General features: G+C 33.3%; 3 protein-coding genes and 2 non-coding genes across 7 annotated transcripts; 1 reads left to right on the top strand and 4 right to left on the bottom strand.

Annotated features, from left to right (window-relative positions):
• Positions 1–8,004: 8,004 nt before the first annotated feature.
• LOC121206849 (small nucleolar RNA R71) lies at positions 8,005–8,112 on the bottom strand. Its single transcript, XR_005902020.1, has one exon. It is a non-coding gene; the product is annotated as a small nucleolar RNA R71 (small nucleolar RNA).
• A 27,304-nt stretch (positions 8,113–35,416) lies between these two features.
• Positions 35,417–43,508, top strand: LOC107888765 (uncharacterized). 2 transcript variants are annotated; one of them, XM_016812965.2, is made up of 11 exons: positions 35,417–35,799; positions 35,885–35,946; positions 36,346–36,563; positions 36,776–37,004; positions 38,452–38,621; positions 40,001–40,143; positions 40,302–40,479; positions 40,656–41,241; positions 41,601–41,713; positions 42,774–43,017; positions 43,108–43,508. In XM_016812965.2, exons 3-11 carry the CDS (start codon positions 36,400–36,402, stop codon positions 43,333–43,335), a joined length of 2,055 nt encoding a protein of 684 aa, XP_016668454.1. In that variant the 5' UTR covers positions 35,417–35,799; positions 35,885–35,946; positions 36,346–36,399; the 3' UTR covers positions 43,336–43,508. The 2 variants fall into 2 exon arrangements, with proteins under 2 accessions (XP_016668454.1, XP_016668453.1); XM_016812964.2 differs by having other exon boundaries at positions 35,422–35,799; positions 36,319–36,563.
• Positions 43,509–47,780: 4,272 nt separating this feature from the next.
• On the bottom strand, positions 47,781–53,550 carry LOC107888764 (cleavage stimulating factor 64). 2 transcript variants are annotated; one of them, XM_016812963.2, is made up of 11 exons: positions 53,348–53,550; positions 53,151–53,228; positions 52,617–52,655; positions 52,274–52,537; positions 51,968–52,171; positions 51,780–51,875; positions 50,363–50,545; positions 49,277–50,270; positions 48,770–48,997; positions 48,561–48,675; positions 47,781–48,013 (listed from the first exon to the last, which is right to left on the bottom strand). In XM_016812963.2, exons 1-8 carry the CDS (start codon positions 53,438–53,440, stop codon positions 50,145–50,147), a joined length of 1,083 nt encoding a protein of 360 aa, XP_016668452.1. In that variant the 5' UTR covers positions 53,441–53,550; the 3' UTR covers positions 47,781–48,013; positions 48,561–48,675; positions 48,770–48,997; positions 49,277–50,144. The 2 variants fall into 2 exon arrangements, with proteins under 2 accessions (XP_016668452.1, XP_016668451.1); XM_016812962.2 differs by having other exon boundaries at positions 51,968–52,537.
• LOC107889950 (eukaryotic translation initiation factor 3 subunit E) lies at positions 48,356–49,429 on the bottom strand. The gene is made up of 4 exons (XM_016814482.1): positions 49,277–49,429; positions 48,770–48,997; positions 48,561–48,675; positions 48,356–48,411 (listed from the first exon to the last, which is right to left on the bottom strand). Exons 1-4 carry the CDS (start codon positions 49,427–49,429, stop codon positions 48,356–48,358), a joined length of 552 nt encoding a protein of 183 aa, XP_016669971.1.
• Positions 53,551–59,901: 6,351 nt separating the features above from the next.
• Positions 59,902–60,007, bottom strand: LOC121206805 (small nucleolar RNA R71). Its single transcript, XR_005901977.1, has one exon. It is a non-coding gene; the product is annotated as a small nucleolar RNA R71 (small nucleolar RNA).
• Between the last annotated feature and the right edge of the window lie 12,082 nt (positions 60,008–72,089).

Below are 72,089 nucleotides of genomic sequence, written 5' to 3'. Positions count from 1 at the left end.
ATGGCAAGTACCATCATGGTGGAGAGATTAGGCCTAACGATCATCAAACATCCGAGCCCTTACAAACTCCAATGGCTCAACGACGGTGGTGAAATCAAGGTAACCAAACAAGTACTCGTTACTTTTTCAATTGGAAAATACGGGGACGAAGTGCTTTGTGACATAGTTCCCATGCACGTGGGACACTTGTTTCTTGGAAGACCATGGCAATATGATCAAAAAGTCATCCATGACGGGTATACCAATCGGTATACGTTTCATTATCAAGGAAAGAATTTTACTTTAGCTCTGATGACACCAAAACAAGTTTTTGAGGATCAAATAAGAATGAAATCTTCTGTAAATTAATTGAAAGAAAAAATAAAGGAATGAAGTTGAAAAAGAAAGAAAAGAAAACGAAAAAGAAATGAGAAATGAGAAAAAGAACGCAAAAGTAGCAAAAAAAGTGATAAGAAAATGAGAAAAGAAAAAGAAGAAAAAGAAAAAGAAAGTGAAAATAAAAGTTTGATTGCAAAAGAAAGAGAAGTCCAAAAAACGTTTTAGTCACGACAAACTATCCTTGTACTCATGTACAAGGAAAATCTTCTTAACACTAACGAATTTCCTAAGGGTTTGTCTTCGTCTGTTTTGACTCTTTTGTAGGATTTTCAAGACGTTTTCCCGAAAAAGACTCCTAGTGGATTGCCACCTCTTCATGGAATCGAACACCAAATTTATTTCTTGCCTAGAGCTGTTATTCCAAATCGTCCTACATATAGAATGAATCTCGAAGAAACTAAAGAATTACAAAGACAAGTCAACGAATTGATAGAAAAGGGCTATATTCGAGAAAGTCTTAGCCCTTGTGTCGTTCCAGTCTTATTGGTGCCAAAGAAAGATGGCACATGGCGGGTATGTGTAGATTGTCGTGCTGTGAATAAAATTACCATCAAATACTGGCATCCGATCCCTCGACTAGAAGATATGTTAGATGAACTAAGTGGAGCCAAACTGTTTTTAAAAATTGATCTAAAAAGCGATTACCACCAGATTCGTATGTGAGAAGGCGAAGAGTGGAAAACGGCCTTCAAAATGAAACATGGTTTGTATGAGTGTTTGGTCATGCTGTTTGGTTTAACCAATGCTTCTAGCACTTTTATGAGATTAATGAACCATGTTTTGAGACCCTTTATTAGTAAGTCATGTGTTGTTTATTTCGATGATATTCTCATCTATAGCAAGACATTGGAAGATCATGTGTTAGATCTCAAGTCTGTCCTTGAAACCTTTATAAGGAAACTCTATATGCTAATCTTAAGAAATGTATTTTCTATTTTAATAAGGTTATTTTCCTTGGTTTTGTAGTTAGCTCGTAAGGTGTGAAAGTGGACCAAGAGAAGATAAAAGATATCCAAGATTGGCCGAGACCTACAACTATTAGCCAAGTTTGGAGTTTCCATGGTTTAGCCAGTTTTTATCGATGATTTGTGTATAATTTCAGCACCATAGCCGTTCTATTAACGAGTATAATAAAAAAAGAATTATGCATTCCATTGGAACGATGAGCAAGAGAAATCTTTTGTTAAAATTAAAAACTGTCTTACTAATGCACCTTTACTTGCTTTGCCTGATTTTACTAAGACTTTTGAGCTCGAGTGTGATTCATCAGGTGTTGGAATAGGTGTCGTTCTAACCCAAGATGGTTGACCCATTGCCTACTTTAGCGAGAAGCTTAACGGAGCCCCCCTTAATTACTCGATTTATGATAAGGAGATGTACGCACTAGTTTGGGTCCTTGAGATGTGGCAACACTATTTGTGGCCAAAAGAGTTTGTGATCCATTCTGATCACGAAGCACTAAAACACATCAAAGGCCAACACAAATTGAACAAGCAGCATACTAAATTAGTCGAGTATCTTGAGTCATTTCCCTATGTAATTAAGTATAAGAAAGGTACAGATAATGTTGTATTCGATACCCTATCGAGGAGGTATACATTACTGTCTTCACTTGAATCAAAATTGCTTGGTTTTTCTTTCTTAAAGGATTTGTACGCCAATGATGCTAATTTTAGTGAGATTTACTCTGCTTGTGAAAATGATGCTTTTGAGAATTTTTATAGGTATGACGGGTTCTTATTCAATGAAGGAAAGCTATGTGTTCCGCAATGCTCTGTCTGAGATTTACTTATCCATGAAGTGCATGGTGGAGGCCTCATGGGACACTTTGGTGTTCGTAAAACCTTAGCCACACTTAACGAACATTTCTACTAGCCTAGCATGAAGCTAGATGTAGAACGAGTATGTGAGAGGTGTTTGGCATGTAAAAAGGCTAAATCCAAGTTTAAGCCCCATGGGTTGTATACTCCCCTGCCCGTACCCGAAGTACCTTGGATGAATATATTCATGGACTTTGTCCTTGGATTACCTAAGACAAAAACAAGGAAGGATTCTATATTTGTTGCAGTTGATTGTTTTTCTAAAATGTCCCATTTTATTCCTTGTACAAAGACTGACGATGTCGTTCATATTTCTATTTTTTTCTTTAGGGACATTGTTCATCTACACAGAATTTCGCGAACCATCGTCTCCGATCGTGACGTAAAATTTCTTAATCACTTTTGGAGATCTTTGTGGAGTAAACTCGGATCTAAGTTACTGTTCTTAACTACCTGCCACCCTCAGATGGATGGACAAACGGAAGCGGTCAATCGAGTCCTATCCACCTTACTACGAGCTATCATTCGAAAGAATTTAACATCATTGGAGGACTGTTCGCCTCATGTCGAATTCACCTACAATCGATCTGTTCACATGTCGACCAAGCATACTCCTTTTGAAGTAGTTTACGGTTTTAATCCATTAACGCCCCTAGATCTAATTCCTTTACCTAACGATCAACTAATTCATATTAATACTAGGAAGAAGGCTGATTTTGTGAAAAGTCTACATCAAAAGGTACGAACCAATATAGAGGCAAAAACTGAGTCATATGCACAGCAAGCCAATAAGGGGTACAAAAGATTTGTTTTCGAACCCGGAGATTGGGTTTGGGTTCATATGCGTAACGAGCGCTTCCCAGCCTAATGAAGGTCCAAATTGTTACCTCGAGGAGATGGCCCTTTCCAAGTCATCGAATGCATAGATGATAATTCATATCGACTTGATTTGCTGGGTGATTATAATATAAGTGCCAGTCTTAATGTGTCTAATTTGTCTCCTTGTGAAGCAGATTTCGACTTGAGGACAAGTCACTTTGAAGACAGGGGGGATGACGTGACCCCGCCCCATGGCGTTACATGCCCTAGTCCTGATCCAATCGAAATTCCCAAAGGGCCCATAACTTAAACGCGAGCTAAGCGCATTCAAGAAGCTGCTTCAGCTTTATTTGTTCAACTTTGGAATGAAAACGAGCTCCATGCCAAAGGAAAAGATCGGACCAACTTGTTAAAAGCTCCATGCACCTTAATGCAAGCTGATTTTAACTCAGCTCTAGCTTACCATGCTCTATCTAGCTCAACTCAGCTCACTTGAGCTTAATTAAGCTAGTTTGAGCTAGACTTAGTTTCTTTTCAGCTTATTATCTTTATCATCCAATAAATTAAGTTTTAGTTTTTATTTTAATTAAATTATTACAGCTCTTGTTTGAATCCTTTAGTTCAAGTCAGCTCATTAAATTGTTTTCACATATATGAGCTAGCCGAATTTAATGTGTTAGCTAGTCTACATTTAAATGTGTTAATAATTGTTAATTAGTTTGTCTAGATGGTGTTTTGAATATATTCAGCCGAATCTACCATTGGATTAATGTGTTCCTTTCCCTTACAGATTCAGCCGAATATGAGGTGAGCATTTAAAGCCAGGTGCATGCACGGCCTAGTTCAATGTTTGGGAGGATTCATGTACGTCCAGGTTCAAGGCCAAGAAGGGTTCATGAATGACTTGTTACATGCATTTTGGGCTGATTGTTGGCTTCCCTAAACACCTATTCGGCCAAGGAGTAGTTACCTAATTAATTATCAAGTCAAATTCATGAATGAAGCTTAATGAAGATGCATGAACAGCAAGTTACAACGAATGGGAGAATGTATTTAATTCTAGTTACATGAATTGTTTGTTGATCATTTGGCTTCTCTAGGTATCTATTCAGCCAAGAAGCACTTATTTAATGCTCCATTCATTCCATAGCCGAATTTGGACAAACCATTGAGCTATCATGCATTCATCTCATCCAAGTCATTTTCATTATTCATGAAGCTACCCATTGAAGCTCCATTTAGCCGAACATGGACTTAGTTTATTTATGAAATTTTATAGATTATTCCAACACATTAATAGCTGAATTTCTTAGCCATTAAGCTAGTGTTTTTTCCATTCGGTTTTCACATGTAAGGTTATAAATAGTTTGTTCATTTCTGATGTAAAGGACTTTTTGCCAAATTATTATATGAAACTTTGTTTCCGTGAGGTTTACTTCCTCTCAAATTTTGTACGAGTCTCGAGCGACTTATCTAGCTTGCTAGTGGCGTCAACCGAACTCCTTTTCTCAACTTATCACTATTTCTTGGTGTGGCGTTCTTCTATCCATCTACCAACCATCCTTCACCTTAAGCCATATGAGATTCGGGGCGATACTCGATATAGTATCGAATCACTCTTGACGCTTAAGTTCTATCGTCCATCTCTATCAATTATCTTAACCATCTTATTTATTGTTAAACAGATCAAACCACCCATCTAAACTCCATCTATCTTTCACTCACTTTGAACCTATTTCGACATATATTTCCATACTTAACTAAAATTCATCCATTTAAGAAATCGAACGAAACTTCTCGTCGATGATCGGGCAACTTACATAGACTCGAATCACTCAACTGAGCCGGATCACGTCATCTTTATAATTCAATAACCACCAAAATATTTTTATTCTTTTTTCAGAGGCCCAGTAGAACACTGCTAAAATGGATACACAGAGAGCACAAATGTACTAATCGGAGAGCACTGACGTGCTAATAATCAGAGAGGACTATCATGCTATTAATCAGAGAGCGTGCTAACGTTTCTTAATGGCATGTCACTAATATCCCAATAGTTCTTATCTCGTCTACTTGGGCAAGTCATAAAACACACATGTCACTTTTACACTTTTACCATTTAATCCTTTTAACAATACTTCATATAATTATATCTTCCTCTTTCATTAACACGTGTAACTTGTCTCAATATTTAATAATCTTACATAATTTCATTAATAATTCTTATTATACATTTCACCTGTCACTTTTACTTACTTTACAATTTAGGCCCCATCATGACATTTCATGTAACAATGTCTTTCACTATATATAACATATTTCATTTCTTAGTTTAATTTCCATATTTCACCCTGAATTCTTATTATCATATTTATATATTATTCTTAGTCCTTAGGTCACCAATTCACTAAATAGGACTTTCATATCTTTTTAATACATGTAGCATGTTTCGTATTTAATATAATTTCTATAATTCATCATTTATTCATATCTTATCAACCTTATACTACTTTTACATTTTTAACAAATTTTAGTCCCTGTAATGATAGTTTATTTAACATTATTTTCCACTAACAATAATACATGTATCATATCTCATATATATTAATCTTCCATAATTTACTATTAATTCTTTTTTATATATATATTTTTCATATATCACTTTTACATACTTTACAATGTAATCCCTTTCTTTCTCATATTTTATCATATAATCTCACAACATTAACACATCAATCTACTCATCAATTATATACATATATCATTTCATACATTCATTTTATTATTTATAAAAAATTTTAGTTCTATTAACTTTTGTACCTCTTATGAATTAGTCCCTTTGTACACTTATAATCTTTTTCGTACTTTTCTTTTATTTTCTCTATTACATTTTACTTAGTCAATTCATCATACCAATATACTCAATTAGTATCACATTTTATTATTTAATTATATAATATGTAAATTTCTAATTAAACACTATATCTAGATTTATCCTCAACAAATTTTTCTTAATAATTCATCACATATTTAAAATAAACAAAACTTTAGTTGTACTTACGACTCAAAGTATGGAATCAAGCTTTCTTCCTCTTCTTCCTGCTTTAGCTCCTCATTTGCTTTAATTCTCTACTTGTTTCTCACTTCCTTTCATTTTTTCTTCAATTTTCCATATCAAAATACACAATATTTACACATTAAAATCATATTCACATATCATATTTCATGTTTTTCAAATAAAATCAACATGTATTTCAGGAGAAGTTTAACTTTCTTTACTTAATCACTTGTATTCAACACTGATTCTTATTTTCTCTCTCCTCTGAGACAAGCATGGATGCATTTCTTTTAATAGTTGGGTAGTTACAATATTTCTCTACTAATTTTACTCACTAATTTCTGAAGAAATTTGGAAGAAACTAGCTTAACTGGTTTGTATTTGATGAAAATGATTAAATTGAAAGAAAAATAAAAGTTGAAATGGTGTAAAAATGGTGGCTGACATAAAAAACTATGGCTGATGGCTTTTTATAGCCATCCCATCCTTTCTTTTCTCCATTTCACTAGTTTCTTCCATTAAAAATATCCCTTTTTATTTTATTACCATTTTGCCCCCACTATTCACGCTTTTTACTTATCCTTAATCATTACCTTCCATAATTATCTTTTCAATTCATTTACCATCTTACCCCTTCACTTTTTTTATAATACCACCCATATGTCCTATTTCCCTTTGGTATATTTTCACCTCTAGTCTCTCCTCCTTTTTCATCAATTTAACTTAATCCTTCAACACCTAATTTTCTCACCTTGTCCCAATACTTTCCATTAATTTCATTTTTTCCCCAAATAAATTTATATTAATTATTATACTTTTCCAAATATCTTATGTACTTATCTTTTATGTCTCATAGCACTTTAAATTTCCAATTTTCTGACTTTTCTCAAATATCTTATGTACCGAACATGTTAGCATGATGAAAGTAAGTTGATTTGATTAATATAATTATCCTAACCCATTTAATGTTGATTGTTTTTGTTGCTAGAGCCTTCATTTCATACATTTAGGTAAATTGCATCTAGATTAGTTTGCATTAGGGATAACTCTTACATTTAATTAATCTAATCATCACTATCCAAATTTATTGAGTTTTTTTACATCAAATTGTTAATTATAATTTTTTAATTAATTGTTTAAGCTTATATAGTCCCTGTGGAGACAATAACACATTTTTACTTACTTATTACTTGAACACTACGTACACTTGCGTAAACACGTTACAATTCGTTACAAGTTTTTGGCGCTGTTAACGGGGACTATTGCCTTAACCATTTTCTTTGTGAAATTATTTTTACAATTTGGTTTTTATTTTTATTTATTTATTTTAACCCTATTAATTTACTATTTATTCTTTATTTTTTTTATTCTTAGGTGTTTTATGAGCATAGATCGAATCAATGATCTATTACCCGTAGACCTTGAAATCGAGCACACTTTTAAAAAAAAGACGAGAGAGATTTGCTCAAAGACAAACCGAGATGGACCTTGGAAATCAAAACGAAGAACAAGGTAATGGAAACAATCATGCTTACAACCCCATCCTTATTGCTAATGATAGGGATCGTGCTATTAGACAATGCACTGTGCCACTCCTTAAAGAGTTAAATCCGGGAATTGAAGGACGGATATTAAGGCACCCCAATTGGAGTTGAAACCAGTGACGTTTCAAATGTTCCAAACGGTGGGTTAGTTCAGTGGTATGCCCACAAAAGATCCACACTTATACCTTCGATTATTCATGGAGTTTAGTGATTCATTTAAGTTAGCTGGTGTGACTGAAGACGCACTGAGGTTGAAACTATTTCCATACTCTTTGCGAGATCGTGTACGAGCATGACTGAATTCATTGCCACCAAGTTCAATATCTACTTGGCAAGAATTAGAAGAAAGATTTTTGGTTAAGTATTTTCCACCAAGTAAGAATGCAAAGTTACGTAATGAGATAACAACTTTCCAACAATTTGATGACGAATCTTTGTATGAGGCTTGGGAAATATTCAAGGAATTACTTCGTAAGTGTCCTCATTATGGGATTCCTCATTGTATCCCATTGGAGATGTTTTATAATGGTTCCAACGTATATACAAGATTAATGGTGGATGCTTTTGCAAATGGTACGATTTTGTCCAAGTCTTATAAGAAGGCTTATGAGATTATTGAAAGGATCACAAGTAACAACTACCAATGGCCGAGGAATTTAGCAGTTTCAGAAAGATGAGTAGCCCGAGTTCGTATTGCACAAGTGGCTCTGATACCACTATTAGAACACCGGTACACCCTATGGCACAGTTGAAAAATTAAATCTGGCAATCACATACAGGGATCCATGTGCGAGGAACAAATTGGGGTGAGAAAGGTATGAAGATTACCTTTAATCATCTAGAAAAACAAAGATAATTGTTGTGAAACTGATTACGCAATTGCATGTCGATTCCAAACCATTACGAACAGTTTTGGCCTTTTTGTAATCCACTCGGTGTGACAATGAATAGCAAGAACTCTCTTAAACTTTTTAGAGAGAATTTCACTATATAACAGTTGCTAGACCTCACTCTTTTTATTTTAGGTATATTAGGTTTTTCTTCAAAACCCCATATTTCCTAATTTGGGAATAGTTGATATTTAATATGAATAAAAAATAATTATAATTATCATAATTATAATAATGTTTTACTGAAAAATTACAATCACAATAATTATAATAATATTCTATCGTAAATTATAATTACAATAATTATAATAAGGATTTTGGTAAATTATGTTTGGTTAAATTTTATACGAATCAAATTCATATATATTAATTTAACCATGTTCTCATTATGTGTACAACATACTTGTACATATAATTTGTTCGATACTTATTTATAATCAATTTAATTCATGTGACAGATAAAAACAATACCAACAATGTTTGGATTCTGTTCGTTTCAACCATAGAGTGTAACCCTATAAGTTATTGTAATGTTAGCATTAATACTAGAATGATTCTAATATTACAAACAATAAGTGACATCTAGCAATACATCATTGCTACCTAAGTTACAAGAAGCCATGATTCGACATAACCTCTTTGTGATTAAACCTTCATGTATTAATCCTTTTGTACTTTATATATAGACTGGACAAAGTCATGGAATAGTCACACTTGCATAGTCCATCTAATATTTATTGATATCCTGAGTAGACTATAATAAACAAATAAGTATGATATCTCATATCAACTTATTTGAGCATGATCATGCATTTCTAGTCTTACTCAATTAAATGGCCTAAGATATTGCTCCCATTTTTTAGAAGGGACAAATCCTATATTGATCAACCATATCCCACTACATAGATTATAGTATATTCAACATCAGCCATTATAGAACAACCAATTATGGTGGACATTTGGCTATATCAAAATATATGACTCACAATGTTGGGATAATGATGATCTCAAGTCTAAGGATCGTATATATAGTAATCACTATGAGTAATGTTATGACTATTATATAATAATCCAAAAACATACTCATAGCGGGTCAGTCCAATATGTTGTTCTTTAACACACATACTCATGTATTGATTTTGACATCCCATGTTAATGATAACACTTTGTCATCAATAAACTACACGTTAGTCTTAATGCATTATTGTTGTCCAAGGCAACAATAATACTCAACTAAGGACCTTTTAAGAATAATCCTATTATTTTTAGGATATTATTATAAAATAATTTATTTATATACACAAAAAAGAAACTGAAATAACAATGGCAATGCCTTATATTAATAAACGAGGTAAAACATGTATGTTATTACAATCATCTTATGATTGGTCTTTGGGCATACTCTTACAGGCCCATTGTTTAAAAATTTCCATCTAGGCCTGTTTTGACCCGTAATACATATTTAGACTCTCAATAGGGTCTACACTACATAAATAAGGTGTGAAAACATGATATTTGTTAATATGCTACCGTAAGTGATATGATTAAGGTATGTGAATTAAGTACGCGTGATCAGTTTACTATTTATTCTGATGGTATGTATTTGTTCTACTATGTTTTGTTTATGAGCAAATGATGATGTCTGAATATGTTTTCTGTATTTCTCTAAATTTTCTATATGATCGTGCAGGTGATGATATGGCAAAACTAATTTGGTTCTATTGGGTTTGTGATATATCTGTCTGCAAAGCATGTAATTGCATACGTATTGGTTTCTGTTAAAGATACGAATGTATGTTTAACATGCTTATCATTTTGTTTCTATATTTGCATGTCATGTCACTTTTCATGGGGTTGGGATATGATAAGTGATGGAGGAAGTGTGATTTTGGCAGTATTATTGCACCTTCTGGCGGTGAATCTACAATATTTGTTTTAGCATCTTGACTACTATTATAGTGACTTCACCACATATATATTTGATTCTGGCAGTTTACCGCAACATTTCTGTTTGGAAGCTCAGTTGCACTTATATGAATGACATACCACCAAGACCCAGTGTGATTGGATGGATAGACTCTCGTAGTCCTAATTGGTGTGATTGGTTGGATGGAGATGGTGTGTAGTGGATGGGTGTAGAATTTGTGTTTGTATTTGTATCTGAACCTATATATGCATCTATATTTGATTATGATAATACATCAGATTCCGTAAATGAGAATATGTTTAAATTTGTAACTGAAAACGTATCTGTTTGTGTATGTGTTTCTGATTTGTTGCTTGGGATGTGTTACACACTGGGCTTCTAGCTCAGTCATTTGTTTAATACATTTCAGGTGGTCTTCTGACTTAGGATCGGATGACGTGTGGGAGCTTGGATTGTTTTCGCAGTTAATTAAAATATGGTGATTTTCGTAATTATTTATTTTGGACTTTTGGGATTGTAATTTGTTTTGGGCTTGTTTTGTTTTTTTTTAAATTTTCAGTAATTAATATTTTCGAATGTGAAACTGCAAAATCACACAAGTTAACAAAATGGACTTCGATTTTCAAAATTAAAACTCTGAAAATTTTTCCGCTGCAAATTAAGTAGTCACATAAGTGTTTTTCTGTAAATGAATAAATAAGCTCTATGCATAATTTTCGAAATAATATACAAGTGTTTTGCTAAAAATATTATTTTCAAAATTCTTGGTTTCTAAATTTAGGATTTAACTTTTGGTTTTCAAACAAACCAATGTAATATCTCCATATTCGGCCATAAAGTCTAGGTCGGGTTTGATGTGTCACACATTATCTTCCCATTTATGGATTGGAGAAGAGTTATGGGTAGTTTTAGGCATTGTGTCAAAAAAACAGATATGACCAGAACAAATTATATTAGGATGATCCTAAGATATATAGTTTTTAGGCACTAATAATAAAATGTCACATATCAACTTTTAGAAATATAAAAGTCTTATTATACATTCATCCGTATTTAATATATTCTCTAACTTAATTTAACTTTAATTAAATAACTTAACAAATTAAAAATTTTAATAAATAAACAAACATGTTTTCTTCTTTTATAAAGTGTAGGGTAAACTACACCCATGGTCACTTTTGTTTACCTCAGGTTACATTTTAGTCACTTAAGTTTGAAATGTTACATTTTAGCCACTTACGTTTTTGTGTTGTAACATTTTAGTCACTGAGCTGTTAATTGTCGTTAACGGTGTAATGGTAAGCTGACGTGGCATGTTAAATCATCATTTCAAACAAAAATTTTAGGTTAAATTATTCAATTGGTCCCCATAATTTTTTGTTTTATGTTCTTTTAATTTTTTTTCCATTCTTTTTTGCTTCTCTATCTGTTTTCCTACCTTCTCCATTTTTTTAACATATCAGGAAGTTAAATTGGCAATGGAGAAAGAAACATGATATGAGTTTATGGGTTTTGGTTATAGGCAATGATGACTTTTGACTTCCTGCTTCTTTTTTCACTGTCAATTCGACTTCCTCATATGTTAAAAGAAATGGAGAATGTAAGAAAACAGAGGGAGAAACATAAGAGAATGGAAAAAAAAAGGAAAGTTTAAAAAACATAAAAGAAAAAATCTAAATTGCTCAAAATGAAAAAAAAATATAGGGATTGGTTGTATAATTTAACCTAAAATTTTTGTTTGAAATGATGATTTAACGTACCATATCAGCTTACTGTTACACTGTTAACAACAATTAACGGCTCAGTGACTAAAATGTTACAACACGATAACGAAAGTGACTTAAATTTAACATTTCAAACATAAATGACTAAAATGTAATCTAAGGTAAACAAAATTGACCATGGGTATAGTTTACCCTAAATTTTAAATAATTTTAGTTTTTTTTAATTTAATCATCTTTTATTTATTTATTTTCAAATTGTGTTTTATTTTTATGTAGTCAATTTTTTTTTTTATTTTTCTAATTTCTAGACAAATAATTTATCTTTTTCAATTTTAGTTTGCTTTTTCTTTTTATTTTAATCAAAATTCAAATTTTGATAAAACCACCAATGATGGTTATAATTTTTCAAATTTTGATTTTTCTACTAGTGGTTATTTTAGATTTTTAATTGTTTATTTTATTTTATTTTATTTTTTATAATTTGTGCTTATTATTTTTATTAACTTTTTTATTTTTAATTATTAATTTAAGTATTTTTAAAATTTTATTTATTTTTTATTATATTTTTCCGCACCTAGTCTCAACATTTTTCCTCCAAAATTTTTAATTATTTTAATTAAATTAGAAATGATATCATGTGTGATTGAATGTAAAATAACATTTTTATGTCTTTAAAAATTGATGATGTGAACTTATAAATTATATACTTTGGAATCTTATTCTTTAAAAGAAAGCATAAACATTGAAACCTTTACTTTTATAATGAAAATTCCATGTACTAAATCAACATTAGAATTCGTGGCGTTAGAAAGTCTACCAAAACGACATGAACACAATTCATCAAGCAAATGAAATGATGATAAACAATAAACAAGCAAATATTGGAAGATAAGCCAAATTACATACCACAACCAAAATCTACAGAAATGCTTCAACAAAACTATAAACACTAGCCATACTGATTCATATTAACTTATTAAAATGTTCAGCCAAGTTTCTGCTAATCTCCTATCAACAATCCCCTCTTTTGCCAAACTGATGAAATAAATCATCTTTTCAAACAAAATTTGTCTGTCAAAGTGGAGACAGCTTGAGGAAAATGAAAGTCTGATTTCTCAACAGTGCAATGAAATCCAAAGCCTCGTCAAATAAGTATCACTAAACAAAAATCCTCAACAATGTGCAGTGTACTGCCACCTCCTCTCTCTCGATCTCAACTAAAATAAATGTCTTAGCATGCAATAATATGATGAGCAGAGGACAGTCGAACTGAAGGTGCTTCCACCTTCGGGTTCTTGAGTTCGGGGCGTTGGCCAGAAAGCTGCAAATCTGCAAAAGATAAAGACGATGATGGTGAAGGACGAATGACGGTGGTTGGCTGGTGGCTTGATGCTGGGGACGTCCGACTAGTGTGGTTGTGTGGCCTCCAGTAGTGGGTGACTCAGTGACTGTTGGGGAGGGGCTGGTGGCGGTGCAAATATGTTGTGAATTCGGTCCGTTCGATTTTTTATGCAAAAAATTGAATAAAGGGGATTATCTATGTAAACTGAATAAACCGAACTTACTTATGGAACAAAATCAAATAAATCAAATTAAAAATTTTGGTTCAGTTCAGTTTGAATTTTCGATATTTTTAGTTGGAAAAAATTTCTAATTGAGATACTTACAATTTTATTTCCTTTAAAAAGAATTTCACATAATTGCTTTATTTCTTCAATTTAGTATATCATTTTACTTTTACTTTTATTTCTAATTCATTACAAAAATATTAAATATTAAATGAAACAATTTTAATGAACTTAAAAAATATTTATTTTCTTATTGGTCAACATACATCAATTTGGGTTTTTTATATATTAAATAATAAAAATTAAATTGAATATTATAAAAAATTAAATTATTTATGTATTATATATATACATTAAAATTATAATTAAATTAATTATAAAATTGAAATTAAAAGTTTTAATTTGAACTTGAGTTTTATTTGTTATATTTGGGTTGAATCTTTAGTTTATATTAATTTTGTTGGGATTTGATTTATATTGGGTTGGGTTACTTAACTATAATTTTAATGTTTAAAAAAATTTGTTTATTCGGTAAGTTTGGTTGAGATAATCAAAATCAAAATTAAACCGAGTTAACAATTTTAATTGATATAGGTAATTGAATAAACTGAAAATCTTGAAAAACAATTATCTATTTGATTCAATTTAATTGGTTTAACATGGTAAAAATTGTTAAAATTTGCAGCTTACCGTAAATAAGGAGAGGTCCAAATGCAAAGAAGAAGATGACTGTAGATGGATGCTTGACTTGCTGTCGATTAAGAAGCTAAATTTTTTGGGTTTTATCTTTGGGAAAAAGTCGATAGAATAGAATGAATGAACTGAAATAGGGCAAAACTTTGTTTTCTTAAGTCTAGAAAGCTATACGATAAGTTTAGCTTTTAGGGTTTTATTTTTTTTTACTTAGCTTATATATTAAATAATAAAATTAATATCATAAAAAAATAAAATTATCATTTCAATTTGGGTTTAAAATTTTAATGGATATTGGGGTTTAAAGTTTTTTTTAATGAATGTTGGCTTTCAAGAGTATTGAGTTTTAATAGGTATTTGGTTTTAAGGTTTAAATCTAAGTTTGGGTATGTAAATGGGTTATGACCTTATGGGTATAATAACTAAAATTTCAATCAATTTATTTGATTTAAAATATCAAAATTGAAAACTGACTAAATAAATTAGTTAAATTAAAAATTGAAGAAACAAAAAGAAAATCAATTTTTTCAATTTAAAATATTTTTATCACCCCTACTTAAGACAAGGGGATACATTGTCCCTTATCTTTTCTTGCCATGTATTAAAGGATTCTCAACTCTATTGAATAATGCACAAAAGGATGGTCTATTGAATGAAAAAAGGGCTAGTTAGAATTGCCCGAGGGTAATTTTTTTTTCTGAGGATAGCATCTTGTTTGTTAAGAATAAAGAGGTGGAGGCTAGAAAAATAAGGGAGCTACTTGTAGTCTTTGAGAATGTTTTTGGTAAGAAAATCAATCTTGAAAGTCTTCTTTTTATTTTAGTCCTAATACCTTACTAGCTAATCATCTGGAGGTAAGAGTGGTTGTCAGGCTAGATATGTATATGGGTTGACTTTGACAATTGGTTGTAATAAGACGAATTCATTTAAGCGACTGATTGATAGATTGCATATGTGAATCAAAGGGTAACCCAAGCTTCTTCTCTTATATGGTAGTAAACAAGTCAAAGAAATGTGCCAAGAGGAGTTCAACCATAATGGAAATCATCCATTCTGATATATTTTGCCCATATATGGACGTGCAAAGTTAGAAGTACTTTATCACTTTCATAGATGATTGCTTACGATACATGATCTCTACATGTTCCATCACAAGAGTGAAGCATTAGAAGCTTTTAAAGTTTTCAAGGATAAAGTAGAGAAACAGCACGGTAAGCAAATTAAGATTGTGAGAACTGATAGAGGTTGTGAGTATTATGGTAGAGGATGGACAAGCACATGGTCCATTTGTGAAGTTTCTTCAAGATAATGGTATAGTTGGCCAATACACCATAACAGGCTCACTTGATCAGAATGGTCTTGCGGAAAGAAGAAATTGAACTGTAATGGACATGGTGCGAAGTATGTTTAGTAGCTTTAAACTACCTAAGTCCTTATAGGTTGAATCTCTCAAAACAACTATGTATATATTAAATTGAGTTCCAACCAAGGTTGTCCTTAGAGTTCTTCAAAGGTTGAAAACCGAGTTTGCGACATATACACGTATGGGAATGCCCATCTAAAGTAAGAGTTTATAACCTACAAGAAAAGAAACCAGACCCAAAGACCATTAGTGGGTATTTCATTGGATATGCCAAAAGGTCCAAAGGATACAAATTCTATTGTCCATATTACAACACTATAATTATGGAATCGAGAAATGTAAAATTTCTTGAGAATGACTCAATCAAAGAGAATGATTTGTCTCGGGATAGGATTCCCGTAGTTCAACTTTCCACTTCAGATGAGAGATTGGTTATCATGCATAACACCTATCAAGCTAAATTAGGTGTTAAACAACCAATCAATGAAAATCCACAAGCTGCTAAAAACACTCCAATAGATCAAGTTGTTCAAGAAAGTTTGAAAATTATTGAACAATCAATTAAACAGCACGATCGATAAGAAAATCTTGATTCAACATTGAGGAGATCTACTAGAGAAAGGAAATCAACAATTTCTAGTAACTATATTCTGTATCTGTAAGAGTCTGAATTTAATATTGGAGTTGAGAATGATCCTAAGTCATTTTCACAAGCCATGAGTTGCAAAAGGTTAAATTTGTGGTACAATGTTATAAAAGAAGATATGAATACCCTGAAAAGTAACAATGTTTTGGATCTTGTGTCGTTGCCTAAAGGTGTAAAAAACATTGGATGTAAAAGGGCCTTCAAAACAAAAAGAGACTCAGTGGGCAACATAGAAAGATATAAAGCTAGACTCACCGCGAAAGGATTCACTCAACGAGAAGGAATTGATTATACTAAGACTTTTAGTCTTGTATCTAAGAAAGATTTCTTGTGCATTGTGTTAGCATTAGTAGCTCATTTTGACCTTGAGTTACAACAAATGAATGTAAAAATCACCTTTCTCAATGGTAACCTAGAGAAAGAAGTATACATGAAATAACCTAAAGAATTCTTCTTTAGTGATGGTGAACACTTGGTATGGAAGCTAAAGAAGTTCATATATGGATTGAAACAAGCCTCCCGACAGTGGTATTTAAAATTCCATGAAGTTATCTCTTTGTTTGGTTATGTTGAGAATATCAAAGATCAATTATTATACTAGAAGGTTAGTGGGAGTAAAATTTGTTTCCTTATTCTATATGTGGATGACATTTTACTTGCAATGAATGACAGGGGTATGCTCATGAGGTGAAACAATTTCTTTCTAAAAAATTTTATATGAAAGATATGGGTAATGTGTCTTATGTCATTGGCATTAAGATTCATCGTGATAGACATCGCATTATCTTAGGTCTATCTCAAAAAACCTATATCAACAAAGTTTTAAAATGATTTTGGATGAAAGATTCTTCACCAAGTGTTGCTCCTATCGTGAAAGGTGACAAGTTCAATTTAAACTAGTGCCCGAAAAACGAATTTGAGAATGATCAAATGAAAAGCATTCCATATGCTTTTGTTGTTGGAAGATTGATGTATGCTTAAGCCTGCATAAAACTTGATATTACATTTGCAGTTGGAATGTTGGGAAGATACCAAAGTAGTCTAGGCATTGACCACTAGAGAGCTGCAAATAAACAATTACAAATACCTCTGAGAATAAATGAACATATAGAATACCCAACCTAACAATACTTCCGTCTAACATTATGGTTAGCTAGCATTCTTTTCTGATAAAAATCACCTTTGAAGATAAACAATTACATTTACCTCTAAGAATAAATGAACATATAGAATACCTAGAAGAGATCATCGTAAGATACTCGACAATAACCGCTGCATTCAGATATCTTTGCAGTTCAAACACTATTCCACTAACTACTAAAGTCATCAATGATCTCACATTATCTTGTTTCATTAAAGAAATCAGAAGAAATTCTGGTTAATTCATTCTTTAGATACCATACATGAATAAGTCGATTACTCTTCTTTAACAACGACATTACATACCCCAAATGATTTTCAGAAAAATCTGATATCCCTTCTAAAACTCTCTTTATTTGCTAACCCATCTTCGGCTCTGACCACATTATTATTCATTCAGCCACTGAACTCTTCGATTTCATATTTGAGGGCTTAATCAACATAAATCTTGTGAATTCCGTTGTATAAGATTTTAAGGTTGAGGAGTAGAGATAATAAAGCCTTTAAATTTGACTCTCGTATATACACATAACATAACATTCATTAGTAACATAACATTATGAACTTTTTCTCTTACTTTTATGAGTTTTGACTCATCATAAGCAACTTTTTACTTATACCTATGAATATCGCTTCCAGCATTACCAGAATTAGCTCGGTTGGAAACATTTCTGTTTATAAGTAAAAAAAATATCATTAGAGTCAAGAGATATCACACTATCACAGGTTATATAATGACATGTATTTCTAGACTTCATACATGCTATGCTCAATCCGAGAACCGACTAAATCCTAGCTTTGATACTACTAAATGTAACACCCCTAACCGTATTTGTCGTCGAAATAGGGTTACAGAGTATTACCAAAAAAATTTAACTTAAAACATTCGTTTACAATCATTTATAAAACACATCATATTCCATTTAAACACATGCATAGCGTCCCTTTTAAGAGCCTTCGAAGCCTTAGAAACACTTTAGAAACGATTCGGGAAAAAATCGAAAACATTTAGAACTTCATGACAAAATATAGAAAAATTCATACTACAGGGGTCACACGATCGTGTAGCTAGGCCATGTGACTCATACGGCTGAGACACACGCCAATGTCTCAGGCCGTATGGGCATTCATAGTAAGGATACATGGTCATGTTCCAACCAGTGCCCATGTAGCTCTCTGACTTGGTTCACACGGCCAAGTCACACACCCTTGTGTTAGGCTGTGTAGTTCTCCAAATGCAACCTTTAAAAACCTACAAGGGACACACGATCGTGTCACATTGCCATGTGTCACACATGGCTGAGACACACGTCCATGTCTTAGGCTGTGTGGACAAGAAATAGGTCATTTTCAAGCCATTACTTTCACCCAAAATATGCTCATACATACAAGCCATTGTACCTATTTCAAGCATTAAAAAATATACCTAAAACATGCATAATAAAGCTAGATCAATATGATATTTATCTATACAACCAATATGTCCAAAAGGCACCTCAAAGCAAGCACTCAACTTAACAACACATATGCATAATTGATCACCTTGCTACCATTTTAAAACATGTCATGCTTAATTTATACCTTGTCATTAGAACTTATCATTTGAACTATAGTTTTCATGCATCCCAAATATACATATATCTAACTTATACATATTTGACCATAACTTATCCATATATATAGTTTAATTTCATACTAAGTTATACCATAATTGACCACATGCCAAAATCACATTCTAACATACTGATTTGGTTGTTCAAAACATAACTTCAAATGACCATTTCCACTCCAACCATCAAGACCATCTAAATAATACAAATCTAACGATATCTTGATGGTTCCAACAATCAACATGTATACAAACCATATTTCAATCATGCACATCTATTCAAAGCCTTACCAAAGCATACCATATCTTGACCATGTTTAGGTCAATTCATCATATATCACTTTGGCTATTCAAACATGCTTTAACACATTATCAAATTAACACATATCAACAAGGCACCAAATGTACCAAGGCTTATCATCACCTAAAATAACCTATACATGTCAAACTCATCAACCAACATTCAACTAATCATCAACCATAAGTCCACCTATACATGCCATTATAAACTTAACCAAGACATCAAAATCTATCAATATAATCGATAGATAGTGTGATAGATCTTCAACTAGCTTCCAACCCGATCGAGCTTTCGATAATCTAAAAAGTAAAAGAAAAATAACTACGTAAGCAATGCACGCTTAGTAAACTCGTATAACTTTTGTCATATCAATCCATTTCAAATATGAAATTTATACATATAAAGAATAATCCTATACCAATACTGCAAGATTCATGAAACCATAATCAACAACTCATAAAGTGAATAAAACCACAGCATCACATATACATATCATCCCTAACATAGTAGGATTTTATAAAACTTTAAACCCTTTCAAATTTTCTTATTTTCATTTGTATTTCATTACTTTCCATTGCATTTACTTTCTTTAGCTTAAACAACAACATCAATTCAACTCACCATTCCCTTTTTCATCATTTTACACTTCAAGTATGAACTTACTATTTCATTACCTTTCCACACCCGTTTCATATGCATAACACAATAGACATAAGCATATCATCAATTATAGCCACAAGCTAGTGCATTTAAACATAGCTCTTTTGGAATTAACCACATGATAAACCATTCCATAAGAAATTACATAATTTAAATCTTACCATTCTTTCATGAACACAAGCATATTTCCATTTGGCCACTTACCATTTTAATGCATAACTTATAAGTAAACATAATACAATCCAACCAATAGCTTGGCACATGTCTAAGCATCAAACAATAACACATGTTAGCATACTTAAACATATTTCACATTAATTCAACATGGATAACCATTATACTTGAATATGATTCAATTTGGATATAACATCCTTCATAACATAACATGCTTTCCATGTATCTCATCATTTCAATGTATTTCATGTATACCTGTATTTGCTCATATTAAATATTTACCGTTTTCTTTCCAATTCATGCCCATTGAACTGAATAGAATATTATTAGATACCTGGGATAACTCACACAAAGTGTGCTAACTCATATAACCATAATCCATCAATTCATGTACATATATGCTCATACAAACTGTGAATAAATATGCTTACACAAGCTATGAAAATGGATCTGCTCACACGAGCTGTGGGTCGAAACGTAGCTACACGATTCTGCTCACACGAGATATGGAGTATCCACAACACATGTCGGACCTTAGCCACTGGTAAGACATTCAAGACTAGCACCCGAATCATGTAAACCCTAATAACGTCATTTGTATCCTACGAATTCCTAAGGTTCAAACGGGGCTTGGTAGTCGTCGTATGTCGTTGAATATCTATTGTTTCATGACATAATAAATTACATAATCACATCTATGTATTAATTCATGCACAATAGAATAGCACATTAAATAGTCAATTTAACTCACAATTAAGTGTTTATAGTTCATACGAACTTACCCAGCTAAATTGCAGAAATGTCAAAGTACATGGACATTTTCGTAATTTTCTATTCTCCTCGATTTTTCACCCAATCTTGATCTAAATTAATAATTTCATTCAATCTATCAAATTAGACAGTAAAACAATGTATTTTATGCAATTTAGTCATTTTTGACATTTTTACAAAATTACCCCTAAAGTTTTACGTTTATTCAATTTAGTTCATGAGCCTAAAACATGCAAATTAACCATTTTTACCCAACTTTGAGCCTAGATGAATACTTATAGCATCCAAAATAGCCCATTCATTCAAAATTTTTACATAAAGCCTTGTACTTTTACTATTTTAACAATTTAGTCCCTGATCGAAAAATTTATCAAAAATCACTTAATAAAATACTTTCAAATAACAACTAATATTTCAAATTCATCATTTAACATCTAAAATCACAAGGCTCATCAATGACAACATTCAAAATCTTTATAGTTTCAAAATCAAAGGTACGGGCTAACTGGACCTAGTTGTAACAATATCAAAAACATAAAAATTAAAAGAAACGGGGCTAAAATGGACTTACATGCACCATCCAAAGCAAGGCCGAAGCTTGCAGCTTCTCCCATTCTTTTCCCATGGCAAATCTCGGTGGTGAAAAACAAATGGAGAAAAAAACATTTTGTTTTCTTTATTTTATTAACCTTATTTTATTTTATTAAATAAATAACATATAAAACATTATAATTAAAAGAAATTAAGCATCCAACTGCCCCACTATCTTTAGGATGGCTAATTTACTCAATAAGGCCTTTCAATTATAATTCTTTAAGCAATTAACACCTTTAAACTAATAGGAATTGATTTTTTTTAACTTTTACAATTTAGTCCTTTTTGCTTAATTAACCATCGAAACGTTAAAAATTTTCAATGAAACCTTAATACCACCTTAATGACACTCTATAAATATTTATAAAAATATCTACGGCTCGGTTCCCGATGCCTCATTTTTTAAGACCACTTGAACTTAATAAATCGCTTAAATAACATAAATTATCAAATCAAAAACCTTTTAAAAACCATGTTTGACTCTTAAATATTAAATAATAATATTTACGAACTTACTTATCAAATTTGGTGGCCTCGAAACCACTATTTCTAACACCACTGAAAACGGGCTGTTACACTAGAAGTTATAACCGAATTTGGAGAAATTACATCCCCTCGTTTGGAAAACTAATTTTAGAAAGTATTTAGCAAATACGACTTTCGCAAACAGTCATTAGAAAATTATTTCTTCACTTTTAGAAAACACTTAAGAAATTACTTAATTTGCAGCGGAAAACCATTTTCGGAGTTTTAGTTTTGAAAACCGAAATTTGTTTTGTCGACTTAAGGGATTTTGCAGCCTCGCGTTAGAAAATATCAATTACTGACTAATTAAGCAAAAACCCAAAAAAAGTTTAGAAACATATTACAAACTTCAAAAGATCAAAACAAATAATTACGAAATTCACCATTTTTACATTAAGTGCAAAAATAATTCAAGCTTCCACACGTCATCCGGTCCTAAGTCAAAGATTTACCTGAATAAACAAAGATAAAACAAAAGGGTGAGCTATGAAGCTTAGTGTATAACTAAACTCAAGTAGAGATCAAACAAACACAATATACAAATTAGAGAAATACAGAGAATTTCATAATGATAATATAACCAGAGCGGGACAAATCAAAGTATCACAGAGATTTTCATAACGATCGTATAACAGAACAGAGGATGTATGGTTATGCCAATGCGGTGTTTTTCAAAAAATCAGAATGCAGATTTATCTCAAAAATCCTACCTAACTCCGATACACACCAAAATAGAGTTCCCCAGAACTCATCTAACCAAATCACACCAATAGATAGTTGTGGACAGTGCCACCAGAATTACAGTAAAAATTGCCAAATCAAATATATGTGGTCAAACCACTATGTTGCAGCCAAGCTGCCAAATAGAATTGTGGATAAACCACCATATAATACAGATCTTTTAACCTCTAGAAACTTCTTCTTTCACATTATCTCGAACCCCATGCAAGGTGTCATTGTATGCATATTCAAAATCAGAATGATAAGCATGTAGGACATGTTGTCGTACAATAACAAAAATAGAAGACAAGGAAAACCACGCTTTGCAAAACATATTAATCAAATCTTAATGAATCATAATAGATTTTTCATGATTTACACATTAAAATCAGTATCACACATAACAACTTATTGGGATGTCACATGTTCACAACCAACTAGGTAACACAGAAATGAATCATCAAAATTAACAGAGCACAGATCATACCTGAATAAATCACATACCTTAAATGCTTCCCAAACAAAAGTACATTATACGCTAACAGATCATGCTTACTTAGCTTATATCATATCAGACATACGTACAAATAACAGATTATACATCAATAGATCAACAAAAATTAAGTTTTATAGCTTATTTTAGATCATACAGACCTGACAGAAGGCTTACGTTCGATTTAAATGATGTCTTCAACCCTAGCAAAAATTTTTAATTTTTTGCCCACACACCCGTGTGGATTCACATGGCCTACATGGATGACCCATGTGGCCCACATGTCCTGGCACATGTTTGTGTAGCTTATCTTAGTATCTCACACGGCCTGGCACACGATCGTGTGGCTCAAGTCAGTCCCTCACACGGCCTGGACACACACCTATGTAACCCAAGTCAATGCCTCACACGGTCTAACACACAGCCTGGCACATGGCCGTGTAACGTCGACAACCTCAATTTTGGCTTTCACAGATCGCTGATTACTCGGGTTTTTGTTATACACTTGATACGGTTTTAACATAGAAGCAATAGAGATGTGCTCAGAATCGAAAAATGAGTCAACCAACATGCAATTCTTAAATCGTTGGAGGGACGTAAATCTCGAGATCTTTCATAGTTTGATTAAAAGATCAACGGCAAAATGAAACTTAGAGTAATAGATTCGAAAAGATTGAAACAATAAACTAAGGGTGGAAGAAGATCTCAACCAAAAAGAAAAGAAGAAGAAGAAGAAACGTACAGAAGAAATGGAAAAGGAATGTGAAAAAAAGAGGAAGTTTTTGGGAAAAACTTAATAAATTTAAGAAAATAAAAACTAACTTACAAGGCAGCATAACAAAAAAAAACATTTTCTTATTGCTTTCGTAGGGACTCAAACACAAGACCAAAAGGTATACAGAAGCTTAACCACTGAACCACTAGGCTCATCGTTGTCCTTAATTAAGCGAAAATAATATATAAACCAGATACTCAAGAATAGGAGTTTAGAAAAAAGTAAAAAAATTTCAAAAGAAAAGGTTCGAACCCAGAACCTCGTACACACAAACACAACACTTATCCATTAAACCAAATTAATTCACTTGTCATAATTTCACAATCTTAACTCAAACTCAGGACGTAACCACTTTGAGTTTCACTAACCCAATTTCTTCTATCAGGGTTTTAGAATGTTACAATAAGACTTGTTCCTACCTTGTAAACCTTCATTATAAAAACGATTAAAAAGAAAATCTGTTAAGTTTGATGTTTCTCATATTTTGTGCACATATTAATTTGATTATTTCGAGAAATGTCACTAAAGTTTGGATTTAGAATAAACATTAGGTTTATTCATTAAGAAATTTGGGCTAAAGCATTGAGACATGATAGATTGTGATATATGGAAAATACTACTCAAATTCTAAGACAAAATATCGCCATGATTCGTGCATTATGTTTCGACTTAAGTCTTCATGGGCAATTTGAGCCAAGTGGGAGAATGTTGGAACTGTTGTGGTTCATGAGGTCATTCCCACATTTCCCCTACCCCTTACTTTCATGTTGCATAGTGGTTTATGTGAACTACCTTTTTATGTGTGATAGTGGGACATGTAGTTGGTGGTTTTTTATAGGGAACTGTAGCACCCCTAACTCGTCTTGTCGCCAGATTAAGGTTATGAAGTATTACCGAACAATCGGAAACATTTAACATTATAATAGTTAAATAAATTAAAAATATCATAATCCAATCAATCACATGCATTCTGTCCCTAAATCGAGCCCTCAAAGCCCTAAAAATAGCTTTGAGGCAATTCGGGACTAATTTGAAACAAAGCAGAAAGCTTAGGAAAAATTTGCAAAAATTGGAAACAGGAGTCACACGGCCATGCGGCCAGGCCGTGTAACAATCGAACAAGGGACATACGGTCGTGTCCTAGCCTGTGTCCTCACCGATGTAACTCACTGAGATGCCTTACATGCTTGTGTGCTAGGCCATGTGCTAGACCGTGTGTTAGGCCATGTAACCCTCTGAGTTGCCTCACACGCCCGTGTGCCAGGCCGTGTAACTCATTGACTTGAAACACTAAGAAACTCTCAAAAGACACATGGCCATGTCGTCAACCCGTATCCCAGGCCATGTGAACCCAAAATTTACCTAAAATCAAGCCATTTCAAAACCAATTCCTACCTAACTATTCATACTATTTGGGCACATATTTAAGGGGTTCAAATATCATCCAAACATACATATCAACCATTCTAAATAACATAACCAATATGCCATTCAAAGGCACCACAATTGTATCAAAACATTCATTACCAAGACATACCAACAATGGCGTATTCCAAACATACCAACCTAGTTCATTAAACATTACATGAAACCATAAAAGACCATTTCCAAACCATCACATATATACTAAAAGAGCCATATAAACAAGTACTTAAGGATGGTCAAAATAACCTAACTTAAACAAGCATTAAAAGTTCATCAATTTCAAACTTAAACTTCACAAGTATGATTAGACCAAGTCACCTTTTACACATTCACAAAATATCTTAATCCTAAAGACTCTTCCTATTATATGCCACTACTTCTAACAAGTATAAAATGACTACCAAGGTATAGATGATAGTGTGTGAGCTTCCAAGCAGATCCAATCGATGCAACGATTCCAAGAGTCCTACAAAATCAAATTAAATGAATAAGCACAAAGAAGCTTAGTAAGTTCGATAAGTCAACTCATTTACTATAAATTTCCAAATTTCCAAGGGACATTTGTAACACCCCTATCCTGCAACCGTCGCCGGAATAGGTAAGGGGCATTATCAGACAGACAGAATATCACAGATCAATACAGAATCATGGATATCACATAATATTAATGTATAAGCAATTCAACAATTCATCCGTTATGGAGGTCTCCAAGACCTAAGACATACTTTTAGAAAAGGTCAGGACTAAACTGAACACATTCAAAATTTTCAGATCATAGAAAAATTTTTCAATTCTATTGAGGTCACACGCCCGTGTGATTAGGCCGTGTGCCTTACACGAGCACCAGACATGCCCATGAGGTCTGGCCGTGCCAAAACAGAGTATACATACTGACTTTTACACACTTCCAACAGGCACGGCTGTGTGCCATGGTCGTGTGATACTTAGCTGGCTACTGACTTAAGCCCAGGGCAATATGACACGCCCATGTGTCTTAACTGTGTGATCTTAAGAGGTTACTGCTTTGCATACATGGCCACAAGGCACGCCCGTGTTCCCTGACCGTATGGCACAATGCAGGCTTGGTTTAAGCCAACTTGCCACCCCTTTTTGGGTCATTCCTACAAACAATATTAAACAACATTTATACCAAAATTTTCAGCCAATTCCATGCTCAAAACATGCTTCATTATAACTAAATCATCATCATTCAATAACCTATTCAAACTCATACCAAAACACATTAAAAAATCTTATTACAACAACGTGCCAAAATGCTCATTTCATAGCTCACTTATGGCATCTTCTAACTCATGCTTAAACTTACCATTTCCTCAACTTGCCATATTTCAAAATGATCACCATATATAAGGCCATATAACCATTACAAGCATACACAATTTGGCATCACAAACCATTTACCAAAACTAAGCACAAACATACCATTTGCTAGCCAACTCTCATGGCATAACATATATACATATCAAAGTTTAAATACATAGACATTCTAGCCTATACATGCCATACTTAAAAATATTTACACTTTCAGAAGTACCAAAATGAGTTTGATAGTATGATGACAATCCTCGACTATCCCCGAGCTTTCAGTAGCTATGATAACTGTAAAATAGACAGAAATCACACAGAGTAAGCTACAAAGAGCTTAGTAAGCCAAATACAATTGGTTTAACTGTTAAAGCATATAAAGTACAAATCAACAGCAAGAATTCATAGCCATTTCACAAATCAACAGCAAGAATTCATAGTCATTTCACAGAATAGTTCATGAGCCTAACTATGCTCATTTGCTTGTATACATTTCATGTTACATTTCCATGATTTCATACATACTTTGCATTCATTATTTCACAGAAACAGAGTCTTTCATATTCAGAAATTTAGTACGATACAAACGTACCTGTATAGATTATACATTTCATATATTCATTCCCATATGTCATACTCTATCATCAGTCAGTCCAGAAATGATACAAATACTCATAAACGGGTACAATACCTACGTCCCAGACGTGGTCTTACATGTAATTCAGTATCGATGCCTCTGTTCCAGACAGGGTCTTACATGAATTCAGATACGATGTCGATGTCCCAGACATGGTCTTACACGTAAATCTCAAATCAAGGCCTGTGTCCCAGACACGGTCTTACATGATATCTCAGATCGATGACAACGTTTATTTAGAAACATACAGAGCTTTTTATATACTAGCATATTATTGGAATTTACTCAGAATTCATTCATCAGGCTCTCACAGCCGTCTAATACAGATTATAACTAGTATATACAATATTCAATAAATTTAACACGTAATTGTATTTTGACTTACCTCGTACGGATTTCGGACGGAAACGAGTCGACTATTCAACTATTTTGGACTTACCTCGATTTAAGTCCGATTTTCTTTGTTCTTGATCTAATACAATTCAAATTCAACCATTCAATCATTCATTTCATTCAAAATAATCCATGAACACATATTTAGGGCACTTTGCATTTTAACCCTTACATTTTCACACTTTGACAATTTAGTCCATTTTTCACAAAATCACAAATATGCAAAATTCACCAAGACTATAGCTTGGCCGAATATACATAGCTTCCATACAAGCCCAAATAACATATTTAATTCACAATTTAGTCCTTCAAAACCTCATTTTCACAAATTAGCCCAAATAGCTCTATTCCATCAAAAATTCAAGAACAAAGCATGATAATCTCACACATATATTTCATAATCCATATAAAAACATTACAAAGCTCATATCATCATCAATGGCACATTTCATAATCTTCAACAGAAACAGAAATTCAGACATAGGTTTTGAACAACACGAAGCAACGATCACAGAAACACAGAAATTATCAAAAACGAACCAAAGTATATACCTTAATCAACCAAATCAATGACCGAACCCTAGGATGGTCTTCTTCTTTCTATTTTCTTAATAGAATCGGCTATATGCATGATAATAATGGCCAATTTCATGTTTTCATTTTATTATAACAACTTTAATAAATATTTTCCCATTTTGCCTTTGACTAATAAACATTAAAACTTACCAACTACATGTCCATATTTGTCCACCATTAAAATAAATGGTAAATTTGACATGTAAGGACCTTCACTTAAATAAGCCAAATCAAATAGGTACTTTTAACATCTAGCACACAGCTTTTACACTTTACGTGATTAGATATTTTTTCTTTTTATTTTCAATATTCAGTACGGAAACAGACAAATTAAATCACAAAAATTTCACAAATGAAAATTCATTCATCATGGACACAGAAAATAATATTAAAATATTTTTCAAACTCAGATTTGTGGCCCCGAAACCACTATCCCGACTAGGGTCTAAACCAGACTGTTACAACGTTAACATGTATTACACCGGTAATAAGTCTGAAAAACACCGGTACTAAGCCTGCTAGGCACTAAGCCTAAATAACACTGGCACTAAGCCTACTAGGCACTAATCCTGAATAACATTGGCACTAAGCTTGCTAGGCACTAAGCCTGAATAACACCGAAAATAAGTTTGAATAACACCGGCACTAAGCCTGCTACGCACTAAGCCTAAATAATAGTATGGTTCAACATTTAAATATCAGTGCATTACAGAATTTAAAGATTAAATCACTAACAAGGAATTGAATTCAACTATACATAAACATAAAACGAACTTATTAAACTAATTTGCAGTAATCGCAAAAGCACATGAATTACTCTAAAATCTTTTCTTTTCCACAATCTTCAACATGCTCATGATCTAAAATAATAGTTTCATTCAATTAAGTAATTCTAAACTTCAATTTAATTCATAATTCATGTTTATGTAAAATTACAAAATTGCCCCTAACATTTTAATTTTTCACAATTTAATCCTTAAGCTCATAACTTGAAATTTAACTATTTCAACAGAAATCGAATTTAACCAATGTTACAAACAACCTTGAAACAATCCATATTTACCATCATTTCACAATAAAACCTATAGATTTACACCTTTAACAATTTAATCCCTAATTCCAAAATTCATCAAAAATCACTTAACAAAACTTGTTTATTTTTCAACAATGATTGATAATCTATCAACTAACACCAAAACTCATTTAAAAACATTCATGGAAAGTCCCTCAACCTTTAATAATTTTGCAAATTAATCTCGGGCTAACTATATTAAGCTAAAACAGACTAAAAAACATAAAAATAATTAAAAACAAGACACAAAATCATACCATGCAAGGTAGAAGAAGAAATCGAATGCTCCCCCCTTAAAAAATGGTGATTTCAGCCCAAAAAAGAGAAATGGGGAAGACGATAGCATTTTTCATAGTTTAATTTAATTTTATTTATCAATTTACCATTTTAACCTAAATAATAATCAAAATTTTCACTAAAACCTTGTCCATAACTATCCACTAACTCATTAAATGGTCTATTTACCATTCAAGTCCTTTAGTTTAAGATTTCATAGCCATTAAACCCCTTTAGCTAATAGAATTCAACTTTTACACTTTTTACGATTTAGTCATTTTTACTTAATTGATCATGCAAACATCAAAATTTCTTAATAAAATTTTAATATGACCTTAGTATAATCTCTTAAATATTAAATAAATATTAAAATAATAATTTACTTGTCGAAATTGTAGTCCTGAAACCACTGTTTCCAGCATCATTGAAAACGAACTGTTATAGGAACCACCACTATAAATACCAACTAGCTTAAGGTCCCTAAGCACAAAAAAAAAGGGGCAATTCCATTTCAAAGATAAGGAATTATATATACCATCTAGTGAGGTTTTCGAGTGCTTAGAAGACTTTAGCAGTTTTTAGTTTTTAGTACGGTTAAATTTAACGTCCTCGTCGGTTGTTTGATTTGCTCGTCAGTGGTGTTATAGCATTTGGATTTTTGAATCTGGTTCAGGCAATGGCTGGAGGAATTTATGTTCAATATTTTTTGCTGCTCTATATTGTAAACAGTTATTTATGCTAACATTTAATGCTAGACATGTTGTTAAACCATCATGTCTGGACTAGTCTTTATAAAACACGTGATATATTGGCATCGAGTTTCTATTGGCAGATAGGTAATGGTAGGAAAGCTAGAATATGAGAGAGACGATAGGGTAGGGAGTTGATTTGGGTGAATTTTACCTATAATGGCACCTTATCTCTCACTATCACGGTTGATTCATTAATGCATGATAATGAATGCAAATGGAATGAACAACTTATGCGTAATGTTTTTAAGCATGATGAGGTATATATTAATTTGTCAATCTCCTTATTAAGAACAGGCCGAGGGATTCCTTACTGTAGGGTCACTCTCTCACAGGTGTTTATTTAAACAAGATGGGCTATTTGTAACTCTTGTTGAGCCTGTTAAGACACGGTCCACATAAGGTATTTTGGAAGGAATTATGGAACTTTTCCATGCTTCCTGAGGATAAAATATTTGTTTGGTGTGTGGAGCATGAGATCTTGCCCATTTATGCTAAAAATTTCAGTTCTTAAGGTTCCACCTAAAGTTTCTTGTAGCTATTTTGGTGTTGAGAGGCAAATGGTTCTCCATGCTTTACGTGATTTTCCAATCTCAAATGCTACATCGAGGTTTTATAGGTATTGATGATTCTATACTTTCTATGCCTTTTATTGTGCTTACTATGTGAATTTGCTATGCGCAAGTTGGATAGGGTCTCAATGGTTATATTGTGTATGCTATCATGAGAGCTTTGGAATGTAAGAAATAACAAAGTATTGCATAAGCGCTTCACTCTACCTCATGTTACTTTCAATTATACACAAGCTTTGCACAATGAATCTTGCATTGACAACCTGTTCATGATTGATCTTGTCACAACAGCTTTGCATTGTGCGTTGGGCTCCTCCTTACACGGGTCGAGTGGAAGTGAACATATGCACAGGTTGAGTATGTGGGCATATAGGGCTTGAGGCCATTTCATGGGATGCAAACGAACTGGTTTTGGGTGAGACGACAACTAAGGCAATCGGTTACTTTGATTTGTCTTGGACAAAGGCCTAGACAGTGATTTTGGGCCTCACTGTAGCTAGTGACATGGGATTTAGGGACATTGTAATATAGTGTAATTCTTATGTTGTAATCTTTAAATTTAACCATGCAAGGCCTGATTTAGTTTTGTTGAACCAATTTGCTTTGGAGAATCATTCTATCTTTTTAGATCTTAAACATTTAAACTTTATTTTTACTTATAAATCAACAAATAGAGTTGTCGGCTTGCTATGTTGCATGAGCCTAGATGATGCTAATGAGATTTGGTTTGGTGTGGCTTACCCCCCAAAAAACTTTGTGACTTTATAATGGTGAATATTATTTGATTGAGTTGAATGTAATCACCCTTTTGGGCCTTTGTTTTTAGAAGATAAAATGTTAACTCTCTTATCTCTCTCTCAACGCAAGAACGTTGACTGCTTGATTCAATTCATGTTCAAACAACGGATAAAATAATAATGATAGTGTAATCAAAGTTTTTTGATTGGCATATTTGAATATTACATGGTTATTGATTGCATCTCGTTACACCAACAAATAAGATGAAGGTTATATAACAAAGTAGCACCACAATCCTATGAAAAGAAACATAGAAAGATGGAGTGGGGAACGGGATCTTGGGGGTGAAATGCTCGTCCGGGGGTTTTCAAAGGTTTTTAGGATAAATGAACTAGAAAAGATGAAAGATGAGGTCTAAAAGACATTTTGGTAAAACTAAAAAAATTTATGGGTTGAACGGCGGCTGCGGAGGGCTGTTGGTAACTGGAAATAAAAAATGGAATGAAAATGAAATTTGTTGGATGAGTGATAGAGAAATAGAAAGAATGACGTCTTAAATAGATTAGTTATAATTATTTTTACGTCTTAAATAGATTAGTTATAATTATTTTTAACATTATTAAAATTTAATACATCATTAAACTATTAATTACTAAATCTTAAATTGATAATTTTTTATATTCTTTTTTAATCAATTTTTTATATTCTTTAATTATTTCGTAAGATATTAAAAATATAAATAAAATATTATTTTTTAATTTTAGTGTATTACTTATCTATTTTGTCATATTATTTTACCAATCAAATAATGTAATAACATTACATGTCCATTCCATTCAACCCTTGTTATACTTATTTTATTCTATTACTTTTTTTATCGCATGTATTAACATTAAATTATAATTTTATTTCATTCCAACGAACTAAACATACTGTAAATATTCTTAATGTTTTTCGATGCTTTTACTTGAGGTAGGGAAAACAAAAAGAAGCATAAAATAATCTTAAATTGAAATACACTCATTTTCATGGGTTTAAAAAAAATGTTTTTGTTTAGTGTATGTAACATTAAATTTTAATATTTATATATTTGTTGTTTTGTAATTTTTAATATAAAAAATATCTTTGAAATATATAAAACAGAAATTAAGAAAAAAATGTTCACAGAAACATACTCGTTTTTTAATAGGCGAATGTACTTAAGAGTTTTTCTGTTATAGAGATCTAACTAAATTATTTTATTATTATTAAATAGATTAATTTATTTTTTTAATATTAAAATAAATTAAATAATATTAAATTTAAATAAAAATTTACTGTTAGTTAATATTTTTAAAGTTCTTAATATCTTGTTTAACATAATATTTTTAATAATTTATACATCAACAGATGAGTAGAGAAAAGGTTGTATAAAATAATGAAGAACGGTCCTTTCCTTTTTCATTTCTTTTCTTGTTTTTAAAATCAGAATGCAAAACTTGGTTAAGTACTTATTTTTAAGCTTTATTAATTATTTTGAAGAAGCTTTTTGTATTCAACTTCATTCTGCCAAAAAACCTATAACATAGATATTGTAGATATGTTGCCTTCAAATTATGACAGTTGTCTGTTTTACTTCCCCTTTCTTTTTCTTTTAATGGTCACCTTAAATTATGGTTAAATTTGATCTGGGTCAGGTTACGTTTGTCTAAAAAATAAGAGAATTTAAGTAAAAAAATAGTTTCAAAAAATAAACTTGAATAAAAAAATGAGACCCATTTTCTAAACGAGTCAAGCCTTGATTAAAGTTTTTTTTTGTTTTTGTCTAAGACTGGCTTGAACCGAATTTGAAAAAAAACCTGTTGCTTTTTGCTATTATTTTTGCTACTGTTTTGATGTCGTTTAACTATTATATTGTCACTATTTTGTTGTTATTATTTGTATATTGTATAACTCTTATTTTATTGTTAATTTTGCTACTATTTTAAAGGTATTTGATTGCTAAGTTGCACCTATCTTAGTATTATTTAAATATAAATAATTTTTTAATTTATTTTTAATTAATTGGGAAATATTTATTTTAATGTTTTTAGTGTATTTGATGTATTCTATTTTTTAAATTTGTTTGTATATAAAAATAATATAAAAAAATTAATATGGGCGGATTGGGTCGGGCTCGAGTTTTAACTTTTTTATTTGAGTTGAGCTTAAGTAAAATTTTAAATCTATTTTTCAGGTTAAGCTCAAACCTAGAAAACGAGCCTAAAATTTTACTGAAACTCAGCCCAAGTCATGATAATTTCTAATTATGACCTATGGGAGAGAAGATAGGAGACAGGGAATTGAAAGGAGAAGAGAAGAATAAAGTTTTGAAAGAAAGATTTTTTTTATTTATATATTATTTTTAAAGGTTAATATACTAAACCCTTAAATTATTACAGTTAATTTAAACAAGTCATTATATTATTTTTATAATTAAATAAATTCCTAACTTATAAATTTTACTCTGTATTTCTTTTTAGTTTTAGGATCTTAATTTTTTATTGATATAAAAGAAATTCTATAAATTTTTAACATTGACATAAAATTTAAAAAAGTAATTAAATTTTTCAAAAGAGTGATTGTGTTATGTATATAAGCACTTTCAAAAAATTTTAAAATATTATTTTATTTTTATTTAATAAACTATTCTCGTCAAATTCATATTGACATAAAATGTAAATTGGTATAAAAATTCAATACTTTTTTACTTTAATATTAAAATCATGCGCTTTCATGGGTAAAAATTATAGATTTGAGGCTTATTTAACTACAAAAATAGCATAAAGGCCTGTTTAAACAAGATTAATAATTTAAAGGCTTTTTTAGTATATTAGCCTTTTTTATATGTTTAAAGCATTACTCTAAATTTATATTTTATTGTGTATATTTTGACATATAAATATTTTATTTTTTAGAAGTAACTTATTCGTATTTTATTTATTTTACTTTTTTATGTAATTATTTTTCCTATGTTTAATGTATCAATTCATCTAATACTTCATATGGTTTTCTTAATAATATTTTCTAAGAATATATTTCTAAAATTTACATAATATTGATTGATATATTAATAAATTTATTCCTTGATGTTTATACATTCTGTTAATTTTATCTTAATTTTAAAGATATCAACCTAAATTTTTAAATCATGATCAAATTGACTGAATGCCTAAATTTTATGTGCTAAATTTGTTATTACGCCAATCAAAATTATGTATAATTGATATAAAATATTAATCTCGTAATTAATTGTCAATCATTGTGATTTTTAAAATTAATAGGAATTAAATTATTTCAAATTTTTTTGAAAAGGACAATTTACTAAATTTTCAGAAATAGTGTGCCAAAGAAAAGAAAATGATTAATAGAGTAAGAAGCTGTTTTTGGGCTTTGAATGTTTGAAATAAAGTTGGACTCATGTTTTGAAAGCTCTCATTGATTTTAACTTAATGGACTGGAATTGGAGGTTGGATGAATGTATATCCGGACAGGAACAGAGTAGGGATCGACTGGAACATGTCCGCATCACCAGGATTGTGATCCTTGCTCCAAACTTCCACATCTCTGATCCTTTCCTCTCCTCTGACTTCACCATATCCTCCTGCCAATAATATACCCTGCCACGTTGTCCCACCAGCTCAATTTCATCTCTTCAGATCACCGCCCAACACCACAAAACCACCGTTTGAAGATCTTTAAACTTCCTTTACACTACTTCCTCAACCCCCTGTATTTTACACTCTCCCTCTCTTATTTTGAGACCCATCAACCAATAATGATTTTTCTTTATAACCAACTTCTTTTAGGACTCTTGTTTTTAAGGTAATGTTGTGAATCTTGCTATTTGTAGAAATGGGTCGAAGGCTAATCAAACTAGGTAATCTAAGATGAGGGTTCTTGAATGCAGGAATCAGCAAAGTGCACATGTTTGGGGTTGTACAAGGGTTTGACAGTTCAATTTTTCTTTAGGTAAATGCTTTCTCTTTCTTTTTCCCTTCTTTAAGTAAGTCAATGGAATTCGGTACGTTGGTTTTGGGGAAATAAAATCCAAAAATTTATAAATTTTTAGTATAGGGCTTAGATAAAGATGTGGAGATTGAGAGTTTTTTAAACTTATCCCTAGTTGGATTTCTAATGAAGATTTGGAGTTCTTAGCTAATATTTATAACTTGGGGAGTTTTCTTTCTGATTCCTTTTAAGATTTTAGTTTCCATTTAAAATTGCTGCTGATTGTTTACCACTTAGGATTTGCTAATGCTAGTTTGATGCATTGAAAGATTGCTAAACTTAAAAAGTTTTATTAATGAAATCATGACATCTGAACTTGCTTCCGCGTTTTAGGAATCTCACAGTGGAATTTATTTTCAGTGGGTATGCATTGAGGGGAACGGTAGAAATTGTGGTGACAAGCAAACTAGAAATATGCTTGAGGCTTTGATAAGAGAAGGATCATTCAAATGGTTACTTAGCAAGCGAAGCTCCTTTGCAGAGGAAGTTGAGGAGCTGCAGAGGTCTCCATCTGCTGGAAGGAATTGGATACCTGAGCTCTCTCCGGTTGCTAATATTGTTGTGCGCCGCTGCTCAAAGTAGGTTTCTTTTGCTGCTACTTTGCTATTGCTGCCTGCCTGTTATAACCACGAAAATTCATTTTGCAAGTTGCACCTTAAATTGAATGTTGTTTTGTTAAATTATGTTCATAAGCTTCTAATTCAGCCTAGATGCAAATAGGAACAATGTGCATTTCTGTTTGACTGAAATACATTGTCTCCTTGTGGATAACAAAAACAAAATGATGCAGAATCCTGGAAACTTCTTCAAATGAGCTTCTAGAAAGCTTTAATGCCGAGGCATCAGATTCTGTGAAGTCACAGCATGCAAGGAATTTTTTGGAATACTGTTGTTTCAGGGCTCTTGCTCTTTCTACACGAGTAATGGGTCATCTGGCTGATAAAAAGTTTCGACGCCTTACATTTGAAATGATGGTGGCCTGGGAAGCCCCAGCATCTGCCAGTGAATGTCTAGTTAATGTAAGCTTCATATTTTAAGTCTTCTTTATTTTTTTATTTGTTTTGAAAAGGGGTGGGGGGATTGGCATTTTGGATCATCTCGCAAACCTTCCGTCATGTCGTTGGGCACATGTTCGACACTTGGGGACTTTCACCCCACAATAGTGTCCTGCTTCATAGAGGGATCCTTATCTTTGTTGACATGACACAGCACAGATACGTGTGTGGAATATGAGTTGAAATCTACTCTTGAACATATGGACTTGGCTACATCAGACAAGTCTATTCACTTAAAAATGAGACGCTAGAAAAAAAAAGGATAGAGATAATGCAGGAGATTGAGATTGTTAGCCTAAGGGAGTGTTTTTTTACTGGAGGACCTGCATTTGTATGAACCTAATTCCATTAGATCCCAAAAAATCCTAACCATGAAGTAAACATAAAATTATGCCAAAAAGTTATTAATGAACAGAAATTGAGAATAGGTTTTACTTTTTCATTGTCTTTTGAGTAGATACGTGACCTTTATCTTTGGCTATGGGTTGCCACAAACCTAATTATTATTTAACAGTTTCATCTTTCAGCATTTAAAGTTCAAAGTTAGTCTGCATGGAAAAAGCTTATGCTAGTCTTTGGTTTTCCTAGAGCTAATGCTCCAAATTATCTCTTTCCAATTAATCTTAGCTTGGTCCAAATTCAATTTTAGTTAAAACAATGTTACAGTATCTTGTATTAATATATTTTTGTGACATTTTAAAATAACAGATCCCCGTATTATATCCTATTTCAGTCACTTTTTAGATGACTCCATATGTCCAAAAATTTCAGCAAATGATGACTCTGACCTTTACACTATGATTGGATTGAACTAAAACAAGGGAAAGGAAAGGAAAGTAACATCCTATCCCTTGTTTGGATAACTTCTTTTATTTAAGCAAGGGAAAGTAATGGTAGTTGAATATCCCTTACTTTCCCTGAATTACTTAGTTTTTATTTACCCCAATTTGAGGGAAAAGCTAAGGAACCAATTTGAGGGAAAAGCTAAGGAAAGGAAAGTGAGTTTTATTTTAAGATGCAAAATATTATTTTTATCCTATTAATTTTTTATATAAGTTATTTAATAAAAAAATATAATTAGAAAAAAACATTATAATCAATCATTTCCTTTACTTTTCACTGTTTAACCAAGCAAAAGGTTGTAAATATTCCTTTACTTTCCCTTACTAATTTTAGCATTCCAAATAAAATAAACATATATCATTTCCTTTCCTTAACCTTCCTTTATAATTATTTACCCATGCATGCCCATATTGGACTCCCAAATCTGAGTCCATATAACGTAGCTTTTCTGTACACATTTAAACAGTTTTCATGCACTCGGCTAATGGGTTTTCCAGTGCTATTACTAGTCCTACAAACCTAAGATTTGATGCTGAAACTTTTTGTGATAATTTTGTCCTGCTTGCAGTTAGATGATGACCTCTCAGTTGGGGTGGAGGCCTTCTCTCGAATAGCACCAGCAGTTCCAATTATTGCCAATGTGATTATTTGTGAAAACCTTTTCAATGTTCTTACAATCTCAACAGATGGTCGACTTCATTTCTCTGTCTATGACAAGTACCTAAATGGACTAGAAAGGTAAGGGCCTTTACTGTGTGAGTTTCTATATGCTTTTTTGCCCCTCTTTTTTCTGTTTTGTTCTAGTTATGCATTTCTATTGCAAAGTTTTATGGTCCAATGAAAGGTCTTTTCTTAGCTTATATTCCTTGAAGGTTTAAATAACTGAACAACCTAGAGGGAGATACTAGAGGACATATAACCAAACCTAGAGGGACCATATTAAAGGGTTTGTAAAGTCTTGAACTGATTCTTTTAAAAGTATAAACTAGTCTTGAAAGGGCTTTGGCTACCATCTTAGGTAGAACTAAAATAGTTTGTCCAGTAAAAGCTACTGGAACAAGTGCTGAAAGTTTTTGCAAGAAAGGGAGGTGCAGATTTCCACAGAGAGTAGAAAATTATATACAATTTTTAAATTGTTCTAAGGTGCATATCTAATATGACAAACCAAAAAGACTGACTTGATGGGTGTGCAACCAAGTCTAGTTCACACTAGCTTTTGGGGCATGACTTCTGCTGGGAGTTGCAAAGTAGTACCTCTATTAACCTCAACCCAATATGTTTGGTGGGAAAACTTTTTCAATAGGTTTTAGTGCCGAATCATGTAAGTCAGAACTACAGATAGGGAGGGACATTGATTTTTCCTTATCAAAGATGTCTCTGTAAGGTTAGAGGCTGGGAAATGTGAATTATTACTGGTAAAGGAGTAAACTTGTAGTTTAAATTGCATTTTAATTTATTTTTTATTAGAATAGTTTGCTTTAGTGCATGATAGTGAAGCTGGTATGCTGTGTCCTTTCTCTATAAATTGCCTTGTAAATCTCTTTCTTTTGGCTTTTTACTGAATGGATCTGATGGATAATCTGCTAGCTTGCCTGGTTAATCTCTTTCTTATGGCTTTTTACTGAATGGATCTGATGGATAATCTACTGGCTTAGTCTTGACTTTTTGGTTATACTTCACCTCAACATAATAGAAACTCGTATATCTACTTTGAAGGGTTCTATGATACATGATAATACTTGTTATGCTGTTATGTGATATTATATTAATTGAAAACTATCTTTAAATTTAAGGTTGTGCAAAATCATTAGCATTCTCCTTTGCATGTAATCCTGATATAAAAAATTTGAAACAAATAGGTCTATGAATAACTTGGGCTCTATACTATTCTAAGATTTAACTAAAACCAATTGGCTATATGATATGCTAGGTTCTTCTCAGAAGCATAGTATAATCTATTGACCATCTTTTTTATTCAGTTGCTCACTACACCTTGTTTCAGTTTTTAGTTTTGTCTGTAGAAGTTGTAGTATGTCAGAGGCTTAGTAATTTGTGGTAACATATCTATTTAGTAGGTTTACGCATCTAAAAATTGTATTCTGAAATATATTCTATAGAGTGATAAAAAGGATGAAGAGCCAATCAGAATCATCTCTTCTGTCTGCTGTTCGACAATCAAGAGGAGAAAAGATACTCGAGGTGGATGGGACAGTCACTACTCAACCAGTTCTTGAACATGTTGGAGTATCAACATGGCCAGGTAAGTTGATTGGATGGCAAACATTGTAATTAATAGAATATGTTCCTTGATGATAGGCATTTCTGCAACAATACCTTTTCCTCTCCCTTTTTCCTTTGATTCTCTTGCTTTATTTTTGGCAAATAGCCTGCTCTGAGGTTGTTCTTTTATTTTTGCAGGTCGGTTAATACTGACAGATCATGCATTGTACTTTGAAGCCCTTAAAGTTGTATCTTATGATAAACCTAAAAGATATGATTTGTCAAATGATCTAAAGCAAATCGTTAAACCTGAGTTGACTGGACCATGGGGTACTCGACTTTTTGACAAGGCAGTCTTGTACAAATCAATTTCCATGTAAGGCATGGTGCAGATTTATTTTGTTTTATTTTATTTTCTTGAAATTTATTTTTTGCTTTGGTTTTAAGGTGTTAAATCAATCTTGAAATTTATTTCTTACTTTGGTTTTAACATGATGCTTCTCTGAGAATATATAATTTATCTATTGACTGTTTACCATCTTTCCCTTTTAGATCAGAACCAGTTGTTATAGAGTTTCCTGAGCTTAAAGGGCACACTCGGCGTGATTACTGGCTAGCAATAATCCGGGAAATTTTATATGTTCATAAATTTATAAATAAGTACCGTGTAACAGGAGTTGAAAAGGATGATGCACTTTCAAAAGCTATTCTTGGAATTTTACGTGTGCAAGCCATTCAAGAAATTAGTTCTTCAAACCCTGTTCAGTTTGAGTCTCTTCTCATGTTTAATCTTTGTGACCAATTACCTGGGGGATATTTTATACTGGAGACTCTTGCAAAAATGTCAAAGTCTAGGGAGCTAGATCGAGGTAACAATCTTGTGGCTGGAGGTGGCATGTACTCAATCTCAGCCTTGGCAATGGTTTCAAACTTGGGTTTTGGGTTTGGTTCATGTTCAAGTTCAAGTAATCCAAGTGAGGCTGGACTTCTTGTTGGTGAAGTAGTTGTGGGTGAGATGAGTTTATTGGAGAAAGCAGTTAAGGAATCCAGAGACGACTATAAAAGGGTGGTGCTAGCACAAGAAACAGTCGCTGGGGTTAAAGTAGATGGTATCGACACAAATTTAGCTGTTATGAAGGTATTTGCTTTATAATGTACAACATGTCAAACCTTGTTCCTTTTCATTATTCAACTGAAATTAAGTTTGTTAAAATTAGTGAGTTTGAATAACTGTCCGCGTTTGAATTTTGAGTACCGAGTAAAATGTAGTTGGTTGACATTGTAAATGCTTCATGCACACTTCTCTATCTTTTCATGCTGCCATTAAATTATAATTCGGTGTTAGTTAGCAGAAGAACTAATTTGGACTGCAGTTTTGGTAGTATCATGAACTCATATTATATGGGTCTGCCTTTCTCATCTTCTTTCTAATTTGGTTCCAACTTTAATGACTTGTACGTTGGTCTCATTATCTTTTTTAAAATTTTGTACTTGCAGGAGTTACTTCTTCCAGTATTGGAAGTTGGGAAGGGCCTTCTTTCTTTGGTGTATTGGGATGATCCTCCAAAGTCATTAATGTTCTGCTTGATTTTCACGTTCATAATTTTCAGGTAATTAAATTGAATAAAAACTTTTTTCTTTATTATTAATTGTTCGGTGAGCACATGGTATCAAAACCACTATATATCTTTGGGGTTTATGTGAGGTATATGTTTAATTTCCAGACATTATATTTGGATGTATTCTGTATTGAGGTCTTAAAATCATCAATGTTTGCCTTTTTTTTTTTTATGCTTAACCATTGACATGAAACCTTGATTCAAGCTGATGTAGTCTAGTGACTAGATTACAAACCTGGATTCAAAATTATGTTAATCCTTTTGTTTCAGATATTGTCAACTCAGATACTTAATGGAAGAAAGGAATACGGAAACTGTCTTGGACGTGAAATATAGTGTTTTGAAGATATTTTTTGGGGTGTTTATGTCCTTGTTGCTTTCCTTACATGTTTTACTACTGTTTCACCTTCTTCTGTAGTGCATGCTTTCTTCTTAATGCTAATGGTTGGTTTTACTTATTTTATTAACGATCCTTTGTTAAGCTGGTGTAGTTCTACTGATGTCTAGAAATCATGTAAATATTTTGATACGATACTTCTTACCTTACATCCTCTGCTTAGTTGAAGAAATATGTTTTAGACATGATTACAATGATCTAAGGGTTTGTGTGAAAGAAGAGTCAACTTTGAAGTAGAAAAAGTTAATCCCTGCTCTACCGCAAAGGAAAGGTTCATGGTCTAGTGCCTTCCTAGGTACCTATTTGAGAATGGAACTGTCAACTGATGGTTTCATTTTCTAATGCACATCTTCTAAATGCCCCCGGTGGCTCGTTTTGAACTTAATATAAACAATCCTGAGTTAAGCTGGAGTAGTTCTACTGATATCTGTGAATGAAGTGTTTGAACGAGTACTATCAACTTAGCTAAGTTGAAAGAAAATGTCTTGCTCATGAATACATGGATTGAATAAAGGGTTTACGTGAAAGTATACTTGACTTAAGAAATGTTAAACTATGCTATATTACAAGGTATAGTATGGTTGATCTAATCGAAAAGATTTCATCATAAAACTTGCATGATCTTAATGGAAGTTCTTTGTTGTCCATTTGCAGGGGATGGGTGGGTTATGCCCTTGCATTGATGGTGTTATTTTTTGCGATCTTTATGGTTCTTACGCAATTTTTCAACCAAGGCAGGCCTGTGGATGAAATCAAGATAATAGCACCTCCACCTATGAATACAATGGAGCAGCTTTTGGCTGTTCAGAATGCAGTATCTCAATTTGAACAACTTATCCAAGACGGAAACATCATTCTTCTCAAGTTCCGTGCCTTGTTGCTGTCCGTTTTCCCGCAGGTTGTTCTCCCTACTTGTCACCGTAGAATACGTAAGACTGATTTTATTATAGTCTGCTTGACTTTGTAGCTACGATGTTTAATCTACCAGGCAAGCGAGAAAGTTGCGGCCAGTCTTCTGTTGACAGCTTTGATGGTGGCATTATTGCCTGGTAAGTACATGTTTCTCCTGATCTTTTTGGAGATATTTACGAGGTATTCCCCGGCGAGGAAAGCAAGCACAGAAAGATGGATGAGGAGATTGAGAGAGTGGTGGTTCAGCATCCCAGCAGCTCCAGTGGTACTTGAAAGAGAAAAGGAAGATAAGAAGAAAAAGTGATTGTATGTTCAAATTTGTTTTTTCTTTGAACTGTACATAATTTTTGTATATGTAAAGTAATGATTTTTATATTACATTACAGAACTCTTGAAAACTAGATGTCAGAAATTGAAAAATAGTAAAATACAATAACAGAACAATAAGATAAATAAATGACACTTGTTTGTGCCGAATATTGATGATGTTGCCTTTGTTGTTTTGATATGATGGTAAAGGTTTTCTTCTGACATACTGTTGTGCATTTAAATGTAAATATCAACATGCCAATATATGATAACAATAAGAAGAAAGTATCCAAGAAAACAATAATTCAAACATTGTACTGACACTATCTTTTAGCTACAATATTTAAACAAGAGACTTTCAAGGATCCATCATGGTTTAAGTTTTATTTCCATATAAATATGGATAGCATAGAGCGTACTCTAAAATTCATGACAGATTCTTATAAACTCTTATTCAAATAGATGACTCAGACAAGGAAGAAGAGAATTTAGAAAGACGTTTTTTTGATAGGTTGAAGGCTTTTTTTTGTAAAAATGATTCAAAATTTTGTATTATTTATGAAAATGTCTCACTTTAAAATTATGTACCTAGATAATCTATTTTGAACAATAAACGTAGTTGACGCCATTGCCATTGGCGTCATCAAATTGAAGTCTGAATATATAAAACATTTAGGGACCTTATTGGATAAAAAAAATGGTGACATGATTTCTCCTAGCACCAATTAAATGCTTTTAAACTATTGGTTTATTTCCATGTTAAGTTTTTCTCTTTTAAAAATTAAATTTGAATAACCCTTAAAAAATATAAAATTACAAAAAAAAACTCTTTTCATTTTTTATTTTCTAAAAATAATAAACTTAAAAAACTATATAAAATTCTTATTTAAATTACTTAAATATAGCCTTCAATTTCAAGCTTACAAATTTTCTTGTATTTATAGAAATGGAGGATGACATGACAAATTTCTAAACATCAAACATACAAAAGGAAACACTAAGGATTCCTAACATATAGGATTCACGACACCCTTTAAATACAATAAAGATTCTTGACACCCTTCAAATAAAGTAAATCATAAAGATTCTTGACACAATTCAAATAAGTAAACAGCAAGGATTCCTGATAGAAGTAGACTAGTTAGTGTCTTCATAATCAGTGTTTTTTTTTTGTTTTTTTTAAGTAGGTGTTTTTTTTCAAAATTGACCTAAATAAATGAATTATTTACAAAAATAGTCCAAATGCAAAATCTTTTAGGAAAATGATCTGTTTTCTACAATATATGTTGGTATCGATCATCTCAGCGCCAGCGCCAGCACCACCCCCATCATCCACTAATGATTGCTCTGTCTATAAAAATTAATTTTTTTGTGCCAGCATTAATATGCATTTTTTTCAAATACACTTTAAAAGTACTGGTATTACGAGATTAAAAAAGATAAAAGAATATTTTAATAGATGTCGGCATTCACATTGTCGGCATCAGTTCAAATTCTAAAAAAAAAATTAAATTTTTACTTTTGTGGTGTCGGCACCAATGTGCTTTTTGTGTGCTGTGGTTGCCATCCGTGGTGGAAAATTAGCCTTGAGAACATTTGTTTTGTTCTTGAAGTGATCGGTATCGACTTATTCAACATTGTTGCTTGATTTGAAAAAGTTAAAAGGAAAAATGAAAAGAAGAGAGAAAGAGAGAAGGGAGCAAGAACAATATAGACAAATATAACCATTAATAATAACTGTAACAAGATTAATTAATTGTAAAATAAATAAGAGGCTAATAAGGTCAAATGAAAGGGCAATTAAAAACAAAAGGAGATTGTAAAATAATTATTCTTGAAAAAAGAAATTGGGTTGATAAATTTGACTTTCAATTTTATGGTTTCAATGTACTTTACTTAATATAAAATATATTTTTATTCTCGAAAAAAAGTTGTATATAGGGACTGAAAGTTTAAGGAATTGAAGAGTTGGGAATGAAATTTTTATTGTAATTAGATTTTACATTAAAAAAAAAACTGGTATATATTTTAATTAATAAAATTTTATTCCAAACTCTTCAATTCCTTAAACTACCTTCCAAATTTTCTTTTTTATCAAAAACTACTCCATTGTCGGTATTCCTTGACATCCTTGCTACCGTTCCTTGACACTGGTGTCAATAATGATAATGCCGGCATGAAAAAAAAATCATTTATTTTAAATGTGAACTAATGTCGACAACGTGAATACCGATACCTATTAAAAATATTATTTATTTATTTTTTAAATCATGAAATACCAATATTTGTGTATTTAAAAAAATATACATACGGTGCCAGCAAACACAATGCTGGCATAAAAAAATTTATTTTTTAGATTGGGCAATCATCTAGCAATCATTAGGGGACGATGGAGGGTGATGCGATGGTGAGATGGCCGGCACCAACATTGTAGAAATCATGTCATTTTTGTATAAGATTTTACACTAAATTTATCTAGGTCAGTTTTGAAAAGAAACCCTCCGAAGTGAGGTTGAGATTTATTTTCCTCCACTCCCTTTTTTGTTTGGCTCTGTATGCTTTGATCACCATTTCTTCATCGAGATTTGGTTCAGTCTCTGTGTCTCTCCATGTGAGTAATCTTTTCAATGGAGTCATCGTCTATCTATTTGGCAGAAATACTGTAATATCATGTATAATCTTGAGACCATTTTAATGGGTCTGGAATGATTGTCCTGTAGTGCTTTATTATTGTCATTATCTCTTGTTGATAAGGTCCTAGGGTGTCTGGCCAAAGATCCCATTGTGCTTCCACATCTAGTGGTGGCCATATCTCAAGAGGGATTGTTCTGTTAAGTTTACTTAAATATTTTTGGAGTTTTCTGTATTCTTTATTTAGATTTTTAACATTGTGTAGGTTATTACGAGTAAATTATGGTTTTTATATTTTAATTTTATTGCTATCTTTTTTACTTTATAAACTTCGAAATTTCAATTTGACTCGAATAGTAACAGTTAAATTTATTAACTAAAACATGATTACTTTTCTACAAGTAATATAGCATTATATAGAAATAATAAGCTAAACATCTCATTACACATTTAAAGATACAAAGATTTTGAAACAAACAGAATTTAACGGTTGAGCTAATGATTGATCAAGACTAGTAAAAAAAAAAAATACTAAAACTGAAAGTGAACTAGATTATAGTAATGACAAAATTTGACCTGAAAATGCGAGCTCAAGCAAGCATGGCCAGATTGATCCGGTTTCTGAACTCACGGCAAGCTAGGGGATGCAATTTAATTATGTCTGGATTGGGGCCAGGGGTATATAGTCTCTCTTTCCCATCAGAAAAGCACTTGGTTCTATTATACTTTCATATTTTGTTGTTAACACAAATATGATACATAATTAGGCAACATATACACTCGAGTGTCACATACCTACGTCCAGAAATGTACCTTAGGGCACGTTTGGTTCGCTGTATTGGATTAGAGGTGTATTGGATTAGAGGTGTAATGGAATAGAGGTGTATTGGATTAGAGGTGTAATAGCAAATCAACTGTTTGGTTGAATGTAATGGAATAGAGGCGTAATAGTAATCTCGTGTTTGGTTGAATGGAATAGAGGTGTAATAGCATAATGGAAAAAACTAAAATGACTAGAATACCCTTAGCATAAATTTGTTTAGGTAACTGATTATTGTTATTGTTATTAAATTTTAATAAGATTATTAATATAAATAATAAATAATTTAATCATATTTTAACATAATTATTATTAAATATATTTTTTTATAATATATAATTTGATAAAATATATGAATTTATTAAAATTATAATATATAATATTATAAAATATAATTTAAAATAATTATTATTAAATATAATTTAACAAAAATATATAATTTAATAAAATTCTTAGTATTAAATATTCTTATATGAATTTACTAAAATCATAATATATAATACTATAAAATTATTATTATTAAATATAATTTAACAAAAATATATAATTTAATAAAATTAAATATTCTTATGATTGTATCAACAAACTTCATCAATTTCTTCTATCAAATATTAAAATATTTAAACTTGACTTTGAATAATGATTTTATGATTGTTACTTTACCATCAACAACCCAAGTTAAATTTACTTAACAATATAATGAATTAGGGTTTTTCTTCATATTCCCAATTATGTATTCTGTTTCCCAGTAATGAATTATGTATTCAATTTCATTTTTGTTTCTAGATTTGACTTGCAGCAATTTTAGTCTTCAATGTTGTTTTCTTCGTTTATTTTAACTTTTTTTTTGTTATATTTTCTGTAGAAAGATGGATTTTTTATGATTAAACTTTTAGACATGTTTATTTTCAATTTTTTCCACGAGCATATAGATAAGAAAAATATTAAAACTATTCAAAAGTTACTTGTTTGCTTCAAAACGAATTATATAAGGACTAAATTGCTCATTTTTATATTAGAGGACCCAATTTGCTCTTGAATTTCTAATAGTTTAACCAACAAAAGTCTTACATGACCTAACAAAAAACCTCTCCAACTAAATTGCACGCATAACTTGTTTAGCAAAGTTCATTATATTGTGATACAAGAAAACTGATCTGAGGCAGTACATGAACTGTCCTCTTTCTCTTCCAATGTTCGGCACAACTCATCTACTTCTTCCCTGCATTAGTAAACTGATCACTTAATTTGCTTATATAAAATTCAACATGCAAATACTATACACATTCTCTTAGACATGCTAAAGAGTAAAGACTTCAAAACATGGGGCATATACCATATACACACTTCTAGACATGTTCATTAGAGGTTTAACACTACTTTCTTTGTTTTTGGTTTGATTGCAGTTCTTTATGGGACACATACTTTCTTTGTCAATGCGAAGATATCACCTACTTTAGCCTCAAATCTTTGAACAAACATTTTGCAAATTACATGGCAGGCAGTGCATTAACTTTTCATATTAAAAAAACCATGCAAATGATAAAAGAAATCCACAAAGTTTCTAAACATGTTCCATTCCAACACAATCAAAACCGAAGCATGTGAACATAGCAGGATCTTGAAACAGAAGTAAGTCATGGCATAAAAAGACAGGAAAATGCACAAAGAACAAATAAGCACAGATGTGACTACCACACAAATGATGCAACTAACAACATCAGTAACAAAACATGGAAACCTTAAGTTTAGTTGTTAAAGTGACATACTTGTCTTGATTAAATAGGTCAATGATCTGTGTTCTTCATGGTTGAAAAAGATGAAGAGGCTCCAATGCATAAGCCATATTCTACTCTGAACTTGGTTCAAAGGTGATGAGAAGCTCTGCAGCAAAAAGACCAATAAATGAGTCAACGAATAATCGGAAAGCAAATTGTCAAAATAAAAACCGAATAATCAATGGGGATATAACCAAAACCTTGGAATCGATTATTTCTTTCAAACGATTAAGTTCTTCAAGAGCAATATCCCAGTTTTGCATCAGTATCTCGGCAGCAAGCTTCCCCCACAATGCACTCAAGCTCCTTTCGTTGTTAGTACATAAAGCCCGATACTGATACAGATAGTCAGCAGCACCAGAGTAGTTGCCACACTCAAATTGGAATTTTGCATACTGATATAATGCCTCTATTTGATCTGGACCAATCTGTTAAAAAAATAATTTTATCCACCATTAAATTAAAAAAAAAACTTCAATTAATTCAAACCCAGGCAAAATCAAAATTGTAACAACAAAGAGCATGCTAGAATTTTAGCACAAGAAAGCATATGCATCTATTTGGTTATTCTTTATATTTTCCTTAAAAATCACATAATGTTATGACTAATACAATTTCACACTTGAATGGGTTATTCACTAAAAATCAAGAAGGGGTTAAAATAACATAAAAATAACCTTAAATTCATGAAAAAGGGGGGAACAGACCTGGTAGCGGTCATTAAGCATCTGGAGATTATACTGTTTATCAGCACGCAGTTCCTGAACAGCGTTAGCGTTTTGCAAGAAAGTAACGAGAGGAGCGGCGGCATCTTCCAAAGCTTTGAGACGAGCGACAACCTCGACTCTCCTATCGACCATGTCCTGAGGGACATCATCGGTGCGGTACAGGCTCTTATGGAATATTTGTCTTGTTCAAAAGCTCGATCTTTGCTTTCAAGATCTGTTCATCTGGGTATAGTTGTCGCTCTTGCAAGAACTCCAGCAATGGTTGTAAAGTAAAAGAAAAGAAAAGGTTGAGAGACAGAGGGAGCAAATCGGTTGAGCAAATCGACAGAAGGAAGAAGGAAGGAAGAGGAGACGCAATAGGAAAGCCAATCAGGAGGGTAAAACAGGGAGGGTAAACGAAGCAGCACCTAAACTGAGCTTTGGGAATGTATTACAAATCGGTGAATTTCACCGATTATGTATTACACCCGTAATAGCATTACCATGAACCAAACAAGGGAATAAATGAGGCTTAAGTGGGGCCCACTGATTGCCAATACACCCAACCAAACATGCTCTTAGTTTTCAATTATGATTAGCTGAAGCCAAATAAACAGCGGCAGAAAAAGATACTACATCATCACAGTACTAACAACACATGAAAGAAATTTAGGGCCGTCAAATCTGCCCCTAGAATTCAACTTTCAGAAGCTATCAACCTACAAATATATAAACAAGGCAGGCTCAAAGGAGATGAATGCTGAATTGGCAGCTGTATTAAAGCAGCAAATCAATCAATTTTAGTCAGCTGAGATTTGTCTTTTTTTATCAGTATATGGCATGCAAACATAGCTGAAGTAGAGTCTTGTCATTGGCGCAGAATTTGCTGGAGCTGAAGCACTTGATTCCTTTGCTCTGTAGGCAAGAGATTAATCTGTTCCGGAGTGAGGCTCATCACCTGCTGAAGTAACGCCTTCTCCATCTCAGGAGTCAACTATAAAGAGCCAATGGAAACTGTTAATGGAACCACTCAAACTACTGACTAATTCTATTTGCTTGTATGAAACTCAAAGTTTGGATAATCACCGATGCTGGGCGAGGGGGCTGATTTCCTGGAACCATCTGACTGGAAACCAATGGTGAGGGTCCTTGCAACTGAGTTAGTGCTGAATTATCTGGTTGACTATGTGTCCACGAAGATCCTCTATCTGCCTGCATCGAACCCCCTACTTGGTTGCCAAACTCGGATCCTAAATGCAAGGCTCCTGCCTGAAAGAATAACCATAACACATACAAAAGATGTTGTCAATTGGCAGAGTCTATTAAGCCATAGACATTTCCCACAGGATACTATTACATTAGAGATGGAACTTTAGTTTCAACTAAAAATTGAAAATCAAGTGCAGGAGATTAAAACTCCAGTTAATATGTAACTTTCCTCATTAAGATCTCATTATTTGCTCTTTGATTACTCAAAAACTACTACATAAATAAAGTTGAATAGTAAAAAATAAACCATATTTCATTAAAAATGACTTATAGTAAAAAACAAACCATATTTGATTAAATATAAGTAACTTTAAATTTAACATTAATCCATATCTTTTAGCCCCATGCAAAACTAAAATCATGCTTCCTTATAATGTTATTATAAACCTTTACTCTTTCAGAAGTACCTTTTTTAATTGGTATCCAAAACACTTTTCTTATTTCTTTTTGCATTTGGTGGGATAATGTAACAAAAACAATAACTAAAAAAAAAAAAAAGAAAATAATTTAACTACTTGCACACAAATGTAAAAGCAACTAAAGAGCAAACTTGAAAACAATGATCCCATCTTGCATGTTAAGGATAATTTAATTCAGTTATTAAAGCTTTACCTTTTATTAAATCAAGACCAGTTACAAACTCATAACCTTTCTTCACCTCATTCAATGGATTATAATTACTCTAGCCTGAGCCAGAACTCTAACTTACATAGCTAGCTGAACGAATTTAATTATTCAAAGACAGCAAACGCTGCTCAATGGTAGCTACAAATATATTTCCCCTTATTGACATGCGTGCAGTGGAAGAGATACCACATGTAATCAGACATTTCTCCACCTTGAAGTACATAAATTCCACCTAACTGCTATTGCAATCACAATTGTGTGCACTTCTAACTTGCAATTGTGTTTTCATCTACATGTACAAGAATTATCAAGGAAAAGGGACTCAAAAACAGATTTTCACAATTTTAATGAAGCCCGAAGCCAATCAGTTCAACAATCTGTTAGCAGTGGTGTGAATAACAAGGCAGACATTTGTCAGACTTTTTCAGAGAGACAAAAAATAATCTAGTACACACCCAAGGTAAACTATGGAATGTTTACAGCCTGCCACTTAGACCAGTAGCGTGATAAAAAACATGAGCTCATTTTTTTTAATAATCAACCCAATTAGAATGGTCCACTAAGTGATAAAACCAATACACATCAAACAACTAAAATTTGCACATACCTGATTTTGATACGTTAATTGAGCTGGCAGCTGATTTGCATGCGGTGGCTGCCCTTGTGGAAACGAAGGTCCAAGGCTAGGAGGTCTATTACCTGACTGAGTAATTCAAAAAATAAGAGAAATTATTGCAGAATATGTTATGAAGGAGACACCCAAGACTGACTTCCAAATTGTAACTTTTTACTTACATGGAACATCGGCTGTGAAAGATGCTGAGCACCAGGGTGTTGGAAACCAACACTAGGACCCATTTGTGGGGCATGCTGATGATGGAAATTCGGTGCTGATGAAAGTCGTGCCTGTGGTTGCATTGGTGGCTGCTGATGCATATGAGGAATTCCAGTTGTTTGAAATGACTTTTGCAACGGGCTGGAGGATGTTGACATATGGGTCTGATGATGAGCAGGAGGATGTAAAGGTGACTGCAGAGGAAGTTTAGGTGCATTTGGGAGTTGGGAGGAATGTGGAAGAGACATTGGAGGATTCAAATGGACCTTTGTTTGCTGTGGTGTCTGTAGGGAATGTGGTGGTATGGATTGAGACTGAAGATTTGCAGCAGGAACAGAAGCAACAGAGATTCTCGTCCCAGCTTGGTTTTGATGCTGTTTCCTTACAGGAGCTTGGGTCTGGGATGGAGCAGCTTGTTCCTGCAAGCGAACTTGACCCGGCAACGAATGTGCTGGCTGGATACTTGGCTGTGGGGGTGGTTGTACTGATTGCTGAGATTGTTGTGATGCAGGTGGCTGAATAGCTGGAATCTAAACACAAACAGTAAGTACACTAGCATAGTCCCTACATATAATTTCAAGGATGATATTACAGAGATCAAAAGCATACCGCTTGAGGGGGCTTAACCATTCCGAGCATAATCTGAGCCTGAAGAAACAAGAATAATCAAAGAAACCTAGTCAGGCATGGAAGCTACTAAATCAACAGTACACCGTCTAAAAAGTAGATGCAATTTAAAGCAAAAGAAGGGTAATTAACCCATCAAGCTGTGCAGCACTCTAGAACAAGTCCATCAAGAAAGATGGATAGCAGCTTCTTATTTTGAGTTGCAACTAGAACTAAACGCATCTCATTACTACAAAGCTAACTCCAGAGACCTAATTGTCCATACAAAGGTTCCGAAATGCTTGATTCCTAGTGATAAGCTAACATCAACCTCTATACCAAGAAAAGGCAACAAAAAATTACCACTTCAGCCTACAAGGGATATCAAGAGAGTGTAAAGCTAAAGGGTTACGCGATGCTAATAGTAATATCAATCAACAGTCAGTCATGCACATAACTAGTATCAATATTAAAACAAAGGAAGAAGGGAGTTTTTTCATATTTGAAAAGTAAGTAAACAAAGAAGAAAAGGGAAACCTGGAAAAGGGCTTTAGTCAAGAGAGGATTTTGGATAAGGATCTCCCTCGCCTGCTGCTGGTTTTGTTCTATAAGTGTCTGTATATACCCAAAATAAAGAAGGAAAAACCACTAAATAGATTTAACGGCGGAGGAAGTGGCGTTTGGAAAAAGAAAAGAAAATTTTGAAATCAAATAGAAAACAGAAAGAGAGAGTCCTTCATGTTTGACATAATATCATAAAGCTGGTTCTTCGACATTCCGGCAATGTTGGCTGGCAAACCTTCGTCAGCAACTTGCTTTCCCGCCATTGTCTCCGCCGAGTGTTACAGCAAGCAACAGAGATCAGGGAGTGGTTTTCGGCTTCAGTCTGAGAACCTACAGCGATGTGGTTTTGAAAGGTATTAGCCCACTAACATGGAATCGAGCTTAAAAAGAGGTCTTAGGCTTAGCCCAGGCTTTTTTCTATATGAGTTGAAAAAAATTAATTTACTATACACACACGAGGGAAGTCATAATTAAAATATAATTATATTTTTATAAGAGTTAAAATATAATTTTATTATTATATTAGTTTATACTATAATAGTTTTAAAAGGATTAAATCGAAATTAGTATTTGGAAGGTAAGTAATAATTTTACTTATATTAACCAATGTTTTTTAAATTGAATGATTGGTCGAACTGATCAAACTATTGATTCGTTGATTCAATCGGTTTAATAGGTTCGATTAGAAAATTATTAAAAATTTAAGTAATAATAATATTAAAAAAAATCTAGTTCAATTGATTTTTCACCTAGGTTAACTAGTTCAAAACCCTTTCCGGTTGATTCCCGATCAAACCGGTCAGTTTGGTTCGGTTCAAACAACATTGATATTAACTTAAAATCTTATAAATTCTGAGATTAAAGAAATAATTTTTTTTTCCATTTAGGGGTTAAGGGCCCTTCCCCCTTCACCCTTGGTTATATAGTTGATTTGCTGAATTATTTAGCAAACTAGGATTAGTTTACAAAAGGGAAAAGTGAAGTCCACATTAGAGGACCGACTTCAAAGTTAACATCTCGAAAAATCGACTTCAATGGTAGTAATATCCTGGAGGTGTCAACTTCAGTGTATAAACCATTTACCTTGCATGCATGCACAATGAAAGCGCACATGAAGGATGAGAAATATAGCTTTCTCATGTATGCATGAGAGGTTGAAAAATGTAATGGCTAGGTCAAAAGAAAATTGTTTGGAAATGATGGAACAAGGCAGAAGGTTGAGATGATAGAACAAGGCAAAATGCTATTTGGAGATGATGGAACAATGTAGTGTATGAGTAACATGTAAGTGAAATAGTAATGGTAAAGGTGGGGGAGGATGGAAATTATGTATAAACATATACCTTGACACCATGGCAAATTAGAATAGTGAGTTTATTCAACAATTTTTTATTGAGTATTGTTATCTTCTTCTATCTATTATCTTTTATATATTATGCAATCTTCATATATCTTCTTCAATCTTTGTGAGTATTTTTTTTCCATGATATTATAATTCATGTACTGATACATTAACATCTACTAACTATTAGTGTTAAATATACAATAGATTGTTGGGATTGTTGTTGAACATATATTACTTTATGACATTTTTTAATATATGTTAGTGTTGAATACATATATTAAAAGTTTATATTTATTAGTGTTGAATATCTATTAGTGTTAAATATACAATATAGTGTTGAATTATTATTTACTGGTTCATTATTTGATCGGCGAAAAAAACGATGATGACATTATTTTTTATTCTGTTCAAATTTGACATTGTTGTGTTGTTGAATATAAAATAGTGTTGTTATGTTGTTTGAATTATAAAATCTACTAAACATAGTTAAATTTTAATATGAAAATGTTTATTTTTTAGTTAATAATTTGCTGTACTGATTATATATTAATTATTTTTAATTTAAGTTGGTACTATACAAATGAATTCTATACAAAATGAACAAGTTTTATGTTGTAGTGAGCTGTAATGACTAGATTCATGATACGAATATTGGTGTAATATTCAAGTTTGAAAGTCCAATTAGCATGGTGTTCATAAAGGACATCACGTTAGTAGAGATGAAATACAAAATTGGTCGAAACTCTTGTTGACGTATAGATTTATATGATAATCCAATGAGATATTCTACAATTAATGTAACGGATGATGATGATTTACAAATAATGACTGTACTTTATGAGTCAAATGGTAGTGGAAGAGTTGAGTTGTATGTCGAGCTTGACAATATTGAAGGACATGGGGGATTGATATGCCAAGCTTGTTAACCGGTTGCGTGCGTGCACATTAAAAATCTAAATTTATAAAATAATTTTTAAAACTCGATTTTACTGCAAGCGTATAGGTCAGTTGTAATATTTATAATATTACAATGAAACACTGAAGTATTTCAAGGATCGAACCCAAAGGAAGAGGCGATTGAGTAATAACTAGCATTCACAATAGAGTCTAAGTGGTTACTAATATAATTTTATAGTACGACAATCCATAAAAGATGATTTTTGCAAGAAAATTAAATATTCTACTCTAAGGACTAAATTGCAAGAAATGTAAACTAAAGGGACTATCTAGCAAATCAATAATGGGGATTGGTTAACTTCGATTTGATTCATCAAATTTTGGACTCAAGACATAAATAGCTTAAATTACTAAGTGACTCCATCTATCTTTCGATCTCAATTTTATCGACTTAAACAAATTAGATTCGGCTCATTTTTAGACCTCACCGATTAATCCAAGACTAACGAACGAGTGTGCAATAAGATTACCTTCCGATCTCATTTTATCTTACTATTCCCTTAGGGGCGTCACTACCTAAGTTCTTAGTTCTATTAAAATTGTCCAATTTGTTACGATTTAATCCTTTGTCCAAAAAGTTTAGTTTATCCACATCTTCATCAACCAACCTCTTTAAAGGTTTAACTACACATGCTCAAAGTGAAGAAAATAAACATAGTAATGGAAAACAAGGCAACCATGAAAGTAAAGATTAAAAAATATATAAAAGTTGAAATTTTTTATGTAAGAAAACTTAAATAGCATAAAACCAAAAGCATTTAATAGATAAATCAAAAGCTAGAAACATAAAAGGAACAAACTTTGACAGATTTAAAGTAAAATAAATTGAAATATATTAAACTAAAGCTTAGAGAGTCTTGAAAAAAAAATACATGGACTGGGAATGTAAATAAACTTAAGCTACAGTGTTAACCAACTTAACTAACATAAATAACAACAAAAACAATAGTTAAATATAGAAAAATAAACTCTAACCTAAAGTGGAAGAAGAGAAAAATAAAAACCTTAGAAAAAGTGCAGAGAAAACTAAAGAAAACCTAGAGAAAACTACACCTAAAACTAAGCTAATGTGTGTGTCGCTCCTCCTCAACAATTTTTGGTTATCTTGAAGTGTATTCAAATGACTTTTTGATGCCACTACATGGGCCTTGTGTGATTGGTGGGCTAGGTAGACAAAGGTTGACATTTTTGTCCAAGTTTATCCCCCTAACGAATGTGATAACGCAATACCCAAAAGAGGATATCGTGATATCTCAAGCAGTATTGAAACTTGAGATATTCCTTGGGAGGTGGATATCGTGATACCACTAAAGGTCGTCCTTAGTTTTCTATACTATCGAAGGTATCACAATCTCAAGGGTGGGATATTGCAATACCCTTTCCCTCGATGTCGTTTTTGCTTGTTTTCGACATTTGACATGTCCTTACAGTATTCAAACACACGTTAGGCCTCCAAATGGCACTAGCGACCAATTTGGGTAAAAAAATAAACAAAACTGAGACATTTTCACTTGTTATCTGAAAATATTAAAATAACAAAAATAATGAAAAACCATGCTAAAAACTCTATTTTGCTTAAGAAAAAGCTCATTAAGTGTGTTGGAAAAGCCTAATTTGCCAAGAAGATTTGTGGCAGATCACTTGTCTAGGACCCCTATATCAATGTTACAGACGTCTCATTCAGTGGATTCACAAATTGGAATACTAGACTCGACATACGGGTTGATTAATAGTTTCGTATCGTAAAGGGAAACTGTTTTTTAACTCTAATGGATACACTCAAATGAAAATGTTATCAGGATATTTTGCATTGCAATTTCTAAAATCCGAATTTAGTGGTGCTTCGAATTCATATGAAGTGCCATCAATTTCTATTAGAATACACCATTCCCGATAAAAGCTAATGGTGAATGAGAATACTATCAGCTTGTTGTTTGGAGAATACGTAGGAGACTTTAGCGATGACGATTCTAAGACCAAGAAAAAGGTACATAGAGGTGTTGTTGCTAAGATATCCTGGAATATTAACCTCTAGCCCATATGCTCAAAGTAGTATTACGTGATCAGATCATAGTGGATACATTCTGCTTCCATTTTGCTTTGCGTGCAAAAAGACAACTTTGTTCAAAGTAATGACGATTTCCTCCCATGTCTTTACTCTAATCGGATCATAGTGAATTTTAACATTATACTAAGTAGTATTACATGATCGGATCATAGTACAAAAAGACAGGCTGTATTAGTAGATGAACTTAAACATGTCTTTACTCTGATCGAAATGAGCAAACCAATTGAAAGACTGATAAACGCCAAATTATACTTAGTTTTACCCCAAATACTTAGCATATTTATGGATGTTTACTACTAGATTTATGGATTTTGGTGCTCTTAATCTGGTTATTTCATGTTTTGTTCTTAGGAGAGCACCAAGAGTCAAAAGGAGCCAAAAACGAGCTAAAAAGGGACAAAATGGACCAAATCGAGAAGATCACACGGGCTGCTCACATGCCCGTGTCCTTCGAAGGTGTCGACCAAGGCTTTTACGATTCACACGGCCTGGCCATTGACCCATACGGCCGTGTACAATTTAACAGATCGAACATGACCTGGCAAATACGTCACACGGCCATGGCACACGGGCGTGCCCCTTTTTCAAAGAGTTGTATTTTACACGGAAAATGGTATTTAGGGAGGAAGAAAGCCAATCAAAAGCCTATATAAACACCCTAAGTATGACCTAGTAAGGGGCTCTTCAAGAACTTTTCTGGAATACAGAACCACACGTTAGGAATTACTTGAAGGAAGCCAGACGATCCATCCCAAAAGCCGAAGCTACTCCAAGACTGAAAATCTCTCTCAGAATTCCTTCAGGGGTTTTAGAGTTTTCTTTATGTTTTGTTATTTTCATACTTTTGAGATGTACTCTTATCTTATTATGAACTAAACCCCTTAGATACCTAAGGGGGTTAAAATCTATGATAGATATTATTATTATCTGAACTGTATGATAAATACTTGATTTGTTCTTAATTATGTGTTCTTAATGCTTGAGTTAATAGTCTGGGTATTAATTCATGTTTTGATGTGCTTATGCAGAGGAGCAAAAGTCCTTGTCTAAGAGTAGATTTGGCATAATTAAGCGGAGTTGATCGAACGCCTAAAAATAGGGTTACGAGATTTTACCAGATTATGGTGAAACCTAATATGGGAGTCCATAGAATGATTTACTGCTTCCCTAGGGGTTGTAATTAAGAAAGAAATTTCGATTAATTCAACTGAGGGTTAGACATTATTAGTCTTGAAAGGGATAATAACATAGGTTAGGGAGTCTCACGGGATCAAGTCAAGTGAATAAATCGTCCGGTTCAGAGTCAGATAACAAGTGAAATCTAGGTGGATTCCTCCTTGGGTGTCGTCTTTATCAAATTAATTTTCTTCAAGTCTTTTTCAAACTTTTCTCTTTACTTTAGTTTAATTAGTTAATTAGTTTAGTGAATTAGTTTAATAAACAACCCCACTCTATTTCTAGGTTAGATAATAAAAGATAGTTATTACTAGTACTTTTGGTTCCCTTGGGTACGATATCCCGGTCTTGCCATTACTATACTATTGTTTGATAGGTGCGCTTGCCTTTTCGTTGTGATAATAGTTAGTCTAGGTTTGATCTTCATTATAAATATTTATTACTTGTTACGAATCACGCGATCAAGTTTTTGGTGCCATTGCCGGGGAGCTAAAATATTAGGAACGCTCAATTTTTATTACTTTAGCCATTTATTTTTCTTGCAATTTTATTTTATTTTATTATTTATTCATATACTTTTTTTCTCTCTTGGCAGGTTTTTATAGTTTATGACTAGAAGAAACCCGTCGGGACCATTATTTTTTGAAGAAATCGATCATACAATTCGCAAAAATCAAAGAGAAATAAGGCGCAACTTAAGATACACGGAGAACGAGCAAGAAGACAATACTCAACCTCCAATCGATGAGATGGCTGAAAACCAAGGCAATCAGCTTCCTCCTGTAATTGCGGCTAATCAAAATCCTGCTTCACGTACTATGTATGATTATGCTAAACCTTCTTTAACAGGAACTGAATCTAGCATAGTTAGACCTGCTATAGCTGCAAATACTTTTGAACTAAAACCTAACACTATTCAGATAATACAACAATTCGTTCAATTTGATGGCTTGCAGGACGAAGATCCCAATGCTCACTTAGCAAATTTCATAGAATTTTATGATACATTCAAAATCAATGGCGTTTCTGATGACGCCAAACGTCTTCGGTTGTTTCCCTTTTCACTGAGAAACAAAGCTAAACAGTGGTTGAACTCGTTACCACGAGGGTCTATCACTACTTGGGAACAAATGAAAGAAAAATTTTTACTAAAATATTTTTCGCGGGCTAAAACAGCTAAATTACGTAATGACATCTCTTTTTTTTGCAGATGGGTTTAGAAACACTTTACGATGCATGGGAGAGATACAAGGACTTACTGAGAAGGTGCCCTCACCATGGGTTACCACTTTGGCTGCAAGTACAAACATTCCACAATGGTCTGAATCCTTTGAATCGGCAAATGGTTGACGCAGCTGCTGGCAGAACCGTCAACAATAAAACACCGGAAGATGCCTATGAATTTATAGAGGAGATGTCACTAAATAACTATCAGTGGCAAGTTATGAGGACAAAGCCAACGAAAATAGCCAGCGTTTATAACATCGATTTAGTCACCATGCTTTCTAATTAGGTAGAACTTCTCAATAAAAAGATTGACGGTTTACTTGGTTCTACGCAGGTACATCCAGTAATGAGGTGTGACTCAAGTGGCGGAGGTGTGCATACAGAATACCAATCCTTCAATCCTACAACCTAAGAAGAACAAGTCAACTATATGGGTAACAATAACTTCCGATCTCAAAATAACCCATACAGTAATACTTATAATATAGGTTGGAGGAACCACCCAAATTTCTCCTAGGGTGGTCAAGGGAATCAAAAGGCACAAAATCCTCAGGGTTTTCAACAACCACCTTATCAACAAGAGAAGAAACCAAACCTTGAATAGATGCTTTCTAAATTCATCTTGGTGTCAGAAACCCGTTTCTAAAATACCGAGACAGCACTAAAGAATCAACAAGCATCGATCCAAGGGCTCGAAACTCAGATAGGCCAACTATCCAAACTAATCTCTGAACGACCACAAGGTAGCTTACCCAGTAATACTGAACCTAATCCGAGGGAATGCCTCAATGCAATTAGTACTCAAGATAAGGAAGGATTCATTACACCTGAGGCAGAATTACAATAGAACAACACGATAAACAAAGGTCGAGAAGAGGTAAACGATGATGATCCTAAACAGGTAAGTACGAATTATGAACCTCGTGTGCCATATCCTAAAGTAATGACGAAAGACAGAATAGAAGAACAATTCAGTAAGTTTATCAAACTTTTAACAAAATTACATATTAACTTACCATTTATTGAAGTTCTTTAGCAGATGCCCAACTCAGCAAAATTCTTAAAAGAACTTCTGACCAATAAAAGAAAATTAAACGCTACATCGCATGTGGAACTCAATGCAGTCTGCTCAGCTATTCTAAAGAATAAGCTACATAACAAATTAAAAGATCCAGGGAGTTTTACAATTCCTTGCTTAATTGGTAGTTTGTCTGTGAACAATGCTTTAGCTGATCTAGGGGTAAGTATAAATGTTATGCCATATAAAATGTTTAAATAACTAGGTCTCGGTAAACCCAAACAGACTAGGATGAGCATACAATTGGCTGAGAAAACAGTTAGATTTCCTAAGGGTATTATTGAAGATGTTCTCGTTAAAATTGATAAATTTATTTACCCAGTAGACTTTGTCGTCCTAGATATGGATGAGGATAACAAGGTACATTTAATTTTAGGATGACCCTTTTTAGCAACTGCCAGAACCATTATTAATGTAAGCACAGGAGACCTAACACTTCGCGCAAGTGACGACGCAGTAACACTCCAAGCACGCGACTCAGTCAAAACCTCTAAAACTCAAGATAATGCTATAAAACTTGTCAATGATAAAACTAATATTCAATGGTCCTTGCAGGAACCTTCTCGAACCAAGACAACGGAGATAGTGCACTATTATCATGTAGAGAACAAAGACACCTATGAGGAACGAAGGCTTCAAATAGAGGAGCTAGATGAATGGCGAACACACAAACCGAGAACACATGATAAACCGAAACTACGCCAAAATAAGCTCGATATCTCTCCTAATCAACTTAAGGTTGGCGATAAAGTCTTACTAGATGCCGCAGATCCCCACATTGTCACTACCACACCAAATGAGGAAATCCCACTTACAGTACTCAGTATTTTTCCATTCGGTACGGTAGAGGTGAGTCATCCCAAGTTCGACACTTTTAAGGTAAATAACACCCGATTAAAACCTTATTTTAAGATTGACAGCAGGAATGAGGAGTATGAACTCCTCAAACCACCATGATCATTCAACGGAGAGGTAAGTCGAGCTTAGACTATAAATAAGCGCTTTTCGGGAGGCAACCCGAGCACTAACATATTTTGATTTCTTATTTCTAACACTTTAAATAATTTAATTTATCTTTGAATTGCAAAGTTTTTCAAAACACGTGGCCAGACATATGGGCATGCCTAAAGCCGTGGCAAACCAGGGGAAGAGACACGACCATGTGATACGGCCGTGTGGAAGCAGGACATGATTTCTCCAAAATACGGGGTGCGATAAAGCCCTACGGCTGTGCGACATGGCCGTGGGTGAACTTCATAGGTAACCACGGGCGTGCGAATGAACAACCATAGGCGTGCCAGAGGCAAGGCTTGAATTTGTTTCTTCGACACGGGCGTGCGACACGCCCGTGCCGATAAGTCGTGGACAACAATACACGGGTGTGGTACCTTCACACACGGGCGTGGGAGAAGCAAACAAAGCTAGGCACGATCGTGAGACATGGCTGTGTGCCACACACGCCCAAGACACACGGGCGTGGGATAGTATCCGGGCACGACCTAAATCTAAAAATTCAAAAAACATGGGCTCACCCTCAAAGTACACGGGCGTAGCCCAGGCCGTGTTACCCTCCCCTATATAAGCAAACCACTGTTCATCTTCTTTTTCCTTCCAAAACCCTAGCCGACATCTATCCTTCCCCACTCCCTAATCCCTATTCTGGCCACCATTCCCCAGATTCTCACTCCCCAAACCACCCTCAAATCCACTTCCCTTGCATTAATCCCCACTTTCCCTTCTCTATACCCTCTATTTTTTCCTCTACACGGCTATATCCCCGTGTCACAAGCCCGTGCTCGCCACCAACACGCCCGTGCGCCACCCTACCACAGCCTTTGGTTCACTTTCTCAACCTTGTTTGTGTAATTTGTGTTGCTACATTAGTATTCTATATACTCTACATAGATATTGTTAATATTTTCCACTTTGTTCTAATTAAGTTAGGAATTTGCTTTAGTATTTTCTATGTTTGAATCATTAGCATATGCTAGTTTTAGGCCTCTTGCTTATCCGCTGATGCATCTTGGATTCTATCAATGATCATATATTTTCAGGTACATTATGTCGTCATCGAGAGGCAAGAAGGCCACGGTCCCATCCTCAAAAAGATGTAGGGGACCGGGCTCTTCCTCGGTACGTGCTACAACCGAAGTTCGGCACCCGTTCCTTGAATTTTTGCAAGCTTTGCAGGAGAAGCTATTTCAGATACTAGCGCCCGACCCCTCACTACAGGTCGTTGCATCGACTGAGCTGCCGTAGAGCAAGTCCAGCTCACTGATGCCATCCGCGCCTTCCTGTCCACAGACCCATGGAAATGGTTCTTCACTATCACTGAGTCCACTTATTTAGAGCTAACTTTAGAATTATGCTCTACTTTTCATTTACAGGTGGTAATGACAAACAATGACATCCCGGCATCATTCACTTCTGATTAGGCGGTCTAGTTCGCACAATGAGTGTCCCAGAGTTTGGAGTTGCTCTGGGACTTTACACCAATGAGTTTATGGAGGAGGAAGTCATGAATGCATGACTTTAGTGTTCTGGGCCTTGAACTAGTTTCTGATACCAAGGATAAAGTTAGACTGATTTGAGACCAATTGAAAGCGGTATTAGACAGACAGATGTCCTATGTGGATTTGAAGCGTAGAAAGATTGAGTATTCTGTAAGGGACTTCATTTTCCTCAAAGTCTCACCATGGAAGAAGGTACTGAGGTTTAGACGTAATAGCAAGTTAAGCCCTAAGTTTATTGGGCCTTACCGCATATTGAAACGTGTGGGACCGGTTGCCTACCAGTTGGAGTTACCTCCAGAGTTACATCAAATTCACGACGTGTTCCACGTCTCTTTGTTGAGGCGCTACCACTCTGATCCCACGCTTATTGTTCCGGTTGAAGAGATTGAGGTTAGGCTAGATCTAACCGTTGAGGAGGAGAAAGTCTAGATATTAGAGTGAGATGTAAAGGTTCTAAGAAGAAAATCCATCCCACTGGTTAAGGTTCTTTGGTGTAATCATAGCTCTGAGGAGGTCACGTGGCAGCCTGAGGATGCGATGGGACAGTAGTATCCTGATCTATTCTGATTAGGTAAAATTTCGAGGCCAAAATTTTCTTTAAGGGGGTAGAGCTGTAACACTCCAAAAATCCTTTATAATTTATTTTCGTATGTTTGTGACATAAATATCTGTCTGATTTAGTGGTTAAATGTCCTGGAAAGTGTCTAAGAGGTTTCAAGTCAAGCCTTAGCTTAGGAAAAACTTTTTGTTTTCAATTTAATAAACCCCTATCTCCAATCAATAGGCTTATAAATAAATGCTGGTAAAATATGTCAGAATGTGCCTACTAGTCTAGTGGTTAAGTGGAGTGTTAAGTGGCTGGAGGTTTGGGGTTTGAATCTCTGGGCGTTCAAAGGGGATTTATTTTTACTGCTTGGTCGTGGAAGAGTTGTGTTTGATCGAAATTCTAAAAAGTTTGAGTGGGGTTTGAATTTAGTGGTTGAGGGGATTGTGTTGGAGAGATTTGGGGAGAAAAATATGGGTAGAAGAGGTTGGATAGAACCGAAATTAGTGGTGGCAAATTCGGCTACCTTTCTTCATTTCCCTAATTTTTTGACAATTTTCCTTTTCTGCCTTTGGGATTTTTCACTCTGTCGAATTTTCTACATTTATCTTTTTTCTTTTTCTTTTTCAATTACTACCGTGCGGTTCTTCTCAAACCTCCACCTACTGCTGAAATCATGTGAATCTCGTTCTCCTGATTTTCTTTTCTCCTCAAGCCAAGTCATAAATGTTATTTTCCCTCTACAATTTGCTACCATTTTCTTCCCCAAACCTCTTCTTTTGCTATTGAATTGTCACCTTACTTGCTGCTATTTTTGTTTCTTCTTCTTTTCCTTTCAACCTAGTGTTGTTTTCTTGCACCAATGGCCTTTTTCTTTTGTGTTTTCAGTAAGTTTATGATGTGTTTAGTTATGGTTATCTAACCGATCAGTTACTAAGGTTTCGATTTATGTTTAGGAGTCAATCAAGGTTTGAGGGCGGCTAGTCGAAACTTTAGCTCTAAGGAATTGTCATTTTTCGTCGGTGGTAAAGCTGAAATGACTGAAAGCCAAATGGCTTGTTGTATCTTGGTTCAATTTTCGTTAATAGCACTGATTCTTTTGTTAACTTTAACTTTTTTAGGCCTTGAATTGTGCCTAATTAAAACGTTGATTGGAGGTTACTATTGTCTTGACAGCAATGAGTCATTTGGAACGAGATCCCTCTTCTGTGGAGTTTTAGGATACTCGTTCAGGGTTTTAAGGTATGTATCAAGCGATTGAATTGGTAGTATATTCAGCTTTGTGTTGTTGCTAATCTTGAGTTGAGATTAACGATTAAGTTGAAACGATTAATTTTAGGTATTATTGGTCTCGAAGGTGATTTTCCTACAAATCCTTAAAAGGTGTGTAAACACGACTCTGAGAATGGAAATTGGTGAAAAACCAAAAAACGTGAAAGTTAACGCCACATGGGCATGCGACCACCCGTGTGGTAGGCCGTGTGATCAGACACGGGCGTGTAGTTGACGAGGTAGGCCATGTGTGATTCATGGGCCGGGTCGAATTGGGCCGTGTGGGCCCTACAGGCGTGTGGGGCCCATAAGGGTGAACCATACAAGCGTGTAGGATTATTGGGCTAGGCCATGTGATCCACACGGCTAAGGCCATTTTGGGCCTTGTAGGCCACACAAGCGTGTGGGCCTACATGGGCAAATTACATGGGTTTGTGGGGTCATTTTCACTGTTTGACTGCTAAGGTTACCCGGGTCACCCGAGTCAACTGTGGACCTACTGTAGGGTTGGTAAGATTATCTAGACCCCTAATTGACTGAAATGACTGTATGACTGATATGAATAAGCATGATAATGTTCCACTGATTTGATACTGTATGCCCTAGTGACATGCATGATATTATGTTGTAGTATATCATATTTCTATATTGCATTGGGTTGGAGGTTTATTTTGATCGGAGGAAGTGCACTGAAAGGCCTCGAGCCTAATTTACTGGCAGCTCAGCTGCAAACTACCGTCTAGTGCCCCATTCGGTACTTTCTGGAGTGTAGGGATGGGTGGGTTGATTTTATCCCCACATGGAGTGTAGAGTTGGACGGAGATGGAGTGTAAAGGCTGGTTGGGTAGGACCTGTATACTATATAATCTATTACTGTACTGATTATTTGTAATACCCTGACGCCCGAAACAGTCACCGGAGTCAAGCTTGAGGTGTTACTAAACTTATCTTGCCTTTTAAACAACTTTAAACCACTTATTTTAATTTTCGGAATAAACTATTTTTCTGCATCATGGTTGCTTAAAAATTTATTTCTCGAGTTTCAAAACTCAAAATTAAGATCTGTAAATTTTTCCTGAAACTAGACTCATATATCTATCTACTAATTTTTTTCTAGAATTTTTTACTTAGCCAATTAGTACAGTTTATTAGTTAAAGTTACCCCTATTTTAGAATTTGACTGCACTAGCCTCTACTTACTACGAACCACTTTTCTTTCTGTAAAAAAATCATATGACTATACCGTTTATTTCTTTTAAAACTAGATTTAATAAGGATTCTAACCATGTAAAGTAAACCACCTAATTATTTTTTTAAAATATATGGTGAATTTCTAAATTTGGAATAGGGGATCCAGAAATCGCTCTGGCCCTATTTCACCAAAACTCAGATACCCTATAAAATACAAAACCTTTACCTATTTTGCTTATTCCATATGAAAATAGACACAACGAGCTTTAATTTCATATATTATTAACTATCAACCCATGTCTCTAAAATTTCTTGTGATTTTTCAAAATCCCATTATTTCTGATACTTGAATCTGTTTTTAAGTTACTTTCACATTTTTCTTAGTTTTCATGTGATAGTTACTACTTAATCATACATACTATTAAACATGTATATCATCAGCCACTCTATTAGCTAATCACTAGCAAGTATTTACACATCATTCATTGATCATATCATATCAAAAGAAACCAAGTTCCTATACATGCCATACACAAAACGAAACGTCTTACTATACCAATGTGATTTCTTCGATAGTGTGATCGGGTCTCCGACGTTTCCTTCAATCCCCGAGTGGCTTGATAAAAACTATAAGAAAAAGAAAATAAAGAGAGTAAGCATTAGGCTTAGTAAGCTTACAAGCAAATAAATTACAACATTCAATATAATGAATAATTATACATAATGTCACCTAGCATCATAAACTTTCTTTACTTCTCATTTTCTACCTTCTTCTTTACTCACTTTCCTTCTTTCTTACCTGATCTTTCACTATTCATAAATATAATCTACCTTCCCTTTTTTCTGATAATTCACTGTAATTTAACGTGTACAATGACCTGTTGAACCACTCGGAATACTAAGGATACTAGGGTCGTTCCTGTCTATCAATATCCTGCCAATGCCATGTCTTCGACATGGACTTACATGAATTATTCCTGTCTCCAATCCCATATATATATCTAATATGGGCTTACATGGCTCATTCCTGTCTCCAAAGCCATATATCTGATATGGACTTACATGGCTCATTTCTGTACTGCCCTGTCCTATCAACCCCAATATCCTAACATTCCTAAGGTTCAAACGGGGCTTCCTAACGCTTTTTCTCTGTCACTTTGCCTTTAATTTGACTTTAAATATTCAAAGAAAATAAGTATATAAATGCTGTAAATTGACAATAATAATGTAAAATAAAAGAATATTGCATTTATTTACTGTAAACTTACCTCGATACAAAATGTGACTAAACTTTACAATTTAGTCCTTTACTTTTTCTTTTCCCCGATCTACTCCCGAATTTCGCTCTTCTTGATCTATAATAGCAAATTTAACTTATTTAATATTCACATTTATCAAAACAGTCCTTGACCCAAACTTTGGAAAAATTACATTTTTGCCCCTAAACTTTCACATATTTGCATTTTTTCCCCAAGGCTCGTAATTTAAACTTCATCCTATTTTCTTATGTTTTATGACATGCTGATCATTTTTCCCTTCTATGACAACATCAAATTCACACTCTAACATGTACTTACGACTATTAGGTATTTTTACTGATTAAGCCCTTTTACTCGTTTTCACTTAAAACCGAGTAGCACAAGTTGTCTAACATAATTTAAAACCTTATATTCTATCATAAAACATCAAAATAAACACTTTTCACCTATGGGTATTTTTCCAAATATGAACCCTAACTTAAATTATTCTAGCATAAGCTTTATCGAGCTACCTGGACTCCGAAAACGTAAAGAACATTAAAAGCGGGGCTTGGAATCACTTACTATGGAGCTTGAAAGCTTGAAACAAACCCTAGCTATGGAGAACCCTTGAAATTTCGTGCTAATGAAGAAGATGATGAATTTTGTGTTATATTTCCCTTTTTATTTCATTTAATATCCAAATGACCAAAATGCCCTTCCTTATTAAACTTTCAAAAATTCCATCCATGTCCTATTTTGTCCATGAGCTTAGAAATTGGTCAAATTGTTATTTAAACCCTCCTAATTAATATTCCAAAGTAATTTCATACTAAAAACTTCTAGAATGTAAGTTTTGCAAATTATTCGATTTAGTCTCTAATCTCAACTTAAGCACTTTATGCATAGAATTTCATCACGAAATTTTCACACAATCATGCAATCATATCATGAACCTCAAAATAATAATAAAATAAATTTTTCTACCTCGGATTTGTGGTTTTGCAACCACTGTTCTGTTTAGGCCCTATTTCGGGATGTTACATTATTGTTACTGTAATGGGCCAAGACCAAACACATGATTGCCACTATGCTAAGATGGGCTAAAGCCCAAACTAATATTGTCACTGATACTAAAAAGGTCTTAGGCCCAGACTGTGATTACATTCTATTTTTTTGCTTTATATGGGATTATACACTGAGTTTTCATAAACTCACCCATCTATTTTATCTATACAGGTAATTCTCAGTCATAGGCGAATCGGTGCAGCGGAGGACTCAACGGTTGCCACACGACTCATTTCATTCTATATTAGTAATCCTTTATAGTTTTAATATTTACTGTATTGATGGCCTCTTTAGATTTTCATGGATTATTTGGATTTTCAGTAACATCCCGAATTAGGGCTTAGTCGGAATAGTGGTTCTGGGACTAAAAATCTAACCTTTATTTTTATTATATTTTTATGGTCTAAGATTTCACGGGATAATTTTGTGTAAATTTCGTTCCAAAATTTCGACGTTTGGGAACTCAATTTGGTCAAAAGGACTAAATTGTAAAAAGTGAAAAAGTTGAGTTCTATTTGTTAGAGGTGTCTAATTGATAAGAAATTTTAAATGGGAGGTCTTTAAATGGTAATTAGACCATTTTATAATTTTTTGGAACAAAAAAGGATATGAAATGGGTGAAATAGAATATTGTTAAGTTAGGGGCATTTTGGTAATCTAATAATTAAAAAGAATTAAAAACAAAATAAAAGCCAAAATTTATTGTTCATCTTCTTCCTTGGTCGAATATGACATGAAGAAACCATGTCTAGGGTTTTCCAAGCTTCCAAGCTCGATTGTAAGTCCGTTCTTGCCTGTTTTGAATGATTTTTACGTTTTTGAAATCCTAGTAACAAGATCTAGCTATTTCTACCATTTATTTGAGCTAGGATTTTTGTTTAAAAATTTATCCATGAATGATATGCATGTATTTTGATTTTTAATGGTAGAATATGAAGGCTCGGTGTGTAATAAACAACTTTTGCTAAGTAATTTTCAGTAAAAATGCTTAAAAGGACTAAATCGTAAAAGTTATAAAATTAGTCATAAAAGGATGATTTATTGGAAATTGGGGGCTCCCATAGTTATGAAAATGATTAGCTTGAAATGCAAGGAAATTGAATAAAAATCATTTTACGAGCATTGGGGCAAAAGTGTAAATATGTGAAAGTTTAGGGGTCAAAATGAAAATTTATAAAAATATGATTTTTGGACCCATATGAATAATGTGACTAATTATTAGGCTAAATGTGATATTATAGATCAAGGAAATGAAGATTCGGGCTTAGAACGAGGTTGAACAAGGTTAAGCACAAACTCAAAATAAATAGTCGTACTAAAAACTGAGGTAAGTTCATATGTCAATGATAATGCAATGATATTATTGTTCATGCTCGAACTCAAATTGATGTGTCAACATTTTGTGATGAATATTTATATAGTTGATATGAAGATTATATATTGTGACAAATGCCTAAATATAATTATATGCAATACCATGTTTATTTCATGGACTAATGTCCAAATAAACATGAAAATGTGTTGAATCGAATGTACATTGCATGATCAGCTATGCTTATTGGTATACTTGGTGAAGAGAGAAAATCTTGGTTGAAAATAAAGGGATATCTGATGGATACGCTATTCTTACATGATACGAGATCCTGCATGTGTTGCAGAAAATGATTTAGCCCGGACAGGTAATCCGTTGATCTCAGTATAGAAAGGATCTAGCCCGAACGGGTGTTCCTTGAATGATCGAGCCTCCCAAAGAATATGTCTGCATTATGGATTTAGCCCAGACGGGTAATCCGATTAGGGTCTAAATTTAGCCTGGACTGGTAATTCAGATCCAGCTCATTAAGAGTGTTTGTCACTACAAGGGTTTAGCCTAGACTGGTAACCCCGACATCACTCTATGAGTTTATATTACGAGGGATTTAGCCTGGACTGGTAATCCCGCCGTGAGATGTGAGGTTCGCGGGGGTGCTTGCTTGAAAACGATCACTTGTATGACTTGACGGTAAATGAGCTATCCATCGAGATTTTCGAGAAATTCAATGGGTATTATAATGAATAATGCGATCAAAGTCCTGAGATAGGCGTGGTGATAAAGGTAAAGTTAATTTATATGCTATGGATATGTACAGGTACGTACATTATAAACATAAGTGATGCCTTATTGAAATGTGATAAATGATGAGTAAGCGAATTCATGCATATATATGTGTATACATGATAAACAAGTAAAAAGGCTTGAAAAATGAACCATCCTTATGCTTATGATTATGAATTGTGTTGTAATATCATGTTAACTTACATTGTGTAATGAGAAATGGGTTTCATGAAATGATGAGTCCATGATCAATGAGCTTATGATAGTTACTATGAATTTGCATTGAAACAGTTTTGGACAGTAGCAATAGTCCGAATTTAAAAATCCACCAAAAATAGTGGAAATTGAGTTAGAGACTGAATATAATATAAAATAAATCTTATTGGGTCTAGTTTCAGATAAAGGAAATGGTAATAGTAAAGGAATCTCATATGATGAGATATTTTAATTCCTGTGAGATAGAGTCAGAATCAGGTCAGAATCCCCTGTTTTGACTTGGGAAAGTCACTAGAAATTTTAAAAAAATAATTATGAGTTATGAATCATATGAATGAAATCCTTAATGAGTCTAATTTTATGAGAAAGAGACAAGAACATTATCCGAGTCTCGTACTATGAGATAAATAAATTTTAGTGAAGAAAGGTCGAAGCAGTCAAACTGCAAAATAGGGGAGACTTTGAATAATAAAATGTACTTATTAGCTAGACTAAAAATTCTGGAAATTTTATTGTAATAAGATAAATGAGTATAGTTTCAAGAAAAATTAACAGATCTTAATTTGAAGTTTCGCAGCTCCATATATAAATAAATTAGTAACTACGACTCGAGAAAATAGCTTAACCAGAATATGAGTAAAAGTGTCATTATGTTTGATTGCCTAAGGAAACATGTTATAATGCTTATTATTTTTATATGGACTTACTAAGCTTTAAGCTTACTCAGTCCTCTCCATTTCTTTAGTGTTTTCAGGTCAGCTCGAGGCTGGAGATCGTTAGAGGCAGCATCACACTATCAAGCTATCAACTCTAGAGTATTGTCATACGTGTATTAAACACTTTCAAGTGAGTGGCATGTATAAGGACTAGTTTTTATATTAGATGTTGTTATGATTAGCCAAATGTATCGGCTTATATTGATCT

Source organism: Gossypium hirsutum, chromosome A09 (assembly GCF_007990345.1).
Source record: "Gossypium hirsutum isolate 1008001.06 chromosome A09, Gossypium_hirsutum_v2.1, whole genome shotgun sequence".
In the NCBI taxonomy this organism is placed as follows: Eukaryota; Viridiplantae; Streptophyta; class Magnoliopsida; order Malvales; family Malvaceae; genus Gossypium; species Gossypium hirsutum.
Note: the sequence above shows the minus strand (reverse complement) of the source record. Positions and strands in the feature narration are given on the sequence as shown.

Coding starts and splice junctions, on each gene's coding strand:
- LOC107888765 (XM_016812965.2), top strand. CDS start 36,400: ATGCTTGAGGCTTTGATAAGAGAAGGATCATTCAAATGGTTACTTAGC. Junction 36,564..36,775: donor GTTGTGCGCCGCTGCTCAAA/GTAGGTTTCTTT, acceptor AAAATGATGCAG/AATCCTGGAAACTTCTTCAA. Junction 43,018..43,107: donor TGCTGTCCGTTTTCCCGCAG/GTTGTTCTCCCT, acceptor TTAATCTACCAG/GCAAGCGAGAAAGTTGCGGC.
- LOC107889950 (XM_016814482.1), bottom strand. CDS start 49,429: ATGGTCGATAGGAGAGTCGAGGTTGTCGCTCGTCTCAAAGCTTTGGAA. Junction 48,998..49,276: donor TGCTTAATGACCGCTACCAG/GTCTGTTCCCCC, acceptor TTTTTTTAACAG/ATTGGTCCAGATCAAATAGA. Junction 48,676..48,769: donor AAGAAATAATCGATTCCAAG/GTTTTGGTTATA, acceptor TTTTTGCTGCAG/AGCTTCTCATCACCTTTGAA.
- LOC107888764 (XM_016812962.2), bottom strand. CDS start 53,440: ATGGCGGGAAAGCAAGTTGCTGACGAAGGTTTGCCAGCCAACATTGCC. Junction 53,229..53,347: donor ATATTATGTCAAACATGAAG/GACTCTCTCTTT, acceptor GGGTATATACAG/ACACTTATAGAACAAAACCA. Junction 51,876..51,967: donor TTTCACAGCCGATGTTCCAT/GTAAGTAAAAAG, acceptor TGAATTACTCAG/TCAGGTAATAGACCTCCTAG.